The 72,089-nt window shown below is 40.7% G+C and overlaps 2 protein-coding genes and 1 long non-coding RNA gene across 6 annotated transcripts; 1 reads left to right on the top strand and 2 right to left on the bottom strand.

The window, feature by feature from the left end:
- Positions 1 to 19,599: 19,599 nt before the first annotated feature.
- On the bottom strand, positions 19,600 to 23,089 carry LOC307015322. 3 transcript variants are annotated; one of them, XR_013801470.1, is made up of 5 exons: positions 21,915 to 23,089; positions 20,825 to 21,524; positions 20,396 to 20,645; positions 20,169 to 20,267; positions 19,600 to 19,731 (listed from the first exon to the last, which is right to left on the bottom strand). It is a non-coding gene; the product is annotated as an uncharacterized lncRNA (long non-coding RNA). The 3 variants fall into 3 exon arrangements; XR_013801471.1 differs by lacking the exon at positions 21,915 to 23,089 and having other exon boundaries at positions 20,169 to 20,239; positions 20,825 to 21,908; XR_013801472.1 differs by lacking the exon at positions 21,915 to 23,089 and having other exon boundaries at positions 20,825 to 21,908.
- A 6,456-nt stretch (positions 23,090 to 29,545) lies between these two features.
- LOC307037407 (docking protein 1-like) lies at positions 29,546 to 52,698 on the top strand. Of its 2 annotated transcripts, XM_079678255.1 has the most exons (7): positions 29,546 to 29,655; positions 30,851 to 30,926; positions 44,631 to 44,764; positions 44,851 to 44,961; positions 45,114 to 45,183; positions 50,063 to 50,229; positions 50,393 to 52,698. In XM_079678255.1, the coding sequence occupies exons 1-7, from the start codon at positions 29,599 to 29,601 to the stop codon at positions 51,314 to 51,316; spliced, it is 1,539 nt and encodes a 512-aa protein (XP_079534381.1). In that variant the 5' UTR covers positions 29,546 to 29,598; the 3' UTR covers positions 51,317 to 52,698. The 2 variants fall into 2 exon arrangements, with proteins under 2 accessions (XP_079534381.1, XP_079534382.1); XM_079678256.1 differs by lacking the exons at positions 29,546 to 29,655; positions 30,851 to 30,926 and adding an exon at positions 43,917 to 44,154.
- LOC307037385 (uncharacterized protein) lies at positions 39,823 to 42,402 on the bottom strand. Its single transcript, XM_079678221.1, has 2 exons — positions 41,570 to 42,402; positions 39,823 to 41,441 (listed from the first exon to the last, which is right to left on the bottom strand). The coding sequence occupies exons 1-2, from the start codon at positions 41,870 to 41,872 to the stop codon at positions 39,921 to 39,923; spliced, it is 1,824 nt and encodes a 607-aa protein (XP_079534347.1). The 5' UTR covers positions 41,873 to 42,402; the 3' UTR covers positions 39,823 to 39,920.
- Positions 52,699 to 72,089: the final 19,391 nt, after the last annotated feature.

Raw genomic sequence — 72,089 nt, forward strand, 5'->3', positions numbered from 1 at the left:
GGTGTAAATATAACCTATCTATGAATTAGATCAAATGTAAAAGTCAGCCGAATTAGTGTTGATACCGAAAGGAGACGTATTGTGTGAAGAGAAATTGAAGATGTTGTTTAATTGTTGATATATTTATGATCCACGTCAAGTATTAAGTTTCGGCGGCATTTCTTCCAGTTTTTCCAAAGGTCTTCTCGTCAGGGCTCTATAAATAAAGAACTACGGCAGATCTGTATTATTTAATGCAGCCGAACCGTGTATTACAATGCCGTTATGTGATGACTTTCAAAGAGAAAAGCAAGCACACTCGGAATTAAGTATTATTTTATTCTTTTAAAATGTTTTTCTGATTTCATATCATATAAACACCAAATCCCAGCATGCATTGCAGCTAAAACATCCAATCAGCAAGCTTAAACCATAGCTGAGGATCTTGGGTAATCGCTCAAAATTCCTACGTCTGTTTCCGGTTATTTTTCTTTTTAAATTCACGGACGGACGCCAAAAAAGCCAGAGTTTATGGAATCAAACCAATAAATAAAAGCAAGGATAATTGTGTGTTATTGTTGAGTAAATAACACTGTGTTATTTTGAAAAGAATAACAAGTTAGAAGGAAAAAAATATTTAAAAAATACAGATTTCAGTATTCTGAGGCTCTGAGCCCCATTTATTTTCCTCACAGACGGCAACAAAAGTCCGGAATTATACGATTTAAAATAAAAACAATAATCGTGGCTTGATATTGAGTAGGAACATGTTTTTATGAACCACACAGCTTGCGGTCTTCCAAGACCCGACCGGAGAAAAAGATGTGCTGCAGGCACGAAACATACTACCAATAGAAATACATTGCTTTTAAAATCATTCTGTGTGACACGAAAAAAAGGGGAAATCGTGTTGGTGAACACGATTCAATAGATTAAATTTCGTGTTATAGTGAAATGCCGTGAGACTGGGTTGGCTCCTATGGTGCCCGTTCTAAAGAAAACCACAGGCAAAGCCAGGATCTGTGTGGACCTGAAAAGACTAAATGAGTCAGTAAAAAGAGAGCGCTACATCTTACCTACCTCTGATGAAATAACTGCAAAGCTAAGTGGTGCAACTGTGTTTTCCTCTCTCAACGCTGCAAGTGGGTTCTGACAAATCCCACTGCACCCAGTCAGCTGGAAATTAACAACCTTTATAACACCGTTTGGCAGGTACTGTTTCAAAAGGTTACCTTTCGGGATTTCCAGTGCGCCTGAGATCTTCCAGCGGAAAATGCTAGAGACTCTGCAGCGGCTGGAAGGTGTTGAAGTCTTCATGGACGATATCCTGGTCTATGGGACATCGACAGAACAGCACGACGCCAGACTCGAGAAGGTACTACAGCGTGTTGAATCAGCAAACTTAAAACTTCCATCCATCTTCTCCCGCTTATCCATGGTCGGGTCGCGGAGGTAGCAGTTCCAGCAGAGAGCCCCAAACTTTTTTTTCCCTGGCCACATCAACCAGCTCTGACTGGGGGATCCCAAGGCGCTCCCAGGCCAGCGAAGAGATATAATCCCTCCACCTGGTTCTAGGTCTACCCCTTGGTCTCTTCCCAGCTGGACGTGCCTGGAACACCTCCCTAGGGAGGCGCCCAGGTGGCATCCTAACTAGGTGCCCGAACCACCTCAACTGGCTCCTTTCGACGCGAAGGAGGAGCGGTTCAACTCCGAGTCCCTCCCGGATGACCGAACTTCTCACCTTATCCCTAAGGGTGACATCAGCCACCCTGCGGAGAAAACCCATCTCGGCAGCTTGTACCCGCGATCTCGTTCTTTCGGTCATGACCCATCCTTCATGACCATAGGTGAGGGTAGGAACGAAAATGGCGCGGTAGACAGAGAGCTTTGCCTTCTGGCTCAGCTCCCTTTTCGTCACAACGGTGCGGTAAAGCGACTGCAGTACCGCTCCCGCTGCTCCGATTCTCCGACCCATCTCACGCTCCATTGTTCCCTCACTCGAGAAAAAGACCCCGAGATACTTGAACTCCTTCACTTAGGGTAAGGACTCATTCCCTACTTGGAGTGGACAGTCCATCGGTCTCCTGCTGAGAACCATGGCCTCAGATTTGGAGGTGCTGATCCTCATCCCAGCCGCTTCACACTCGGTTGCGAACCGATCCAGTGAGTGCTGAAGGTCGCAGACCGATGAAGCCATCAGAACCAAATCATCTGCAAAAAGCAGTGGTGCAATCCTTAGTCCACCGAACTGCAAACCCCCCCCCCCCCCCCCCCCCACGACTACGCCTCGAAATCCGATCCATGTACATTACAAACAGGATTGGTGACAAAACGCAGCCTTGGCGGAGGCCAAACCTCACCTGAAATGGGTCCGACTTACTGCCGAGGACCCGGACACAGCTCTCGCTTTGGGAGTACAGAGATTGGATGGCCCTGAGTAGAGACCCCCTCACCCCATACTCCCGCAGCACCTCCCACAGTGACTCCCTGGGAACCCGGTCATACGCCTTCTCCAAGTCCACAAAACACATGTAGACTGGATAAGCGTACTCCCAGGCCCCCTCCAGGATCCTTGCGAGAGTAAAAAGCTGATCCGTCGTTCCACGACCAGGACGGAATCCGCATTGTTCCTCCTCAATCTGAGGTTCGACAATCGGCCTGACCCTCCTTTCGAGTACCTTAGAGTAAACTTTCCCGGAGAGGCTGAGTAGTGTGATGCCTCTGTAATTGGCACACACCCTCTGATCCCCCTTTTTAAAAAGGGGAACCACCACCCCGGTCTGCCACTCCTTCGGTACTTTTTCCGACTTCCACGCAACGTTGATGAGACGTGTCAACCATGACAGTCCCTCAACACCCAGAGCCTTCAGCATTTCTGGGTGGATCTCATCCACCCCCGGGGCTTTGCCACTGTGAAGTTGTTTGACAACCTCAGTGACCTCCCCCCGGGAGATTGGTGTCGATCCCCCGTCATACTCCAGCTCTGCCTCTAACATAGAGGGCGGAGTTGTCGGGTTCAGGAGTTCCTCAAAGTGCTCCTTCCAACGCCCTAACACTCCATCAGTTGAGGTCAACAACGTCCCATTCTTACTGTACATAGCTTGGATGGTTCCCTGCTTCCCCCTCCTGAGGTGTCGGATAGTTTTCCAGAACAACTTTGGTGCCGCCCGAAAGTCTTTTTCCATGTCTTCTCCGAACTTCTCCCAAACCCGCTGCTTTGCCTCGGCCACGGCTGAGGCTGCTGCCCTTCGGGCCTGTCGGTACCTTGCAACTGCCTCGGGAGTCCCCCGGGATAACAAATCCCTGAAGGCCTCCTTCTTCAGTCGGACGGCTTCCCTGACCACCGGTGTCCACCAGGAGGTTCGAGGGTTACCGCCCCTTGAGGCACCTAGGACCTTGAGACCACAGCTCCCCGCCGCGGTTTCAGCAATAGAGGCTTTGAACACCGACCACTCTGGTTCAATGTCCCCAAACCCAAGATTGTCCACTGTTAATTTAGTGCAAGGTGCAAGAATGAGTCATCATATGACAGAGTGGTGTGGCACAGATCAGAGAGTAGTACACAGTCAAGCCAGAGTCCTAAATGCACAGTCTAGGTAGAGAGCTAGTGCAGTATTCAAACGAAGTACACACACACACTTCAGCAGTCTGATGGTGGTGGGTTAGAGCTTGTAGTAGAAGGTAATTTAGACATTACCAAAGACATAGAAGGCAAATAAAGATTTTTTTTAAAAAAGAAAACAAGATAAAGAAAACATTACTTACATATGGCATATTTGCGTTAGCATCACGAAGCATGGGGTAATATTCAATTATCTTCTGCGACATGACTTTAATTTCCAGTTTGGAGGGGTAACTTGCTTGTTTCCCCATGGGACTAGCACGCAGTATTGCAACCATGCTTGTGATTGTGTTCCTTACAAGTCTGCAACACAGCTCCTTTGACATCTTGAAGCCCTTTTCCTTTCCATTCCGAAGCAATGCAAAATACTGACTACGCACCAAATCTAACTCCGAGTCGCTGTACACCACATACTCTGGAGGGTCTGGCATTTTCATTGTTTTCTCAGCAGATATGGGGGTGGAGGTTTGAGGTGGGCATGGTGGCACAGAAGAAGTTGAGGGCATAATCCTGTTTCCACGGCAAGGGCTTGCATCTTGGTCCATGGTATTTTCAGATTAGGATTATGCAGGATGTAAACAAAATGCATTGGGACAATTACAAATATGGTTAATGTTTAACATAATTTAATGTTAATAATATTGGATTATAGATAGATAGATAGATCTGATGTAGCTTACATTTTCATTGATGAATTCCCCAAATTTTTTCCTTCTAAGGAAATTTTCAGGGCCAGGAAAAAGGTCCCGCAGGTCCTCCCGGCTAAGGCCTTTCAAGGTCTGTTCATCAACACTTGCAGCTGTAGATGACAAATAAATATATTTTTGGGTAAAGCAAAGCCAAGTTACAGAACCAAGCAAGATAAACAAAAGGTCATGTGTCTGTCCCTCAGAGCTCCAACACGTTTATAAACGCTGTATCTAGTTGCTTGTGCTATGAAGCCTCTTAAAGGTGCACTGTGTAATATTTTTATCTATTTTTATCAGTTTCTTTCCAGAATTCATGCTGCCCATTCACAAATGTTACTTTTTCACAAATACTTACCACCATCAAATTCTAAGAATTCATTTTGACTGGGCAAATTGCAATTTTCATACATGAAAAGGGGGATCTTCTCCATGTCCACCATTTTGAATTTCCAGAATTAGACATTTTTAGCTGCAAAACCTGTTGTTCTTGTCATACTAGTAAATATTAGTCTATTATTTAGTAACATTTCATGAAAAGATCAAATATGGCAATAGGCAGCACAGTTTCAATGAGCAGCATAGCTGCAATACCTACTCTAGCCACCATCCTACACAGTGCACCTTTAAGTGTATATCAGCCACAAACAGAGATGCCCCTTCCAAATAAAATCAATATTTAACTCTGGACTTAAAATATTCAGCTACCTGTATGCACCATCTTCAGTGTTGGTGATCTGAATTGTAAAATTACTTACTTGGTTACATAAAATATAAATCATTATTAGTGACTTACCGTCCAATATCGAACGAGTGGCTTCGTCAAAATCATCCATTCTCTTTACCAGGCGGCAGGCTATAACAAAAACACATAGCCAGAACTCGTTAGCAGGGGAAAAAAAAGTGCATATTCATGCACACTTAACACAGGCGCCAACACACTCTCTGCTGTAGCCGTACTACACAGAGAGCTCGAGTCGTGATGGAAAATTCCATAATCACCATTTGCAAGTCAAATTGGTTTCAAGACTTCGATCTAACAATCCATTCGGTGTGTCCCCTCTCTCTGCCATGGCTGCTGTGGATTTTAGCTGTCACATACACACGTTTGCGCACAAATTATACCGTTTGTGTATGCTCGGAACATGAAGTTGGTTGTTCTAATCGGAAATAGATGCCCGCGGGCGTTACTAATGCTAAAATGGCCGCCAAACGACAAGACTAGCAGTGCTAGCTGTAGTCAGCTCGGGAAAAAAAACATGCGTCTTGAGTGCTAGCTATAACCAAAATACACCACAGCCATGAAAATCACATGCATCTAATAATAAAAAAAACTATACACCATCTTGAACTACGTACCCACTTCTGGTCAATAGCGCGAACGTTTTTGAGTGGGGTTTCATCCAGCAAATAACCCTTTTTGCAAAGCTGGACGTTGGGACACGCATGCACGAGCAAACACCAGTTAGCTTGCTAAGCAAGTGACCGGTCCAGTGGAATTGAGAAACAGGAACAGTCATAGCAAACCCCTCTATAAAAACACGATTTTAGCAAGAAAATAAAAAAACAGTTACGCTTCCTTACCTTGATTGAGCCGCTACTCCTTCCCAAAAAACGTGTCGTGTCTTCTTCTTCGTTTCCCTCCTCTTCTTCTTGGCAGGATACGTGTCGTGTCTCTCACGCTCAACTCAACTGACTCAACCTTGAAATCACTTGCACTGACGTTGTCACGTTCGTCGGCATCATGGCGGTTTGGAGGTGTTTGATATGTTTCGTCTTTGTTGCTCTTAGTCTTAAAATCCTATTAAGCCATATTAATGCAAGTCATAGTCGCAGCCCGGATTTTTGGGTTTACTGTGGCATTGATGGATGTGAAAAGGACTTTAGAGTTTTCGACTCTTTTTTTCGACACATTAAACGGACGCACCTTGAGTATTACACGACTGGACGTCCACCACGTTGGAGTACAACGGATTCGTCTCACTCTTCGGGGCAGGAAACATTTGGTGTGTCAGTTTTTGCCAACTGTACCACTCTTGCAGCGGACACCACTGTGGTCGTTCCTCCTGTTGCCGTCCCACCTGTTGCCTCTCTACCTGAACCTGACGTTATCGGCCCGTCTGTAAGTTTACACAACTCCATTTATTTTAATCTCTGAGTGCCAATCATCTCAGAGAGTTGGCTAGCTGTGATCGTTCCTCCTCATCCGTCCTGAATTATGGCTTGCTTTTCTCCATAAGGAGAAATGGTACAAGATGTTTTCAACTACTGTAAGATGTGTGGAAACAATCTCGTAGACTGCATTATTCATGCGCTTTAGTCATTCGTTAAGTATTAAGTTGTAAACAAAGTAGTATCTTGTGAAGTTAATGTTAACTTGTATAGAGCCGGGTATTTACTTGCTTAGTAATATCACAGCTTTAGTAAGTTTTACACACAAACCTCATTGTGTTAAATGTATGCATTGCTTTCTGAAGGAGGATGCTGTTGCTGGGACATCCAGAGCCGGACCTGATTTGGCAAGATCTGCAGCGGCATTTGCCATCAGCATTCGGGAACAGGGCCACTTGTCACAGGTAAATTTGGCTCGATGGACAGATGCTTTAGGACTAATGATATAATTGTGAATAATTTGTTAATGTTTTTTAAAAATATAAATTCTATTGTAGTTCCTTTCTATATTTTAATGTTAACTGTGGGCCTGTAATCAATAATTATTTGAGGGTAATTTTTAATGTGTATTTTGATATTTTCACAGAGAACTGTCAGGAGTGTCATCTCAGGGGTGCAACAGTACCAAGCTGTTCTCCTTCACACACTAAGGGACAGAGTCCAAAGGGTGTTTGAAGACCGTCCAGAGACAACTGCTCAGCTCCAGAATGAGGCTTTGGCTACATTCGATACATTCATGGATCCTTTCTCAACCACAGCATACGGACAGAATAAAACCATCCGGGAACTATTCAATCCAGTCAACCCAGAGGAAGTTGTAGTATCCCAGAAGATTTGCTGGGTAAAGCGTGGTCATTCAAGGGTCATGGCCTTGAAGAATAAAAGTTTTTACTACATACCACTCATTCAGAGTCTTAAGCAGTTACTGAGGAATTCTAGAATCTTCTCCATGGTGAGCACTGTTCCACAAAGAAGTAGAGAGGGATTCCTGTATGATTTTACTGATGGAGCTCTTTTTACATCCCATCCATTATATTCTCAAAGGCCAAATGCTTTGCAAATACTATTGTACAGCGATGAAATTGAAATATGTAACCCATTAGGCCCCCATGCCTCTGCGAATAAATTATTGATGTTTTATTATAGTTTAGGTAATATTGATCCTAAATTCAGGTCCAAGTTGGCTGCAATAAGGCTCCTTGCTATTGCCAAGGCAAAGGATGTTTCTCAATGGGGTGTTGATGTTATACTAAAAAGAATCCTGGAAGATCTGACACTTCTTTACAATGGCGTTAGGATTGAAACCCCAAGTGGTGAAATTGAGTTATTTGGTGCTGTGATAGCCGTGTGTGGAGACACACTTGCACAACATGACCTTGCTGGGTTTAAACAAGGTGTAGGGTTTGCTCATAGCAAATGTAGACACTGTGAATGTTCCTTTAATGACATGCAAAGCATGTATGATGAAAATTTGTTTACTGCAAGAAGTTTGGAAAAACACATCAGGCAATGTATTGAAATAGACAAAGCAAGCACAGAAACATTGAAAGCATCCCTCAAAACCACTTACGGGATTAACAGAAGAAGCAGACTAATTGATTTTCCAGCATTTGACCTGATAAAACAAACTCCACAGGATGTAATGCATGTACTTTTTGAAGGTGTTGCACCAATGGAAATAAAACTTGTATTGAAACAACTTATTCTGTCAGGACAGATAGAATTAGATGAGATTAACTCAGCTATCATAAATTTTCCTTACTCGCCTCTGGATATGCGAGATAAGCCATGCCCTATTAGTGTCAACACCTTAGCTGCCAATGACAATAAATTAAAACAGTCGTGTGGACAAATGTTAATCCTTCTAAAAATAATACCTTTTCTTTTTAATGATATGGATAATGAGTATGTCACATTTATTCTCAAATTAATTCAAATTGTTCAAATTGTCCTTGCTCCTGTTATTTCATTACAAACTGTATTACAGCTCAGGCACATGATTGAGCAGCATCTGCACCAGTTCAAAGAACTATTTCCTGAAGCCAATGTAATTCCCAAGCAGCATTACATGCTACATCTACCAAGCCAGATCATATCTCTTGGTCCTTTAGTAAGAAGTATGTGTATGAGATTTGAAGCTAAGCATAGCTATTTTAAGCAATGGGCTTCCAAATTAAATTTCAAGAATGTTTGTAAATCACTTGCAAACCATAATCAGTTCCTTGAATGTTGCAATGAAATAGGCATTGAGCATCCAATTTTTGCTACTGAAAGAGAATCAGGGCCTGTCTCTGCTGTTAAAAATGTAGATTATGTTAAAAGAAAAGTCAGAGATTTTTTAGGCATAGAGGTCATGCAATCTGTTGTCTCTGTAAAGTGGTACATCCTTAATGGCAATAAGTACATTAGTGGGAAATCTATGATTATCGTAGATGTAGATGATGATTTCCCAGTGTTTGGACTGATAAAACACATATTTTTGATAGATTCTTCTTTTATTGCTTTTGAGTTCCAGCGTTATGAAACACTGAATCTGAGTCCAGAGTTGCTGGCATATGAAGTGGCAGTTCCCAATGCTGCCCAGGCCACAGAATTAGTTAAAGAACTACTAGACTGCCTCTCCTATTTTTCAGTTAGTTTCAAAGACAGTACCTTTGTACCAATAAAATATAGTCTTTGTGATGTTATTGCCCACAGACAGTAATATGGAGGAACAATAATATTGTATGTTTCTTTTGTTTTTGTGAATTTTATACAAAAAACAAGCAAAAAAAATAAAAATTAAATAATAATTTTAAAAAAATGATATTGCCCACAGACGGTAATATGGAGGGGGAAAAAAACAAAAAAAAATAAAATAAAGAAAACACCCCCCCAAAAAAATAATAATAAATAAATACATGAATAAAGAAAGAAAGAAAAGGGAAAAAAATTCCCTACTTGGCATATTTGTTCTGTTCCCTGTGCATTTTGTATCTGCAAGTGTTGTATGCCATGATTATGTCCTCGGTTATTAGTCGCTTTGTAAAGAAGCGTCTGCCAAATAATGTAATGTAATGTAATATATGTTGGCCTATAAGATTCCCAACTTGTCTGTTTCGTGCTCCCAGTGCAGTTTTGTGAACAAACATTTGTCATATGCTTAAAATCCACGGAATAAAGTGTGTTTTCAGATATTTTTTGTGTGACTCTTGAATCAAGCATGTTGAGTTTGTTATTGAATCTTAAAACAAGATTTATTTTGATGAGACTTTGGAGGAGAAACGTAATACATCTTATTTTAAGTGTTAATTGTCTCATTTTAGGATTCCCTGCCTGTTTGAGACAAAAAAGTAAAGTGTTGCTTGATATAAGATTATACTGTTAAGTTGAAGACTTAAAATAAGAAATTAATTCTTAAAACAAGAAAAAATATCTAACACTTCTAAATGTAAGGTTTTTTTTCTTGGTAAGAATCAAATAATTGTGTGTGTGTGTGTGTGTGTGTGTGTGTGTGTGTGTGTGTGTGTGTGTGTGTGTGTGTGTGTGTGTGTGTGTGTGTGTGTGTGTGTGTGTGTGTGTGTGTGTGTGTGTGTGTGTGTGTGTGTGTGTGTGTGTGTGTGTGTGTGTGTGTGTGTGTGTGTGTGTGTGACTGTGTGTGACTGTGAGCCTCCCCCTACCCCCTCCTCCCCCCTTCCTGCCATCTTATCAGTAGACAAAGGGAGATGGAATTTAAAAACAGTTACCTTACACTTGTATTGTCCTCTGTAAAACACCGTATCTGTAAAGTTGGGGGAGACTGTCTCCCCCCTCCCTGCCATCTCTCTGTTTTTGCTGTAATGAAAGTAGAAAGAGTGGTGGAATTAGTTTAAAACATTCACCTTCCACTTTAGTTGTCCTCTCTAAATTAGATTTAAGGTTTTTAAAATGATTAGTGTTAATTAAAGGCTATTGTTATTTTGGTTTATAAGGGGATAGGAGTTCAACTTTAAAAATGCACAGGATTATTCTAAGAAGAGTGAGAGGGCTAATGAGCCAGCACCATACTTCCTCTCTGCATTTTCTTGACCTGGATCTGATCTTGAAAAACTCTGTTAAGTACTTTTTATTTTATTTTATAATATCATGTAATTATTTAATGTTGCTTGGTGTGTGTTAAACAACCTCTGTGCATCTGTTGTATTTATTTTGTAACAGCACTATGGCTCGTAATGATTTAGAAGCTTTGGGAAAGTACCCCTCTATGTACAAATAATGTGGTTTAGATTTTTTATCAAAACTGTTTTGAACCAAATACGAATTGGAATATTGAGAGGATTAACTATTTTCGTGGAAACCCATATGATTCATTCCCTGTGGAAAGTGGGTATATAAGTATTTAAAACTGTATGTGTTTGTATCTAGCTTATTTTTAAAATGAAATATGTTTTTTTGCTGATGTGTAAAATATCCAAAATAACGTTTTATATACTTACTCTCTTGTTAAAAGGTGATGAAGTTTGCAGCGTAAGCCAGCCATCAGTGTACCATCACGACGACATATCTATACAGCGTGAAAACCTCCCCTCTCTGGAGTTTACACACAGCCTACCTTCTGCGACAAGTGCTGATCTAAGTTTGATCTTCAGTGATCCTCTCACACGCCATCCCTCAGAGAGCCAGACAGACTAGTTCCCCTGTAACACAGGGCCTTCAACAGGTCTGATGCTAACCCCCAACACAACTAAGGAATTTGGTTTCTTTTAATGGCCTAGTCAGATTTTGGCTTTTTTTCTCTTGCCAAGATACTTTTAGACACACTTTGAGGTATACAAAACCATAAAACTAGAAATTAAGTACATTGTCTGATTAGATTTTTTCTTAAAGACTAAAAGATAAGTTTGTGATTTTAACACTTTTTTTACTGACACTCGGCAGATTTGTGTTTAATTCTCTCACAAAGGAACTGTAAGATACACTTTTATGTATGCAAAACCTTAAACATCTTTGAAAATAAAATAATTTGTCTGAATACATTTTCTTTAAAGGCACTTTTGATTTTAACACGTTTCAGTGGAACAATCCAGTTTTGTTGACATCAATGCTTTTTTCTCTTTTCTTGTGTTACTAAGATACTTTTAGACACACTTTGATGTATGCAACACTTAACAACTGGTAGAATATGAAGTACTTTGTAAGGAATTCGGTTTCTTTTAATGGCCTAGGCCAGGGGGCTGCAACCTTTTTGACCAAAAGAGCCATTTTGCTGCTTTTTCCAAAACATTTTTTTGTCTGGAGCCGCAAAACATATTTCATAGCTTGATCGCTAATAAAGTTGTATTTATTGTTATATCAGACAAAAACTACAGTTTTTTTGCATTTATTAGGCTATTTATTACATTATATAAAACTGTTAACCTCTAATAAGAAACAAAGAACTCCTATAAGGAGAATTAAAAAATAATAATAATAATACACAGGCCTACTTTAAAATAAATTAAACACAGCACTTGGGGAGTCCTCTGCACATTTGAAGGGAAAAAAATATTATTAAAATGGGCCCACTTTGAAATAAATAAAACATATAGCTGCACCCTAAAAAAAAAGTTAAAGGTAGGGTAGGTAAGAATGGAGAAACCAGCTCGAGTGCGCTAGAATTTGAAAATACACAACCGGAAAAAATATGCCTCTTCCTTCAGACTTCCTCACAGAGCCCCTCCTCCAAAACACACGAACGCGCGCATGACCAATGAGGGCACGAGATAAATTTGTGCACAGATGGAAGGCTGACAGGCAGGTAGGCCATCCAGTTATTTTAGCCGGGCCGGCTCAGATGATTGGTCGTGCTTTTTACAGCGCTACGGCTTCCAGAGATTAATTTTTGTATGTATTTATTGTCAAAGCATTTAATATATTCATTGCTATCGGGATGTTAAGAGCATTCCATGGAATATAACAAAAAGTGTTTTCTGAAATAAATTACATACCCCATTTAATTATGACCTATGTTTATGACTGAAGATCGTCAGCTGTCTTCCTCTCCGTGTTGTTCCCGTTGTTCCTCGATACGTAAAGGCTGCAGTGCAGCACCTTTGACAACTTCTCTTTACATATCAAACATACCGGTAAACCAGCATAGTTTGCTGTGAAAGCATATAACTGTCCACACAGAATTAAATCCTGTGTTTCTCCTGTACTGTTCTTTGATTTATCCATTCGCTCATCGAGCCGGGGGTAAGGTTATTCACCCGCAGGAAAAGGCGCTCGTGCGGGACCTATAGCAGGATGTGACGCATATTTTAGTTGACCTAATTAAAACCGTTTTGGTTTTTATTTATGTGTCACAGTATCACCTCAAAATACAAGATACGAAACATTTTCAACCATGCAACAAAATATAAATAGTCCTACAAATACTTTTATTTTATTTCCTTCCTATTTTTGTCTAAGCTCAAGGGAGCCAGAGCAGAGGGCTTAAAGGGCCGCATGCGGCCCGTGGGCCGCGGGTTGCCGACCCCTGGCCTAGGCAGATTTTGGCTTTTTTCTCTTGCCAAGATACTTTTAGACACACTTTGAGGTATGCAAAACCTTAAAACTAGAAAATGAAGTACATTGTCTGATTATCATTTTTTCTTAAAGACTGTTTCTCTAAAAGGGAAGTTTGTAATTTTAACACTTTTTACTGACACTCGGCAGATTTGTGTGTAATTCTCTCAAAAAGGAACTGTAGGATACACTTTTTATGTATGCAAAACCTTAAACATTTTTGAAAATAAAATACTTTGTCTGAATACATTTTCTTTAAAGGCATTTTTTGATTTTAACGCTATTTCAGTGGTACAATCCAGTGTTGTTAACATCAATGCTTTTTTCTCTTTTCTTGTGTTAACAAGATACTTTTAGATACAGTTTGGTGTCTGAAAACTTTACAACTGGAAGAATGTCAGTCACTGTGTAACACTTCTATTTTCTTAAAGACTGACTCTAAAAGGCAATTTTGTGATTTTAACACTTTTTTTACTGACACTAGGCAGATTTTGGCTTTTTTCTCTTGCCAAGATACTTTTAGATACACTTTGAGGTATGCAAAACCTTAAAACTAGAAAATGAAGTACATTTTCCGATTAGATTTTTTCCTAAAGACTGTTTCTCTAAAAGGCAAGTTTGTGATTTTAACACTTTTTACGAACACAATTTGTGTGTAATTCTCTCACAAAGGAACTGTAAGATACACTTTTTATGTGTGCAAAACCTTAAACATTTTTGAAAAATAAAATACTTTCGTCTGAATACATTTTCTTTCAAGACACTTTTGATTTAATTCATTTCAGTGGAACAATCTAGTTTTGTTCACATCAATGCTTTTTTTTCTCCTTTCTTGTGTTATTAAGATACTTTTAGACACACTTTGATGTATGCAACACTTAACAAAGGGTATGATTTGAAGTACTTTGTAAGGAATGGGGTTTTCTTTAATGGGTGCAAAACTTCAGAACTGGGTAAAATATTCATTAATTTGTAATGAATTGAGTTTATTTTTTTGATTTTCAAAATACTATTGTACACAATGACTTTTCCATATATATTTTTTTTCTGACAAACTATACTTTTGACTTTTTCCGTAAAATCATGACAAAACTATTACTTATTCTTAAATTTGACCTCTTGCTGCTTGGATGAAAAGACTTTGGCTCACCGACTTCATTACTGAGATTGACCAGACTCTTATTGATAAAGACATTTTCACGGATGAATGGAGGATGCAAGGCGCTTCGGAGGCTTTTTTGCACAATCTCAAAAATTGCAGACGCCTCAAGGAGAGACTTGAAAAGATCCATGCCGAGTGATGAGGACGATTGAAAACAGAATGAGTAGTGACCCCTGTGTAAACAGAATGGCTGAAGTTTGTAAACTAGAAGACATTTTGGATATCTTTCGTTCTGGCAGTACTATTCCTGGTCATTGGGAAACGATTGTAAACGAAACATTTAAAGTGGTCCTGGAATCTTCATTTTCCGAAACATTCTGTAACATTACAGAAGAAATGAAACAAACATCTAAAGTGTATCCTGTGCTCTCATGGTATGCTCTGTTTGTAGACATCTTTGTGTCAAAAACAGCATACACATGAATATTTTGACTGAAGTGAAAAAACTCCATCATGATATTTCCAGTAATCTGGGGAATTCTAAGCTTGAGACGGTCCTGGGGATGTTACAATCAGTATAACTATTGATTTTGTGTGTGAAAAACAAAAAATGTAAATAGGACATTTTTTTAAAATAAAAAAAGTGTTTTTTACATTTAAAAACTGTTGTCTTCCTTATAGCAAGGGGAGCGTGTCTGATACATGTGTATTACAGTCCTTCACATGCACTGTTGTCTTCATTATTACAAGGGGAGGATAACAGGGAAGATGTATGATAAATGTGTATTGAAACGTGCGTATTATACCCCCACAGAAACACGGAAACACAGAAACGCAGAAACACAGGAACACGGAAACACAGAAACACAAAAACACAGAAACACTGAAAACACAGAAACACTGACACACAGAAACACAGAGACACAGAGACACAGAACCACAGAAACACACAAACACAAAAACACAGAAACACAGAGACACCAAAACACAGAGACACGGAAACACAGAAACACGGAAACACAGAAACACAAAAACACAGAAACACAGAAACACAGTATTAAAATCACAAACGTGCTTTTTATACCTCATTCACACCAACGGTGTTTCAGGGCCGGTTCGGAGCTGGAGCTTGAAAAACACCGGGTTTTCGTGTTCACACAGCAGCAGAGCAGCCTCTTAGCTCCGGAATCCAGTTCGTTTCAAGCACCAAAAAATTGTCCGGCCAGAGCAAAAACACCGCATACGTCACGCATACATCGAGGCGGGGGCAGAGACAGGATCAACTCCTGAACAACAACAAAAAGCCAGCGTTTTATCCAGTTTGTACACAACGATGGAGAAACTTAACAATAGTTTCAGAGTTTCAGTGTTTCTGACATAGACTGTATATATAAAGGTTTCTGCTCATGGTGAAGCAACGTGTCTGCGTGTTAAGGTGGAACCTGAGCATTCACGTTGATCACCTCTCATTATAACTCATTATAAATCTATAAAACTATAAATATTAAACTTTACTTCACGTGTTCATTTGAGAACAGCTGTTACATACCTGGGCGAAGGTTACAGTTCATTTAAATGAAAGATATAACGTTACTCCACACTCATGGTTCAGTCCACCTTAAGAAATAAGACCGACCTCGGAAGCAGTTGTGTTTTAAAAAAAACTTTATTGACACGAGTACACTTTTTTATAAGAATATAGTCTAAACCACAGAAATGACTCCGGAAAAGCTGCAGATAAAGCCATAATAAATGAATGCAACTGATTTTATCCGAGGGGTTTGGCTTTATGAAGCAGGCACGCAAACTGTTACTTCATGACGCAAACGATGGAGCAATGACGCATTACCAGTCGGACTCTGGGCGGTGTGAAAAGAGCCGGAGCTAAACCGAAGAACCGGTTTTGAACCTGAAAAGCTCTAGCACAGAGCTTGAACCGGAGTTGCGTTGGTGTGAGTGAGGTATCTGAGAAACAGTCTTTAAGAAAAAAATGTAATCAGACAATGTACTTCATTTTCTAGTTTTAAGGTTTTGCATTCCTCAAAGTGTGTCTAAAAGTATCTTGGCAAGAGAAAAAAGCCAAAATCTGCCTAGGCCATTAAAAAAAAACGAATTCCTTACTAAATACTTCATATTCTATCAGTTGTTAAGTGTTGCATACATCAAAGTGTGTCTAAAAGTATCTTAGTAACACAAGAAAAGAGAAAAAAGCATTGATGTCCACAAAACTGGATTGTTCCACTGAAATAGCGTTAAAATCAAAAGTGCCTTTAAAGAAAATGTATTCAGACAAAGTATTTTATTTTCAAAAATGTTTAAGGTTTTGCATACATACAAGTGTATCTTACAGTTCCTTTGTGAGAGAATTACACACAAATCTGCTGAGTGTCAGTAAAAAAGTGTTAAAATCACAAACTTACCTTTTAGAGAAACAGCCTTTTAAGAAAAAATCTAATCAGACAATGTACTTATTTTCTAGTTTTAAGGTTTTGCATACCTCAAAGTGTGTCTAAAAGTATCTTGGCAAGAGAAAAAAAGCCCAAATCTGCTTAGGCCATTAAAAGAAACCAAATTCCTTAGTTGTGTTGGGGGTTAGCATCAGAGCTGTTGAAGGGGGGCGTTACAGGGGGGCGAGTCTGTCTGGCTCTCTGAGGGATGGTGTTAGAGAGGATCACTGAAGATCAAACTTAGATCAGCACTTGTCACAGAAGGTAGGCTGTGTGTAAACTCCAGAGAGGGGAGGTTTTCACGCTGTATAGATATGTCGTCGTGATGGTACACTGATGGCTGGCTTACGCTGCAAACTTCATCACCTTTTAACAAGAGAGTAAGTATATAAAGCGCTATTTTGGATATTTTACACATCAGCAAAAATACATATTTGATTTTAAAAATAAGCTAGATACAAACACATACAGTTTTAAATACTTATATACTCACTTTCCACAGGGAATGAATCATATGGGGTTCCAATAAAATAGTTAATCCTCTCTCATATTCCAATTCGTATTTGGTTCAGACTTTCCTGAACTGAGACACACCCAAAGCTTCTAAATCATTACGAGCCATAGTGCTGTTACAAAATAAATACAACAGATACACAGAGGTTGTTTAAATAATTACATGATATTATACAATAAAATAAAAAGTACTTACCAGAGTTTTTCAAGATCAGATCCAGGTCAAGAAAACGCAAAGAGGAAGTATGGTGCTGGCTCATTAGCCCTCTCACTCTTCTTAGAATGATCCTGTGCATGTTTAAAGTTTAACTCCTATCCCCTTATAAACCAAAATAACAATAGCCCTAAATTAACACTAATCATTTTAAAAACCTTAAATCTAATTTAGAGATGACAACTAAAGTGCAACGTGACTGTTTTAAACTAATTCCACCACTCTGTACTGGCATTACAGCAAAAACAGAGAGATGGCAGGAAGGGGGGAGACAGTCTCCTCCCAACTTTACAGACACTGTGTTTTACAGAGGACAATACAAGTGTAAGGTAACTGTTTTTAAATTCCATCTCCCTTTGTCTACTGATAAGATGGCAGGAAGGGGGAGGAGGGGGTAGGGGGAGGCTCACACAGTCACACACACACACCTTCACAGACACTGTGTGAGACTCCATCCCTTTATAAACTAAAGTACTTCAACATTAGTTAACAGTCTCCCCAAAACTTAAAAACCATTATGAATCATAGTGCTAATACATAATAAATACAATATATACACAGAGGTTGTTTAACACACAACATACCACATTTCATAATTATATGAAGTACTTACCAGAGTTTTTCAGGATCAGATCCAGGTCAGGAAAACGCAGAGAAGAAATGCCAGGGTGGTTCATCATCACCTTTCTCTTGCTGGAGAAACTAGACCTCCTTATAAACCCTTAGCCAGGTCAATGGCTAAAAAAATGACAACCAATCGGTCTAATCCTTGCAATGTAGACAGAGACTTCCTCATAGCTACTAAACTAATTAACACAAATATTATATTAAAACCTTAATCTAATTTAGATAGGACAATAAAGTTTGTATGGTGACTTTTAGCATAGTAGAGAAGTGGGTGGTAGGGGTAGACATATCACACACCGTCTACCCGCATCACCGCAGAAGGAAGGAGGCTTTGAAACGAGAGTAGATGTTAACTTAGATTCCCGTTAGAAAGGGCTGTCTGATGAAGAAGGAAAGTGGTAACATACATCAATACTATTTTTAATTATTATGTTTATGGTGGGGCTTTCTTTAGGGGGCTAAAATAAGATTTGATGTAGCCCCGGTCCACAGCAGGGGTTTGGGGGAGACAGTAGGCTTGTTTGAGACAAGCGAGACCTGCGCAATTTCGATCAACGTCTTGCTCGTGCGTTGCATGATGGTTAGTCATTTTGTCCGACTTGCTCTGGAGGCTCGCTCACATGAGACGTTGAAATCTCGCGGGACAAAGACGCCCGCAGCCTTGAGAGAGAGGCGCGGCGAGGCGGCGCAGTTCCTCTCCACGGGCTGCGGAGGCGAAATGCTTGATGGGAAACGACTCGCTCAGCGCCATATAGATAGAAGAGTTACGACAGCGGAAGTCCAAAAACGGTTATCGTCAAGTGGTTCATGCAGACGAGGATCGTTCCCCGGAAGTTCATGGCGGGCAATGTGAATGCATTGATAACAGGAGATAGAACTACGATTTTAGGTAATTATTAGTGAATAAAGGTTTTGATTTGCAATATTTATACAACAAATCGATATGTGTATGTATTTACATCAATATGTTTTAAGAAATAAAATAGAATTTGCTAATATTAAGTGATAATATTAGGATTAGTGTGAACAACTAGTTTACATGTTAGGCTAACAGTGCCTTGGTTAAAGAGCCTGTTGCTGTTTATAGCTTTGAATTCTTTAAAACCAATATTATCTTCCTAAACTTGTATGGTGGTCAGGAGCATCACTTTCTAATGTTTATTGATATATTTAGAGGGAGGGGATCTAAAGGAATGCTTCAAAATTCAGATTAGATTAATTTCTACCATTTTCTTAAATTCATGGTAGTTTCAGTAATCCCATGGTAATTGAGGACACAAGTTATCTAAATGACTAATGTCATCTTTATGGCTTTCAGAAAGGACAGGAGACCGACAGGTGACTATCAAAGGACTAGCAGCAGCAGCAGCAGCAGCATGATGATGATGTTAAATGTGTTGTTTGAGGAACATCCATTGCAAATACATGGAATTCAATAAACATTGAGTAGCATATCATGCAGTTTGTCTGTGCCTTTTCCTCTGTGTTGTCCTGGTTTGCTGTGCTGCCTCCTAGTCACCACCATGGTTTGCTGTGCTGCCTGGGGATGCTCAAATCGCTCCGAGAAAGGAGTATGAATGTACGGCTTCCCCACTGACACAGAGCACAGGAAAAAATGGCTGGCTCAAGTCAGCAGGAGCAATTTCACGACCAACAGCAAAAAAATATGTGAGGTTATTATATACAAACACTGCATTTGCACTTTTTCACAAAACGAAAACCACACCATTGGGAAAGCTTAATGTTTTGTTTAATACAAAAAAACAGGGAAAGGCTTGAAAAACACAGAGCTGAGACTCAGGGTGCAGGGTGAGGGTCTCAATGCAGGTATTCAGGCTCCATTGAATCCCCCTCTGGTTCTTGTGCTGAAAGAGGGAGTAACAGACAGGAGAAAGGGTTATACACACCTATATAGCACACCTATTGGATGGGAAATTGCCTTGGGGAGATAAGGTGTGGTCTTTGTTCCCAACTGAAGTTATGGAACTTTATTATTTGTGAGTTTAACAAAGTATGACAAATGGCATCAGTAACAGATGTGATATGAATTTCTATAAAGTTGTCTCACATTCTTGGTCATATTTTATATACAGTATTTAATGAGTATAACATGTCCAGTAAGTATAAAGTATTTCCTAATACTGTGTATTCAACCACTATGGAATATGTATGTGGGCAGACAAAACTGAGTTGTTCTGTGTGTGAAGTAACCTCAAGTCACTCCGCAGGCACATTTTGATGCAGACCAGTTTGTCAAGACAAAAAAGGGCAAGACTAGGCTGAGAGCAGAGGCTAAACCCACCATCTTCGTGCATCGCCCTGTGGTCAAAAAGAGAAGGGCCCCTGCACCACGATTCACCCCGGGACCTGTATCTACAAAGCCCATAGCTCATGATCACAGCTATAGAGTGAAAGGTGACACAGGTATAATAAGTATGAACTCTTAGTAACAAAAGTCATATTTCTTATTTTTAAGTGGTATAATATTTTAAATGTTCGAAAATCTACAGTGCCATGTATTCTACTTACATTGGTCTCAAAGATTGAGGGAAGAAGGGATGAGGAGACTGAGAGAAAGGAAAGTGAGGGTGAAGAAAGAGAGGACATGGCTAGTGAGGAGAGACAGGGAGGTTGGACACCACCCACTCAGCCAGCAGCCAGTCAGCATACGAGGGAACCAGCAGCCAGTCAGCATACGAGGGAACCAGCAGCCAGTCAGCATACAAGAGAACCAGCAGCCAGTCAGCATACAAGGGAACCAGCAGCCAGTCAAACAGATCTATTAAACAAATGAAAGAGAAAATGAAAGAGCCAAGAAGGAATCACCAAAAAAGCAAAGTCTGCACTAAGAAAAATCAGGAAGGAAAATGCAGCTCTCAAGAAAACAATGAAAATTAGGGACAACAAATATAAGAAAACGTTTTCAAAAGACCAACTTAAGGCATTAGGCAGACTCACCACAAAGGGGATGAAATGGAGCAATGGGACAATTAAGAAGGCTTTAAAATTTCGCTTTGCGTGCGGACCAACGGGTTACAAAACTCTGCAGGAATTGCAGATTCCCCTTCCAGGAATAAGGACACTGCAAAGAAGGATGCAATGTGTTAAGTTTGAGCCTGATGTGTAACAGCTAACATCAATGCCCCTCCACCCGTAACATCACTGCCCCTCCACCTGCCAACATCACTGCCCTCCACCTGCCAGCACCCAGCCAGAGGAGCGCAAACAACAAAAACAAGCAAGGTGTCCCGTCATGTACCTGGAAGTTTGGGTTGGCAAAATGGAGTAAGAGAGGGACTTGAAAAACCTTGGTGGCTCTCTACTCATGTTGTTACAGTTGTCTTGGTTACAGCTCTCAATTTTTTTTTTGTTGCCATTTCCACATCTTTAGAAAATATGAAATAAATGAAGTGGAGAACAAACTTTGATTTCTCTGTCTTGTGAGTTTGCAGTCTTGCAGTTTTGCTCCTCCACCTGTAACATCACTGCCCCTCCACCTGCCATACAGTAGGTTACTAACCAGATTACTTATATAATACAGTGATAGAATACATGTTTAGTATGCTTACTTATATAAAACAGTAGTATTAAACTTACCTTGTGTTTTCACTCTCACTTAAGTCCCTCTCCCTTTGCCATCAATCCAAAATCAGCTGAGCTGCAACATTATACAGACAGGTAATAATCAACATAATCACAAGGACACAATATGGCTCTGCTAAAAACACTCACTCTTACACGCACCAAAGTTATATTTATCTAATATTTAACTCCCTCCACCCCCGCATACAATCCTGTTTATAAGCCCCTCTTCTCTAATTCAACAACGTTGGACGAAATGACATTAAGAGAACGGAATTTACAATTAAAAGGCTGTTCAACGTGTGTTGCTAACTTGATCCGGTATCCTAGCTTTATCTGTTATCTGTAAACGTTCCCTAAATCTACTAATTTAGGGATAATCCACTGACATCCTTTAATACACATGTTAATTTGAATCAGATGTACTGATAATATCCGCAATATAAATCTTTAAACTTCTTCTTACCTTTAAAAGTCCGTCACGAACGGTCTATTATGCTGCAACTCTACAGCTCTGCTAGCCTTGGCGCTAACTTCCGGGGAACGATTGAGAGGCTCCACGATCCGCCATTGCTGTAAAAAAGTGGTCCATTGGAGTGAACGGAGATGACGTAACTCTCAGTCTATACGGCGCTGGACTCGCTGTTATCTCGAGCTGAGCGCTCATTGGTGGTTTTTACCCCGTGCTGCTGATGAAACTCTCCAATTGGCTCGGTAAAAGTTGTTGTTTGGTGTCAGTTTTACGTCGCCACTTCCATTCACATTTTTCATCATTGTTCCACAATGTTTATCATCATGAAATTAATATCTATATATGTTATACTATACTTGCACTGCTTACCGTTTTTATACTTTATATATTTTAGCATATTCATACACACTGTTCATACTGCTCACAGGCTGCTGTGTATATCTAGTGTATTCATACCCCTCACTGTTTATTCATCATTCACTTCATTCTATATTTTATTCTGTAGATTGTGTACATTACTTTTCACTTTACTGCTTGTTGCACTCCTGGTTAGAAGCTAAACTGCATTTCGTTGTCTCAGTACCTGTAATCTGTGCAATAACAATAAAGTTGAATCTAATCTTGAGCAGGAACAAATGTATTTACTAAGTATATCTGACATTAACAATTAAACACATATGTGCATTCTTTATAAATGCAAACCGAGTCAAGCCGACTCCGGAGGTGGCGGTATGCACCTTAAAGTTGTTTGCAATCCGCCAAAAAACCGAGAGAAGAAGAAGAAGAAGAAGAAGAAGAAGAAGAAGAAGAAGAAGAAGAAGAAGAAGAAGAAGAAGAAGAAGAAGAAGAAGAAGAAGAAGAAGAAGAAGAAGAAGAAGAAGAAGAAGCCGACTCGGAGCTGTCCGACTTCAGGCGAGCTTTTTGAGACCTCCCCCGGCTGCGATCGGCTATTCTCGTCTACTTTCGAGGCGAGCCGCAACGCGTCTCAAACAAGCCTACTTTCTCCTGGCCTCACAACAAAAGAAAAGGGGGTGTGACAGGAAGGGGTGCCCGCTTTCACCTATCGTGCGCTGAGGTGCGGAGGAGGATTCGCCGCGGAGGAGCTCCCACGGCTGAAGGCCGCCATCCATGTTTGTCTTTCTCACTTGCCTGCTATGATGGTTCTTCAGAACTGTTTTTTGAACTCTAATCTCACTTTCGCGCAGTTTGCTGGTGACTCTAATAAAGTTGACAATGTATGTGTGTTGGTTAAGAGAAAAAGGTGCTTGGTAATTTTATTATTGTTACTATCAGGGAATGTGCAACCAAATCCTGGTCCACCCAGTAGTATTAGCAGTAGTCAGATAGCTACTCCTGCTGATTTTATTTCTAGGTCTGGGTTGGGATTAATTCTCTTAAATGTGCGCAGTCTGTTACCTAAATTAGATTTTGTCTGTATTTGGGCGAGCTCGACTGATGCTGATGTCATTGTCTTATCAAAAATGTGGCTAGATAAATCCATTTTGGCCTCTGACATTTACATAAATGGTTATACTGTATATCGCACCGACCATCCTAAAAAAGGTGGTGGCGTTGCCATTTATGTGAAAAATAAGTTTTGTGTAACCAAGATGGTTTCCAAATCTATTAGTAAACAACTAGAATTTTTAGCCGTGAATATCGAAGTAACAAAGGGTCAACAGGTCATGGTGGTGGGCTGCTACAGACCCCCCTCAGCTGTCAAGGACTCTTTATCTTCATTGGCAAAAACTTTTATCTCAACTTGCCTACAATGAAATAGTGCTGCTTGGTGATTTTAATTGGGACTGGTTCACTTCTGTGTCAGAGGATTTTAAAAACCTGTGTACCTCTTTGAATATTACTCAGATTATAGATAGTCCTACTCGCCCAAATATTAAGTCCCCAAATAAATCCTCCTTAATTGATCTCATTTTAACAAATGTTCCACATAAATACTCATCTGTGGGAGTATTTACTAATGATGTGAGTGACCACTGTGTTGTAGCCACAATTAGGGACACTAAGGTCCAAAAGGTTAAACCTCATATTATCCTAAAAAGAGACAAAAAACACTTTGTGGAGCAGGGTTTTGTACATGATTTGTTTGATTTTGATTGGGGTAAAATCGATCTGTGTGCTGATGTAGAAACTGCATGGTCTTATTTTTATCTTGGTTTTATGGAAATTATAGATAGACACGCACCCCTGCATAAATTTAGAGTGAAGGGACGAGACAATTCTTGGTTTTCTGCTGAACTGTCCAGTCTCCTTCATGAGAGAAACAATGCCTGGGCAAAAGCTAGGAAATCGGGCTCAGAGGTAGAATGGCTACGCTTTAGGCAGCTAAGAAATAGCTTCACATCGCAAATAAAAAGCGCTAAGTCAAATAGGGGTGTAACGATACACTAATCTCACGATACGATACAATACACGATATTGAGCTCACGATACGATATATATCACGATATTCAGCCAACGATACGATTCGATACGATTCGATATAATTCGATACACTTACATCATTTTCTGAAAGATTTTAAAGGGACAGTGTGATTTTGGTCACATCTTGTGAGTGTTCCATTGACTTGGATTGAATTAATTCAACTGAAAACTGAAAGCATCAATTATACAATATATGGCTCTCACTAGACAGAGAGTCTACAGCTTGCAAATGCTGGACAAAATGACTCAAAAGATGTGGTGAGAAAATTTGTTTCATTTATTGAAACAGTGCCAACTGTAGCTTACAAGCCTTTGAAACGTAAGTACATAAAGTGCAGTATCACAATGGACAATTAATAGGTGCAGCAGGTGGCCTGTTCTGAACAGATTCTTTTACAGCATTTTTAGCTTAACACAGAATATGAGGTAGCCAATAATTCAAGTCACTAAGAACAACAGTTAATGTAAAATTTACCTGCCAATAATTCAAGTCCAAAGGAGTAACATTTAAGCCAAAAACACTAAACAGAAAGGCTCCTCTCTACATAACTGCATCTACATTGTCTTCAGATTTTTGTTCAGGAAATATAGTCTGATCAACGTGGTCTGGGAGAAGTGCACTTCTCTGAGCAGTGACGATGGCCCATTCCCAAACTGCCCCCTACACCCTACCCCTCCGTTTGCGCGTAGACGCGGAGGGTCCGCCTACGAGTGTGGAGCGGTGTGGAGGGGGAGTGGGCTATCAAGCCCTCAAACAGCGAGTCTGCAGCGGTGCTGACTTGAGACCGGTCTCTACCTGACCGGAGTCGCGCTGTGTGTGTCCGCTGCTGTCAAGCTGTTAACAAGTAGTTCCAGCAAACATCCACTGATAAACTGCAATGTTAACAACCTCATGATAACCTCATATGTTTTAACTTCGGATCATACCTGTGTTTAGTCTAGAAAAAGGTAAATGTGTGCATTTTATTCTAAAGTTGTGTATATTTACAGACCGTTGCAAAAACTAAGAAGCTTATAAACATCAGGTTTAAAACTAAAAGAGCTTTGAAACACAATGAAAGATGTTAGGAGCTTTATTTGAGTTATTAATTTAAACTTGTTGTCTAAGAGATGCTGATTTGAAACCGTTGTTACATACAGTTACGGCATTTCGTGTTTCTGCCAGAGAGAGGGGAGGCCAAAGCTTGCTGCTGTATTTACTCCCTCCATCTGATAGGAGGGAGCCTCGTTGAGCTGCGAGTGTGGCTACAGACGGAGCTCACTCCGTCGAGGGAGTGGTTTGGGATTGGGCCGATATCTCCGGCGGTAGAGTGCGGTTAATGTTTGCCGCCATTCTCCTGAAACCGCTTCGCACTCACTGCGAGAAAAAGACACCGGCATCTGTGTATCTAGAAATGCTCTACAGCGACACTAGCGGCTCGGCTGGCTGACGTAACCGCTCTTCATGCAAAGCGAACGGGGGGAATGGGCAGCGAGCAGAGTGCCAGGCGGAACACGGGGGATTTGAATGGGAGTTAATGTATCGATACCCGCGGCTGAAATATATCGATACTTTCTCGGGAAACAAAATATCGATATATATCGCAGGATCGATTAAATTGCACAGCCCTAAAGTCAAAGTACTATTTGTCAGTTACCACAGAAAACCTAAATAATCCTAGGAAATTTTGGAAAGCCATAAAATCGATTTCCAATGGTGATATCCCAAATGAGCTACCTCCATGCCTCACCACAGTATCTGGCATTATATCAGACAGGGCTACGATGCTAAATTGCTTTAATAAGCATTTTGTGTCTTGTGGCTCTCTGTTTGATTCTTTCACTGACTGTGCTTCTGCTTCTGTGAACACTCCAATCCCTGACTCTGAACAATGTGGTCTGTAAAACCCTTTCAGTTTTACTCCTTTTACTGTTGGTGTTGTTCATGAAGCATTGTCCAAGTTAGATCCTAGGAAACCGGCTGGCCCGGACAACGTAGAACCTTTCTTTTTAAAGATAGCTGCAGATTTTATTGCTCCATCTCTTACTTCTCTTTTTAACCTCTCCCTCAGCACAAATAAAATTCCAAAAGTATGGAAGTCTGCTTATGTCTTGCCTTTACTGAAAGGAGGGGAGGCAACTATTTTTAAATAACTATAGGCCAATCTCTAAATTGTCAATTCTGGCTAAAGTGCTCGAACGACTAGTGAGTGAGCAAGTAAAGGAGTTTTTATGTAAAAATGATATCCTGTCTAAACATCAGTCAGGCTTCAGAAAGAAACATAGCACCATCACTGCGACAATGAAAGTGGTGAATGACATTACTAGTATTTTAGATAATAAGCCGAGTTGTGCAGCTCTGTTTATTGACCTTTCCAAAGCGTTTGACACCGTTGATCATCGCATCTTAAAGCAGAGGCTACTCAGTATTGGCATATCCAGCCATGCAGTGGGGTGGTTTGTGAACTACCTCTCTGAAAGGTCCCAATGTGTTCATTTTGATGGGCTGTCTTCTGAGTAGTTAAACATTTCTAATGGTGTACCACAAGGTTCTGTTTTAGGTCCACTTTTATTCTCCATATATATCAACAGCTTAGGTGATAATGTGGATGAAGCTACTTTACATTTGTATGCGGATGATACCGTGATGTATTGTGCAGGTACCTCCATTAAGGAGGCGGTTGTTAAATTACAGGCTGTTTTTAAGACTGTTCAGACTCAGCTCTCTGAACTAAAGCTTATTTTAAATGTGGATAAAACCAAGGTAATGCTCTTTTCAAAAGCTAAAAAGACACCAGAGCCTGTTTTAGATATTGTAACTACGCAAGGGAAACAACTTGAAGTGGTAACCTGTTACACATACCTTGGTATCTGGCTTGATGACTGTCTCTCTTTTAAACTGCATGTCAATAACCTGCTAAAAATACTGAGGGTTAGGCTAGGTTTATTTTACAGAAACAAGTCCTGTTTCTCACTTGAGGCCAGGAAAAGGCTAGTCACTGTGACCTTTTTACCTGTGCTGGACTATGGTGATCTGTTTTATATGAATGCACCGGCCAATTACCTGATCAAGTTAGATGCCGCCTATCATAGTGCACTGAGATTTGTGACAAACTGTAAAGCATTAACCCATCATTGTACCCTGTATGCAAGGGCAGGTTTGCTTTCACTAACTGTACGGCGGCTCAATCACTGGTATCTTTTTATTTACAAAGCAATGTTAGGGAAACTTCCATCCTACATCTGCTCCCTGATCTCACGGCGTATTGTAAATGGCTACTGCCTGAGATCGAATGCTGTGGTTGTATTAAATATGCCAACTGCTAGGACTGTCTTAGGGAATACAGCTTTTAGATGCGCAGCTCCGTTAACTTGGAACAGTCTGCAAAAGGAATGGAAGTTGAGCAGTTTGGTTCCATTACATGTTTTTAAAGCAAGGATAGATGCTATCCAATCGGAAACTGTTGGTATCTGTAAATGCTACTAGCTATACAAAATGTAGTCAATGTAAATGTGCCATATGATGTCCTCTTTGTTTTTCTGTCATGTTTGTATTCATGTTGGAACCTACTTGCAGCAGGTCACAATTGAAAAAGAGGTCAATGATCTCAATGGGTTTTCACCTGAATAAATAAAGGTTTTGAATTGAATTGGTGTTAGACAGTCTCTCTCTCACTCACACACACACACACACACACACACACACACACACACACACACACACACACACACACACACACACACACACACACACACACACACACACACACACACACACACACACACACACCATATTCTGCACAACTTCATCGAGACTGTCTTAATTAACACATAGATTGACATCAAAGGCTAATTCGATTGACAACAGTAGGTAGACTACAATGAGCCATATCAGAGCGGCATGTTATAACACCTCGAACAGTGGGTCATTATAGATAACACATCGAGCAATGGGTCAATATGGGGGTCATTATAGATAACAATGGGGTCATTATGGGGGTAATTAGCATACAAAGGGGTCATTAGCATAAGTAGTTACAGTTGCAGGCACCTGTCAATTTATAAGTAGTAGCAGGTGTGACCTGTCACAGCTCCTGTCACTTTGTATACATACTAATGTGATTGAAATGGCATCAGTATTACTACTGGTATGTCATTTTGGAGAAACCGGCTAGAGTGCGCTAGAATTTGAAAATACACAACCGGAACAAATCTGCCACTTCCTTACAGAGCCCCTCCTCCAACACACACGAACGCGCACATGACCAATGAGGGCACGAGATAAGTTTGTACACAGATTGAAGGCTGACAGGCAGGTAGGCCATCCAGTTATTTTAGCGGGGCCGGCTAAAATGATTGGTCGTGCTTTTAACAGTGCTACGTCTTCCACAAATGACATTTTTCTATGGATTTTTTGTCAAAGGACTTAAGATATTCATTGCTATCGGGATGTTAAGAGCATTCCATGGAACATAACAAAAAGTGTATCTCGAGCCGATTTCTCAAACTTACCACCTTTAAATGAAAGTGAATATTGAATTTTCATTTGTCAGGTGACCAACATATTTCCTTACGGTTTCTACCTTCATTGGACTGACCTCTCCAGCTTACATGTTCCAAGTCATTAGTAACTGTTTCAGTTTCTTGAATCCAGCCTGGGACCATTTGCCGCCTGTCATCCCCTCTATCTCCCTCTTTCAAACACAGACAATTAAATAAAGGCAGTGCTTTCCCAAAACAATTATTCAAAAAGAAAAACAAGTTGTTGTTTACTAGTTCTATTGCATTACCAATCTTCACATCAAGAGTAGTTTTGTGCTTTGCAGAAAATGTTTCAGCCTGCTGGAGTTGACCCTGTTAATCATCAGCCTTGTTAAAAGTCACCCTGAATACTGTACAAAACTGGACCAGAGTCTTTGTGGCCTTCACCGTCACACAGGTGGATCCGTAAACCAAACATTTAAGCGGATACATATTGCAGTTGAATTGGTTAATTCAGCCGATGATGGATGGTCGCAGTAGATGTCTCGGGGTTAAAGGTTTGGCAGGAACGAATCAGACCTGTGGTCTCAGAGCCGCCATGATGAAAGCGTGTGTGTGTTTGACTCACAGCTGCACCTCTACGTGTGTTTCAGGTGAGGATCATATTTCAAGAATGTCTCACTATGGGCACGCCCCTCTCTCTTTTTTCACCATACGAAAGAAAGAAGGAAACCTCATCGTCTTTCTAACCGATTTGAAGTATTTTTGTTTCCAGATGGACCCTGAGACCAAAGCAGGGAAGGCTTACCTCCAACCACACAAAGCTGGTAAAGTGAGTACATATGCAGATCATATCTGTTTCTCAGCCTGGGACAGCACATAGGATTAATTTTACTGCATGTTTACCAGCAGCGGGTAGTAATTTATTTGTGTTATGTTTACATTCTTAAAAATATAATCATATCCACCTCATAGGAGCGTGAAAACTGACTTGTTAAACGGTAATCCATCTGATTGGCTGATAATACTGCATTGTTTATTGCATCGTGTATTCAACAGACAGCCAGACAGCCATCGTGTATTCAGCAGTCCATATGTATCATTCTGTCCAAGTTGAATCAGATTACAGTTATCTGAAGGAACGAATGTGAGCCTTTCCCTGTAGCTAAGGAGAGTCCAGAGCCGGAATCCAAATGAACAAGTTGAAACAGAACTCAAGCTGCACATTCCTAAGCACCCCCGACACACAGCTCACACTCGCTGCGTTTCAGGGCAGAGGCACCTGATCCAGTGCCCAAACCTTAATCTTAAACTCAACCGTCTCACACATAGCCGGAAACTGGTAAAGAAATGTAAATATCCACTACATCACCTTGCAGTACATGAAACATGAGGTATATATGACTTGTGTTGAGTAATAATAATTGATGTATATGGTACTGTAACATTTGTCCCTTCACAGCAGTGATACATTCTGAAGGAAGACTGGGTAAGAGGTGATGTTTGTCCTCACAGTGGGACAGAGAGGACGGGACTCATGTGGATCTCCCTGTGTCACATGAGGGGGGGGGGTCGAAAGTCACTGATGAGCACATTCACAGAGAAAATCTATAGGTTGGGGACCCCTAACATATAACAGAAATATAAATTCACTTTGAACAAAATCTCTGTTAAACAATGAGTTATCTTTAAGAGAAAACATGGTCGCACCACATTACATTTTACAAGGACGCTTAGCTCTCCTCAATATTATTTTTAATATGAATGTATGCATCCTCAACATTCTAAATGTTAAAATAAAATGTTAATAGATATTGTTATTGTTTGCATTTTTATAATTTCCTGGGTGCTGTAGTCTGCAGGAGGAAAAGGTAGACTTGCAGGATGAGTAAAGTATGTAACCCAATGTATAATGTTACACTCCCTCATGAGGTAGAGTTATGACACGCTGTGCCACAGAGATGCTGGACTGTGGATCCTGAGCTGTCACAACCAGCATCTGCTTTCCCGTCTCTTTCTCCAAGCAGAAATGGAAGCCGGTGTGGTTGTCTCTGTTTCCTCCCTGCAGTGGGGGGGGTCGCCTTGAGATCCAGGATATGGGAGGTACACTTTCCTTTTTTACCTCTCTCACTGTTTGTCTCTTTGAAGTGAAATAGATTTCCAAGACATTGAGGCTCATTGAATACAGTAAACTCTGTCCGTGTGATACTAGAAGTCAAAGCAGACTTTTGATGGGGGGGGGGGGGGGGGGGGACATGTATTTGTATAGTAACATGGAATTGAGTTTTAAAATCATCATCAATCACCGTCAGGAAGGTGAAGAGGCAGTGGTGCTAACCTGTGTGGGACGCCCGTTGGTGTGGGTCCCCCAGGACGTGATGCCCACTGAGACAAGGGGGGGGGCGGGGGCGTTAGCACAGGAGGACTGCAGTCCAGACGCTGACAAGAGAGTGTCTAAGTGACTGCAATGATAAGAGCTGTGTGGATTAACAAGGAAGGAGAAGGAAGGAGCTTCACTTGTATCCCTCTCTTAAAACACACACACACACACACACACACACACACACACACACACACACACACACACACACACACACACACACACACACACACACACACACACACACACACACACACACACACCTTAAGACAGGGCTATTCAACTACACATTCAGTTGGGCCAGATTTTATAACTACAAAATTCAGCTGGGCCAGACATTCAGCGGCCTGTAAAAAGCGGGTTGTGACACATTTTAAACAAACACATATTACTGCGATGAAAAACATGCAATTTTTATTCATTGTTCATCTAACAAAGGTAGGTCAAAAAGTGCATAAAAACACAACAAATTAGCATTAATTTAACAGAATCTGAAAAAAAAGTGCACAGTTGTAGCATTACATTTGTTTGCTTTAGAAGTCAAATATTCAGGTTATTTTTTTTTAACCAAGCACATCACAAAGTGCATTTACTGAATACAATAATAGCAGTCTTAATACATTTCCTGACATAGAAAAAAAAAAGCTAAAGAGCAATGCAACACAAAGAGGTAAGTACTGTAGCAATACTATTTTTTCACTTTTCAAGTAATAACAAAAAAATCATACGTTTTGGTCACATTTGACCCAGACACATTACAAAGTGCATTTAAATGAATACAGAAAGAACTGTCAATTTACCCTTCAGTGCACAAACCCATAACAAGGGATACGGGTAACTATATGAATGAATACTACACTACACGTCTACTATAGTAAACTAGGTGCTTACTATCACCTCATTTGTGATTTGTCATCGCTGACTTTCTCAATGGGAGAAGGGACATTTTTTGTTTTGAACAAGAGCAGTGATTTTGGGCTCATAGGATATCAATGCAATCCTAAGACATTGGTGAAAAGTGCTGTCAGTCAGGGAGCAGCGAGTGCTACTTTTGATTGAGTTCATGTGCGAAAAGCTTGATTCACATGTGTATGTTGATCCAAACATACTGAGCACACAGATCGCTACTTTCTGAACGTTAGGGAACTGCCGTTTTTTGACATCACTCCAAAACTTCGCTGGCCCGTTAGTGCGCTGCATGTCAATAAGTTCCAGTGTATATTTCCCCTTGTCGATGCAGGGGACCACTTCCTTTGCTCTGGTTGATGCGTCCCCCTCTATTGCAACAGTGACGGGGTCTCTGGCAAAGCCCATCACCTCTGTGGGCAGAGCAAGTCCATCCAATCGACCGGCAAAGTTCTCTTTCAAACTCGCAATGAAATCTGTCATCACATCCGTGATTTGTGCCGGAGATGTGATGTGTTTGGGGAGCGTCGGAAAATGCAGCATCCGACCCGTGCTCAAGTCGGTCGCGAAAAGGTCCAGCTTGACTTGGATCTGCTCCACAAGATCAATTACCGTTTTGTCTCTGTTTACGCTTCAGAGTTGAGAGAGACATGTTTTAGAGTTGCTATCATAGGACCACCGTTACTAGCACCACTAGATGCACTTTCAAAAAACGTGCTGCGTTGTGGTTTGGTGGTTTCTATGCAACGCGGAGTGTTGCGTTCATGGTCTGTACTAGTGTAGGAATTTGGCTACGGGAGGCTGGGCCACTCGGGAGTTGGTTCTGGGCCGCATCTGGCCCGCGGGCCGCCAGTTGAATAGGCCTGCCTTAAGATATACAAATGAAAATGTTGACCTCTAGTGTTTGTTTCTATGTTTGGAACTTGAATGTAGCAGTGGTGTCAATTGATAGTAATTGCGTGAATCACAATAATGTAAGATTAATCATTATTAATCACCATGTTAAAATATCAGTATTAACTTGAATTTCGGGGGACAAATACACATGTGGTGTTGTGATGGAGAAATACATGACAAACTGGTATGAGAAATCAAAGGGTTTATTATAGCATGATACCTAATTGATCGGCATTAAGTACATTTTCCCACACTAAAGCACGGACAAAGACAACAGAGACTCCCCTCTGTATGATGTGCACTAACATATGCTCGTATGGCAGGATTCATACAGCAGCCCTATCTGTTCCTACAGTTTTTAGTTTATAATTACCATTTTCTTTGAAATATTTGATTGTCTTACGTTTTAAATGTTTAACAACTTCATCTATTTTGGAGAGGAGCAACAAGGAAAAGATGAAGTCTGGAGAGATGGCCTCAGTCATCTCTAGCTGGACTCACTGACAGCCAGGATCAACCAGGGGTCAAGTGATTCCATCAGAACCTCTTAAGATACAGGTGTTGTGTTGTGTTATGTGTCCAAAGTCCAGAGTGTGACAGAGTTCAGAGGGATTGGCTTTGTTTGCAGAGCAGGAGTGTGAGGGTGAAGGAATGGTTGAAGTTGCATAATATTCCCTGAGGGCTGCCTTTTCTCTTAGATCTCCAAAATAAAGTCAGCTTTATCAGAAAGAATCAGCATTTTCATTGAAATAAAGTTATAACAGTCCACTCACTGTAAGTATGCACATAAAAAAGACTCAGTGTATTTACCTGAAGTCCAATACATTTAATACTTGTGATTGATTTCAACAGTAACGCATAACAAAGTACTCCAAGATAACACATGTGGGTGTCTGGCCTTCAGGGAAGGTCTTCTCATCAGCATTTTGAGTCTCTTCAGGTTTAAAGTGAACTGGAGATGGAGATCAAAGTTTGCTGCATAGAGGTCCAGCCCCCCGCCGTAAAGCCAATGGAAATGCCCTGTTACTTGAATAGTGTGTGTATGGAGTGGAGGACTGAGAGTTAGACTAACAAATGGTTACAAACACTCGAATGACCAACAAGAAAATCCAATCATCACACACACACACACACACACACACACACACACACACACACACACACACACACACACACACACACACACACACACACACACACACACACACACACACACACACACACACACACACACACACACAGACACACACACACTTTTTTCCCACAGTTAAATGCAAATAAATGTTGATCTTTTATATAATTTCATTTTCTGGATTTCCTTATTGATATTCTTACTCTCACTGTTAAAATAAACCTACCATTAAAATTACAGACTGTTAATTTCATTGTAATTGGGTAAGCTTACAAAATATGCAGTGGATCAAATACTTATTTCCTCTATTGAATATATTTAAGAAGTACACCATAAGACAAGCACACGTTTCAGGTTTGGGCAATATTCCATCATCCTTTTAGAAATTGCCATTAAAGAGGGCCATTTCTAACATTTCCAATTTCCATTTTCTTGCAAACTTGCTAGAGAAGAGTGAAAACAAATACATGTGTAGCCTACTCAGTACATTATCCTGGCTGATAATGTGCTAAATGAAAATCATGATAATTTGATTAAAATTTAGGTCATGATTATTTATCGTGATTATTCATTGGTGTAAGTGAGACATTTTTATTCGTCATATTAAAATTAAAAGAGCACTGCTTTTACCACCACGTGATAAAATCCTGCTAACGTACTGCTGCACCTCTCTTTGAAACGGACACTACAATATTAATTGTAACTACTTTTATATTATGCGATATGTATTGCAATATGAGAAATTCCAGGAATAATTACAGAAGGTTCTGTGAATTCTGAAAGGCTCATCAACTCATTGCTATACGTTATATTGCTTCTTGTCATTGGTCAAGTTCACAACAGGCCAAGAAAAAGGTTGACGGCAGGTCAGGCCAGAACGAGCCTCCGGCCCCGAGGAAACGTCCACCTGAGGGCCGGTCAGAGAGGTCAAACTGTCAGAATGTCAGAATAGTGTCAGACCTTTTAGGCAAATACAATTTTCTTTTTAAATTGAGATAAATGAAGATGATGTGTTTGTAGTTAGTGATCTTAACCTCTTAAGCACTGAGCCTGTTTTTCAGGTTTCATGCTCCAAAATGCCACTAACACAGCAAAGACTATATCTTCACTTCTAAAAGGGGTAAATTAATAATCTTTTCTCTCAAAGCAAGGTTGAATCTGTGAGTTGGATGTAGAAGTGTCAGAATCAATCTAGATGTTTTTATTTTAAAGTAAATTCAGATGAAACATAGTAAAAACATGTAAATTATAATGTCCGCCTAAAAAAAACAATACTTATAGTGAAAACCACCCTTGAATGATGGGTTAGTAGACTAAAAGCTTTAGGAATCCAAACTATAACATATAATAAGTACCCTGTTTCAAGATTGATGCAAAACAAGAGAAATTTGACCTTTTTTAGAGAGGTTTAGAAAAATAAAGTCCAGGCGGACTCACCTCTGGATAATTTGGGAACCATCGGTTCCATTTGACCTTTTTCACTGTAAAAATAATTGTATTACTTTGAATTATCACTATAGGTATTAATTCCATCCAAATACAACTGTTGTGAAAAAATTAAAAAATTAAAAATTTAAAAAACATACTCTGTTATCCTCTTAGGCCCCACAATGCTAACAGTGAGCCTCTGGATTAGCCCCGAGCGAAAAATGCTAACCTATTATGCACCGGAAATCACTCCTAGCTCCCTTATTACTTATCCCAGCTGCACATCCAACACATCGTTTATGATCGTAAAGACACAGAATCTAACGGTGCCCACCTCAACACTGAAAGATACACACTTGCAACGTTATCAACAAAAACGTAAATCAAAAGAAGTGGCGCTAGGTAGCTACACAATGCTAACGTGGCTTACCTTTGTCTTTGTCTGATCTAAACTGATCTTCAATGGCATTAAAATGATAACAACGATGATGTAGTTAATCCATAGGTTAATATCCAATGTGGCTGTGTCCCCTTTGAAATGTTCTGATAATCTATAAGCAATAAAACTGCAATTCCGTTGTCTGCTGTGCGCTCTGTGCTCCGTGCGCTCTGGGTCCTGTAATTCCTGCTTCCTTACCTAGTAAACAATAAGTAAAGTCTGCTGTGTAAAGTGCTTACGCTGGCTGGCATTCTTCATACTTTACGCAGGATCATATCTCTGGAACCCATTGGTCGATTTGGGTGATTTACACCTTTTTCTTAACCAAAATATCCAATAGAATCAAGGGGTAGTTCCCAAATCCACGTAAACATTACCATAGAATTATATAATAGAGAAGCAAACAAAGCACATCTGAAGTGAATCACACACAGAAGTACAACATCGTCCCGTGATCCAGATGACCGGACAAACATTTGAAGCAGGGCAGGTGGCAACACTGGACTGTGACTGGATGAGAGATGGCAGAGGGAAGTGACGGGGCAGGAAGCGAGTTAGGAGACATGGAAGGAGTAGGCGGGAGTTATGGAAATGGAGAATGGGATATAGTGAGGAGGAATAAACGTAAAAAGCAAGGAAATACTAATTCGGATGAGAGTAATAGTGAGGGTGAAAGGAGAGAAAGAGTAGTATGAAATAGGCAACAGGAGTTCATGGTGGTTGTGAAACTTGCGAAAGAGGGAGCTTCGTTTGGCGAGTGGAACCCTATACGGTTAACTAAATCGATCAGTAAAGAAATCGGGGAGGTAATGAGTGCCAAAGTATTGAGGAATGGATCAATGTTGATCAAATGTAGGGATAGAGAGCAACAGGGGAGGGCAATAAAGATGAGTACAGTGGAGGGTAAGAAAGTGGAGTGTTCACTGTTTAGTGGTAAAAAGCTAGTCAGGGGAGTGGGGACAGGAATCCCCGTCAGAATTACAGCGGATGATGTGAAAGAGAATATAAAAAAATAAGTGATGTCAAACGCATGAAAGCAAACCGCAATGGGGTTAAAGAAGATAGTCTTTCGGTTCTGATCACCTTTGATGAGAAAAGGCTTCCGGAAAAAATACTTATTGGATATATGTGTTATTATGTGAGACCGTATGTTCCACCACCAATAAGATGTTTTAAATGTCAGAGATTTGGACATGTGGCGGCAGTGTGCAGAGGGAAACGAAGGTGTGGCAGATGTGGTGGAGATCATGAATACGGCAAATGTGAAGAAGGGGTAAAGCTGAAATGTTGCAATTGCGGAGGGGAGCATAGTTCAGCGTACCGTGGATGTGTGGTTAGCAAGAAAGCAGAAGAGGTGCAGCGAGTCAGGGTGACGCAGGGAGTAAGCTATGCAGAGGCAGCAAAGACAGTTTCAGGAGGAACGCAGGTTACAATGGAAAACAAGAATAAGAGCAAAGAAACAGAAAAAGTCCACAACTGTGTTAAGTTGAAGGAGGACACTCTGATAGTGAGTAAAACAGAGTTTGTATTGTTTATGGCAGAGATTATCAACTGTTCAGCGCAGACAAAAGCCGGAATGAAAGAATACAAATAATTGTCAGATCAGCTGAAAAGTACCTTGATGTGAAAGGGATGCAGTGGGAAAGTGTGAAAGATATACTAAATGATGACGTCCAACAATCTCAGACATGCAGTGGATCAACTTGATGGTGTTAGTTGTACTGCAGTGGAATGCCAGAAGTTTCATTGCAAATGGACAAGAGTTTAAAAAATATAATGACAATCTGGGTGAGAAACCTAATGTAATTTGTATTCAGGAAACATGGCTGAAACCACAACTGGATTTTATTGTGAATGGATATACTGCAGTTAGAAGAGATAGGGACTCTGGCAGAGGGGGAGGAGTTGCAACATTCATACAGAGTGGTGTAAGTTACAAAGTTATGCAGGTAAGTACAGATCCTGAAGCAATAGTTATAAGGGTATGGAATGATAGAGGACCTATAGATATAGTCAATTATTATAATCCGTGTCGGAAATTAGATCAAAGTATATTAGAGGATGTTGGGGGTTTACTGCAAGGAAAAGTCATTGGTGTGGGGATTTTAATTCACATAACTCACTATGGGGTAGCAGTAGCACAGATGCAAATGGTGCAGTAGTTTAGGAATTTATAGATGACCACGGGCTAGTGTGTATTAACACTGGGGAAGGAACAAGATATAATTGTACAAAGAATATAGAAACAGTACTCGATCTGACATTTGTGTCTAGTGATATAGCAGGTATAAGTACATGGAGTGTGGTAAAGCATACTACAGTGGGCAGTGATCATTATCCTGTAATGACTAAAGTTGGGACCAACATACGTTTTGAAAAGGAGAAGAAAATTCCTAGATGGAAATTGGGAAAGGCTAATTGGGATGCTTTCCAAGTTGTAAGTACGAATAGATGTAAAACACTTCAAGAGGAAAATGATGATGATATAAATACATTGAATGAGGAGCTTGTTAAGGTTATCATACATTCAGCTAAAGAAACAATTCCGGAAGTTGAAGGAGTTAGGCGCACCAAGAGTGTACCCTGGTGGAATGGTGAATGTAACAAATCCATTAAAGACAGAAATAAAGCATTCAGACAACTCAAATAACTCCATTCTCAGGAAGGTTTGAATCAGTATAAAAGGGCCCAGGCTATAGTGGGGAGGACGATACGAACGCAAAAACGCACTTTTTGGAGGCAATATTGCAATAGCATTGGAAGAGAAGTACAGCTTGCAGATGTTTGGGGCATGATTAGGAGAATGGGGGGAGTTCGAAGGAATTATGAGTTGCCAGTTTTGAGCAGAGGGGACATAATATCTGTCACAAACTTAGGAAAGGCGGAACTTCTAGCTCAGACATTTAAGAAAGTTCATAGTTCAGATAACCTTACAGAGGAAGCAAGGCAGTGCAGAGATAATACATTCATGGAAAACCCGAGAATATTGGATAGAGTAGAAGTGTTGGGGGATCAGGTGGACCTGCATTTTAGTATGTTTGAGTTGAGGAAAGCAATTATTAGTGCTCGTCAAACCACTCCTGGTAAAGATGGTGTTTGCTATAAAATGTTGGAATATATGACGGATAACTCTCTAGTCATTGTGTTAAGATTGTTTAATAGGGTGTGGGATTCTGGCCAACTTCCTTCGGTTTGGAAACAAGCGATAATAGTGCCCATCCTAAAGCCAGGGAAAGACCCTTCAGATCCATCTAGCGACAGACCTATTGCCCTAACATCGCATTTATGCAAAATCATGGAAAGAATGGTTACAGAAAGGTTGACATATATCTTAGAAAGTAAAGCTCTGTTATCACCATATCAATGTGGGTTCCGTAGGGGTCGGAATACAATGGATTCTATATTGTGCTTAGAATCAGACATCAGGAAAGCACAGACCAACAAGGAAGTAGTGATTGCAGTCTTCTTTGATATTGAAAAGGCTTATGACATGCTCTGGAAGGAAGGACTAGGGGAGACCAGGGATAGTTGCAACACTTTTGGGGCTTTTCCCCAATAAGTAAAAAACCATTTACAATTGGATAGCCATTTTGCTATATTATGCATTATCAATATGTCAGCTACTGAAACAATGTCTTTAAGATGTTTTTATGGAATAAGTACAGGTTGGAAAATGTATTTTAAAAAAAAAACTCAACTGTTACAACCGTCCTTGTGTACAGGGACAGTTGTAACCCATGCAGGCACAGTTGTAACATCTTAATAACGGTTACCCTTTTTCACACTATATGACAAAAAAATAGGGAAAGCTGTCAAATTCTAAGGCAACAAGATTTTAATGGGATTTCACACATCCTCCAACAAACAATGAAAAATGAACAGAACTTGAACAGAACTTAAAACAGAACACCAGAATTAATCAGATTCACAGTTGTGGCAGGTGTAAAAGGCACTTCCATCTGTGCAGTCCTTGTGTGCCCAGGCTTTACAGGAGCAACACTGCAGCCACATCTCCTTGGACCTGGAGTAGCTCTCCAGGCACACAATGCAGTATTGGGCCTCATCTTCATCAGATGAGGCCTGCATCTTCTGCTTCTTGTTGGGTATGGTTTTTTGGCCGAAATTGATTTTTGTCTTCGCTTTAGACTTCTTTGCGTTAGATCTTTTTTTCTCAGCCTCGAGTTGATCTTTCATCGGAGTGTCTGTGAGGACAGCGGTTTCTCTTCTTTTTCTCCCCTTTGTGGTCTGCTTCCTTGGTCCAGCTTTTGGATGTGGACGGATGGACAAGGGTGAGAAAGGCGTTGCAGAGGATGATGTCCCAGGCTCCACACATGGCCTGACAGGGGATGAGGCTGCGAGTAGAGGAGAGGAGGCTGTGAGTGGAGGAGAGGAGGCTGCGAGTGGAGGAGAGGAGGCTGCGAGTGTAAGAGAGGAGGCTGCGAGTGGAGGAGAGGATGCCACAGTTGGTGTTGGAGCTGCACTGGTAGAAGGTTCTGGTGGTGGGCGGTCTGTGACTTGGGATGGAGCAAAGTCGATATCATTGAAAATGTCTCTATTAAAAGGCCAAATTCCAGTGCACGCGAACCCTGCCTGGATATTTGATGGCGTTGCAGCCAGAGGAAGGGCACTTTTCACAATGCCCGGCAGATCGTAAATGGTCATTGTGGTTCCTGGATGAGTCTTCATCCAATTGTCACAGCGGCTGTTGATGTGCCTCTTCAGTGGCCCATATACAGTGCGATCTAAGGGCTGTAGTTTGTGAGAACAGTGGGGAGGAAAAGAGAGGAGGATGATCCCATGGCTCCTGCAAAAATTAATCCCCTCCACAGAAAGGTGGGAGGAGTGATTGTCCAGAATCAGCAGCACCTTTGACTCCTGTGAGCTCTTGGTATGGCTCTGGAAGTGCTTGAGGAAGACCAAAAAGTCTTCCTCTTGCATCCACCCAGACCCATTTGCTCTGCCAATACAGCCAGGAGGGCCATTGCTGGTGAAGAAGAGATGAAACTTCTTCCGGGGGAATATCATCATTGGGGGGATGGAATTCCCCAATGCATTTACAGCACATGCAAGTGTGACGAGAGTGCCCCGCTCTGCAGATGTCACACTGCCGACTTGTTTCGTCCCTTTTCTGGCAACAATCTTCCCAGGGTTTTGGACAGTTGTGACTCCGGTTTCGTCCATATTCCAAATTTCCTGTGTGACAAACTCATGCTTCGTCAGGACTGCAGACAGGTTGTCAAAAAACTTTTTCACATTTGTTCGGTTGAAGCTTGTAGCCCGTGAGAGACTGGTAGCCTGAGGTCTGCGTATGGAGAGGGTAGGGTGCCGCTTCAAAAACGATGTGAGCCAGTCAGCTCCGGCCATCTCTTTCTCTGCCCAGGTTTGAGGGAAGTTGCAGTTGTAGTTCTTTGCCAATTCATAGGCAAACTTCCGCACCTAAAATGAATATACATTGGAAAGTATTTCACTTGTCTGTTCACTATAGGCCTCAATATATTTGATCACTTACTTTTCTTTTGTTCAGTAGCCTATAGATAGCCTATTCTACCTTAATTATGACCTACCTCCTTTGAGCTGAGACCATAATATAGATCAGCTGCCTCCATCAGGTAGTCTCTCAATAGCATCTCCTGCTCTGTTGAGAACACCTTCTTTGGAGTCCAGTAGCCTACTCTTGGGGGTGTGTGTGATCCCTGACTCTCCAACCTCAGCCTCTTCTTATGGAACCGGTACAGGGTGACATGGCATATATCCAGGGACTTTGCCACTTCCCTGAATGATTTGCCATCCTGAACTTCACCTGAGGCCACCTGCAGCAGAGCAAGTGGCACTCCCCTGTCGGTCTTCCTCTGTCTGATACTTGGCATACTGTAAACACACACACACACTTTATGCCTACTGTACAGTATTTAATTCTGTTTATTTTTACAGGGACAATGCACACCAATCAATGCTTGAATGAACAATTGATCATTCAAGCAAATGAGCCATCATTGTAAATGTGCCATGTTACAACCGTCCCGTTACAACCGTCCCAGAACCACCAGTCTTGCTTCACCCCCTGTGAACCTGCCTGATTGCTGGCTTGACCCATATTTAGCTAGCTATATTTGTAGCTTACAAAACAGTTATTCTAATAATACTAGTTTGGATTCCTAGACATTTTGAACTCAAGACAGTATCCAAAAAATACCTCATATCATTTTAGTTAATATTTGACCTCAGAAACACACTTTTGCTGATAACTTACGTGAGATATTCAAACGTGGCTCCTTTTTATTTCGGCGATCTTACCATCTAACTGCGCATGTGCAGAGTGAGTGTCATCACTCTAGCTTGTTTATGATTGGAGATATTGAGGGTGTTACAACCAACCCGTGTTTCAACTGTACCGGGTCTCCCCTACTAATCAAGTTAAAATCATTGGGAATTGGTGGTAAAGCATATAATTGGGTTATGAATTTTTTACGGGACAGGAAAATACAAGTAAGAGTAGGTGCAGAATATTCAAGTGTGTATGATGTGGAAAATGGTACTCCGCAAGGTAGTGTGTGTAGTCCGTTGCTGTTCAATATAATGATACATGACATTTTTAATCAAGTTCATCCAAGTGTGGGAAAATCTTTGTATGCAGATGATGGGGCTTTGTGGGCAAAAGGCCGCAATGTAGCACATGTTGGAAAGAAAATACAAGCTGCAATAGTTGAAGTGGAGAAATGGTTAAATAAATGGGGATTCAAACTGTCAGTAGCTAAGACGCAGGTCATTTGTTTTACAAAACGGCATAACATTGCTCCTGTATCATTAAAATTGTATGAGCAACCTCTTGAACAGGTAAATACAATAAGATTTCTTGGTGTTTGGTTTGATGGAAAGCTAACGTGGAGCAATCATATTGGAAAAGTTCAGAGTAAATGTAAAAAGGTCAACAATGTACTTCGGTGTTTGGTGGGACAGGAGTGGGGAGCGAGTAGGTCATCACTACTGAACATATATTGGGCACTCATGAGACCTGTATTCGATTATGGGTGTATAGCGTTCATGGCAGCAGCAGAATCAAACCTTAAAAAGCTGGATGTCCTACAAGCTCAGGCCCTGAGGATTTGTAGTGGAGCTTTTAAAACATTAGGCAGATCTTCATCTAGAATGGACATAATAAATGAAATATTTTAATTTTATATAAAATGCAAATCAAAGGCATAGCAACTCGTTTCATCTGGGTTCCTGCTCATGTTGGTGTGGAGGGTAATGAACAGGTGGATATTCTGGCCAAACAAACACTCAGAATTACGAATATAGACATTGAAGTTCCGCTCAGCAAAGCGGAGGTTAAAACATTCATACATATATATGCGCAAACAACATGGCAAGATCATTGGGACCTTAGTGACACAGGAAGACATCTTTATAACATTCAAAGGTATGTGGTTGATGGAAGGAAGGTGGGGTTTAAAAGAAGGGAGGAAAATGTAATTTCTCGGATGAGAATAGGTCACACAGGTCTCAATCATACATTAAGGGTAATAGGAAAGCATCCAACCGGAAAGTGTACACACTGTAGCCAGCCAGAAACGGTTGAACATGTTTTGCTGCTTTGCAGGAAATGTAGTATTCAGAGAAATGTGCTTTGCCGAACACTGAAGAAAGCAAAATACATTGACTTTTCGCTATCAGGGCTGTTAGGGAAAACATCAGGCAATATGTATTGTGAGCTTATTACGTTTCTTAGAGAAATTGATACATTTAAGATAATCTAGAGTTTTGGTTTTATTTATTTTATAGTTTTTTGTTTGTTTTATTTTGTTTATTGTTTTCTGCATAGTCTCTTGTCCATACTCCAGTCCAGTTGGTGGCGGTAATGAGCCTAAAATGTGGTTTGCCAACCGCCAATAAACATTAAAGAAGAAGAAGAAGAAGAAGAAGAAGAAGAAGAAGAAGAAGAAGAAGAAGAAGAAGAAGAAGAAGAAGAAGAAGAACAACAACATCTGAAAGTACAAGCCTGGACGGCAAAACTTTATACCCAGTATATTGCCATAAATATGATGGTGGATTATCAGTAAAACATTCTACGTGACACAAAGACATTGGATTAACCTTGAGCGGCGTTTTTATTCCGGTGAACACAACTTTTGACCACAAATCAAAAAAGGTAAAACGTAATTATTGTAATATTTTTTAAACCGGATGTTGCTTACTTTCTCTTTTCTGGCTGATAGCTCCGCAATTAGGGGTCCTACAGTGATGACATTACATGTGTGGAATCTGTGGAGTCTCAGCTTTAATCAGATATCTTGTTTGTGCAGTGACGATAAGTAATAAGTACATTGCTACCGTGAGTGCTGTGCAAAAGTCCGTTAGCATTAGTTAGCATTTTTTCGCTCCATGCTAATTCAAAGGCTTGGTATTACTGTTGTGTTTCTTTCAGCTAAAAATGGTTCGTATTGTTAGTTAGCTGAGTTTCTTATCGTTAAAAGGGTATGGAACATTAATAGTTTCATAAATGTTAAGAAGCCCTGAGACATAGTCTCGTAAAAAAACGGTAGGGGGGGTCCACTGGGGGGACCCTCGTACTTAAGAGGTTAATATAGTAATCCTGGGTCTGTTTGAACATTGTCTGTCCTGCAGGTGCTGGAGGCGAACATGTGGCTGGTGTCGGGAGACACCACCAGCCTCATGGGGACAGGAAGCTGAAGGTGGTCCAACTGTCCGAGCTGATCAGTGTCCTCAGACTCCCCCCCAACGCTGAGGCCTGTCCCATGGTCAGCCTCTCTGATGGTGTATAATGTTTGCATGTATCAGTGTTATTGAAATACATCCTTAAAGCCACTGTCTGTGCTGTTTGCAGGAGAACATGTCAGCATTTTGTGTGGAGACGCGGGACAGGACCATGGTGTTTGCTGTGCTCAAAGACGATTGCGTTGAGTGGGTCGAAAAACTTTGTCCCAGCACGTTTCAGGTTAGAGCCAAACCCAAATGATAACATGTGTTAGTGCCTTAATCATTTTTAACTGAGGCCATAAGTACCCATATTTTCTAGCTAGTATATAAATAACTTTGTATACATTGTCTGCCTGTTTTTCCCCTCTATGCTTCCCTCTACTATCTCAGAAAGGTGACGGCACAGGTTCTACTCAGATTGAAATGGAGGAGAACCAGATATACGTCTCAGTAGATGAAGGTAAGTCTTCTGTTCCTATGCTTGCTATCTTCTCCTCTTCTTGTAAGACTGTGGCCTGGGTCCTCCGTAGAGGAATGTTTCATAATGAAAACAGGCTTTGTAAAAAGTTTAATGTTGGACATGATAATGGTGCGATAAAAAGCCCATAGATTGAACTTAGACATGATCAGTCTTATGAAAGAAAAATGAACCACTGTGTTGTTAAACATATCACTTCACTCCCCTGTAAAATCTTTGTTATCAGGAGTCTAACATTAATGCACACGCAGCTTTGCAGAATTACTGAGCGATCTGATTTCAGATTTTCAATAGGGGGTAGAAATGGGTGAGTCCTGATTCATCCGGATCATTAACCCGGATCCTAGTAATGACCTGGGAGTGACGAGTCTCCCCTCTCCATTAACCCGAGTCCTTTGAGTCTTACACCTGGTGGCGTACAAATTAAATCTATAACTTGCTCCACTCTTTACTCCTTATAACATGTAAAATCACATTACAACGTACCAAAGTCCATCTGCCTTTAGCAAGTAGGATAGCTGCCAGAAATGATCGTTTGGCTCAGGGGACGCGGATCAGTGAAACTTCCTGCAGACTCGTGCGGACTCAGAGCCGTAACCGTAGCAGATCCAGAGATCCAGACTCAACATGCACGAGTCAACAGCAGACTCAGATTCGGAGAGCGAACTGAATGAGTGGATTCATCCACACAGCGCGAAACAGCAAACGGTTTCAGACTCGTCATGGTTTTCAGACTCAGTGAGTAACTAAAGGAAAACACTCACAACACAGGGGCGAGAAAATAAGATTTAAATAACAGAAGTAAACAAAGGATGGTCACAAAAATGTAGAGGGGGGAGTTCATTGAGGCTGAAAGCTTTGACAAACAGATGTGTTTTGAGTCCTTTTTTGAGTCAGCGGTCCTGATTTCAAGGGGGAGGGCGTTCCAGAGGGTGGGGGCCACGACGCTGAAAGCCCTGTTGCCAGAGGTTTTTTTGTTAGGTGTGGGGGATGGAGAGCTGACCTGTATCAGAGGACCGCAGCTGTCGGGAGGGGGGAGGAGTTTGTAGAGGATGCAGGACTTGACTAGGAGCCAGTGGAGGTGACAGAGGGTGGGGGTGCTGCAGGGCTTGGTATGAGGGAGGACCCTAGCAGCAGAGTTCTGCACATGCTGGAGTCCAGGTAGTTGATACTGAGCCTGGCCCAGTTCCGCCAATAAAGGACTTTGAATTCAAAGAATGGTCTTCTGCATTTGGGTCCTATGTACTCTGCCCTCCAGTCGTGACAAAAACAGAACCAATCCATGACTTTATCTTTCTTCAGCACCAGCCACGTCGATTTTCCAGGATTGAACCTCATGCTTGCCCATCAGGCAATCAATTCCTTGCAGAATCTTCCAGCTTGAGTCGATGGTGAAAGGCAGGTCATCCATAAGGGCCTTCATTGGTGTTCCAGATTACTTTCAGGATCTTCCACAGCTGTCTTGGTAACAACGGACAGTTCTTGTTGACCTTGTACAGGACTGGAATTGTGCCTGGCGCTGAGCCAGATCTTGATTTCCTCACAACATCCTGGAACTCTTTAAGGCGTGGCTCTTAGCTTTCGAACTTCTTGATCAATCAGGATATAGCACTGACCCAGCTCGGGGTCACTGTAGGTGAGAAATGTTTTCATCGTCTGAATATCGCATTAAAGGTGTCATATTTTAAAAGCCAAGACTTTGTGGTTTTAAATCAACCAAAACCGTTGATACCCACCTCCAAGGTACATCATCTTACCTCTAATGAGTTTGGCAAGAATCTTATACTAGTGATGTGTCGGTCGCGAACGAGCCGGTTCTTTTTTTTTTTTGCGGAGGGATCGAGATCGGCATGAAGGCACATTATGCAATGTGCAATGTGCACATTATCCTGCTTATTACATGGCCACATTCTCAACAAAGTAACGACATAACTCCCAATATTAATTGAAATGCTTTTATGGATTTAAAAAATAGTTGTATGTATTTATTTAATTTGACATGCATCCGCTAAAGAAAAATAGTCCGTTGTTACTGTTTGAACTAACGTAGCAACGGCAGGAACTGCTTCGATAGTGCTTTTGAGGAGCTTTTTGATTACAGATTTGAAAACATCGTTGCTTGCTTTAAAAGTAGCACAATTCATTATGTCAAACCTTGGGAAGTATCTAGATATCCCTGCCCTAATGCCAAAGTAAATATCAACTGAATATGTGTCGCCGTTTGATGTCTATGTCTGGACCGCTGCGTAAAAAGGAGGGTTTCTGCCCCGTTGCTTCTCTTCTTACTTCTATAAGTATAAAACACGGAGGAGGGAGATCTCTTTTTCTCCTCCTCTTCTGAGACCCCAGCAGCTGATCTCAGAGCACGCTCCCGTCTCCTGCAGGGGGGCGTGGTCAGCTGCAGCTCACAGAATCGGCCTTTTCTTTAAATATAATTTTAAAATGTCGATACAGTAGCCCCTTTTTAAAAATATTTTTTATAGGTGTTGCTATCTGTTTTGTGTAGCGTGGTTCTACAAGCAAGTCAGTGCATTCTTTGGGTGGTATCAGAGAGTTACAAGGGTCTGTAAATGCAATGAAAACATTTGGCCACAGCAAATCATTTATATTAAACATGTAATTTTTACTTTTGAATACTTCAGTACAAAGGATGTTTTGATTAATTTAAGTGATATATATGTACACATAGGCCTATACACATCAAAACAGGGCTACATTTGATTTAATTATAAAAGGTATAATGTGCTAAACTGAAGAGCCGTTTGGGAGCCGAAAGAGCCGGTTCTTCTTGGTGAGCCGAGCCAAATGATCCGGCTCACCAAGAAGTGCCGGAATTCCCATCACTATCTTATACTTTAATACCGTTAACTTTGGTTACTTGTTTTCACAATACCTGCATTCATGCCAGTTGCCAGTTACCCAATGTTGCTATTAGGCTTGGGCGGTATGACGGTATTACGGTATACCAGGGTATTTCGAAATACCGTCGGTATGATTTTCAATACCGTGACGTCACAGACATTGCGCCAAATCATAGATGCGTTTCATTCTATTACACTGACATGGAGTTTTGACAGGGACGACATTGGTTGTAATGCACAGCACGCGCCAGCAGAGGGCAGGGGAGGGCAGTCCGTCTTTCCCGCTCTCAGAGCTCAGCACAGAGCTGAGCTGAGCAAGATGGCGGCAGCATTTGCCGGCCCCGAACTCGGACAACTAGTAAAAAAGAAAAATGCCTCTGCGCCTGTTTGGGACTATTTTGGGTTTACTCGTCGCCAGTGACTTCATCCAGCACAACGAGAGACGGAGGCACTTCTTTGGGAATGTTTAAGACGGGGTGAGTGAGTGTTGACATTTTTTAATCCTATGCAACTGGTTGATTGTTTTGTAGTCGAGGTCGGACGGTTTTAAAAACGAAAGCATTTACGTGCTAAACATTCACGCGAGTAATCCAATGAATCAAATGGAAATAAGGTTTTTAACACATGCACGGAATAATATTGCCAAACTAGTTAGTGAATATAGCAAACTTTATTCAATAAGTGTTAGAATTTAAAATCAATGTTTTAATGGGGAAATGTAGTTTAAACATGCCGTCAGTTTTAATGCTCTTTTATACTGAAAAACCAGAAATTCTTGTGCACAAGCAGTTAAGCTTTTATTCTGAAAATCCTTCATCTACGCATGTAGCATGTGTCTAATATACGATTTCCTAAAGAGGTGAATTTAGTAGCAAAATGATATGGAGTGGTGCAAACCAAAGCCTACTGATTTAACACTACAACTATAGATGTCGAGATACTACCATGCTGAATATTAAATGAAGGTACAGTTTATTTGAATACATTATTGTTTACAGACGAGAGTAGCATGTGACAACATCCGGAAACCAAACGAGCCGAGAAGTATTTTTTAGAGTATTGATTACAGCGTTTAGAATGTGTTAAATGAAAAGTGATGAAAGAGAATATGAGGAGAAAAGGCGTGTTGAGCATATATTGGATGTGAAAGGAGCCAATCCTCTGTTTAAATGCAACAACGGACATTGGAGACGAGGCGAGCCGGCTGGCGGGGAGGAGCAAGCAGAGGATATATAACAGCACCGGAGGAGAGATCAAACTCTTGACTTCCCTAACAAGGAGCGGATCACAGCTGTTTGTCTGACTAAACAATATCATGCTTGTGACCAACCTGCGCCTTTTTTAATTAAAGTACCGAATTGAACTTTCACAGAGACTCCATTTAGTCTCCTTTTAAAGCTTCTCTCCTGGACGGGAGAATAACGAACACAGTTTACATAAGTCAAGTATTTACTCCCGGAAAATCTTTATGTATGATGATATATTGTTAACTTAGCTCACTATGGAAACAACGTCGGACATCTACAAACGCGTCCTGTATCCGATCTCAAAATGTGCCATTTGCACAATGTGTCATGTATGCAGCCCTTGTTTTGCACTTGCGTGCACGTCGCGGCACTTTGCGAGCGTCTACCGGCTCGGGCTGCATTTTACACCGAACATATAATATACCGTTCGAAACCTCTATTTGCTGCCGTAACGCCACCTCACTCAAGTCGACCCAAGTCATACCGTCAGTGGCGGCTGATGGAAAATATCTTTGGTGGGGCTGGCTGTTGATATAGTGAGTAAAAAAATGTTTGGGGGGAGAAATTACCCCTTAAATTGGGACTGATACCGTCATATACCGTATACCACGGTATGATGTCAGCAAGGTATGACGGTATGAAAAAAATGATACCGCCCATGCTTAGTTGCTATATATTTACTGTAATAAATAATATTTGATTTGTTGAAGAGCAATGACAAAGAATATTTCCTCTTTTTGTTTCCATCCTCAGAGTTCTGGGTGACGGTTCAGAGGACTGACGCGGCGTGGCGCTGCGGCCTGAAGGGAGCGTATTGGCTGCAGGTGGGGCGAGAGGCACTCCTACTGAGGGAAACAGAGAAGAAGAACACTGTTAGAGAATGGCCCTACGAACTGCTGAGACGATATGGAAAAGATAAGGCAAGGGTCTCAGGATCATAAACAATCCTTACGTTACCTTTAACAACTCACAGGGTGTCGATTAAATTATACAATTACACTTACAATAAGAAGAGGTGTGTTTTATTTGTTTGCTTTGCTTTCACATGAAAATGCTAAAAACATGCTTGTGTTTTCTTACCAGCTGGCCTTAACCATTGAAGCAGGTAGACGCTGTAAATCCGGTCCAGGAACATTCAGCTTTGAGACACAGCAGGCTGAGAAAATATTCTCCCTGATTCAGAGTACCATCAAATCGAAGACTTCAACGGTGCCTCTCAGCAACCGAAACCAAGAGGGGGAGAAAGTTATCGTGACCCGCATAGGGGCTCATTCCCCTCTCCTCAAAATACCAGATGGGACCTTTATGGCTGCCATTGTGGAGAACAAAGTGAGGGCACAGGAAAGTAAATCTGCTGCTTCAGAAGGGAGCGCACATGCCCAGGGAGATTTGGTTTGTTCATCAGAGAGCTTGTCAGTGCAGCCAGCTCCTATCACACTGATGCCCCTTCCACTGGTACCCACACCTAACAGTCACTGCGGAGCTCCACTTGGTGGCCAATCAGAAGCTGTATATGCTGACCCTGCTGACTGCATGCAATCTGTACCAAAAATGCCATCGGCAACGGCTCTGTATGTAGACCCTGCATGTGTGTTACCCCTCAAACCCCCAGGTTTAAGAGAATCTGTCACCCCCATTAACTCCTCTGCTAGAAAGCCATGCTTTACCACCCATCAACCAGAGTCTGTTTACTCAGAGGTGTACGACAAAATCAGTCTGGTCCAGGATACTGTCACTCAGCGCAAAGGAACACGTATACCTTTTACAGATGATGAACCCATTTATGCTGAGCCAATAAGTAAGAAGGAGGCAGTGTCTCATAAAAATGAAAGCAAACCTGACCCATATGCCCACCTTTATGCTCAAGTCTGCAAAACAAAAACACCATTTAGTCTTTCTTCATCCTGTAACACCACCCCTTCCTGCTCTGTGTCCTCTTCCTCTCTTACTGACAGTATGAGCACAGAAAATGATGATATCATATACGAAAACCTGGGCATCATTTGATAAGTTATTGTAGCTTTATACTCAAATGCAGTGGCGAACCGTGTCTATCACAACTGGACCTTCTGTAGACACACCCCCCCCCCCCCCCCCCGCGGTATTATAATGTCCGTCTTTTCACTGTATTGTCGTCTTGAAAAGGGTACTCACAACAATTCCGCAACAACTTCATCTTCATCTGTTGCACTTGTTATTTCAACGTTAAAAACAATAAAACGGCATGAATTGCTTCGTCACATTCATCTGTTCATCTATCTCGAGCCAGTTAACTAGCGGGGCCTTCTAGAGTACCCTGGAACCGAGGGAAACTGAAAGAATACGCCCATTGGCTACAAATCAATATATGATTGGTTGATCAAACTGTCAGTCCAAACGTACGCTCTCATTCATTGCAACGGCCAGGGCGTTCTACTGTATCAAGGATGTAGAATACCTTGGTTGAAGGATATTCTAACCAGAGAACCAGAACAAGATCTGATTGGTTGCTTTCTTTTCTAAGACAAAACCACTGAATGCGTAGTGCATGGTCCGAGAAGGACAAACAAAGCAACGTAGCACTGTAATATTACAGATCAACAACACAGATACGATTCTCATTTATTCATTTTACATACATTTTATTTCATTTTATTTATATAATTAAATCGATTTTTTGTTTGTTTTATCTGAGTGTTCGAGGGTATTCTCTGAATACCTTGAAGGCCCTGACGGTTCGCCACTGCTCAAATGCCAAAACAACATCTATGTAGCCTGACATATTTTTGTCCAATGACTGCCAGAGACCATGGGAGTTGAAAAACACTGCAACTTGTTTGCATTCTAATGCCTGGCTGCACTTCCTGTGGTGTGTATACTGTATACAAACTATTATTTAATATTTCTGAAGAAAAAAGGGGGCTGCGAAACCATTCAACCCACAATGCAACTCTGTCGCTGACAGTTGGGTGTGATACATGTAGCAGCTAAGAGCCTGGAACATCTAGCATGCAGCAGAGATGGGCAGCGGGCAACAGAGGTCACTATAGTCAGGATGTTTTAACCCAGTGAAACAGGATAGCATTTTGTAATGCCATAGATTTCAAAGTATATTATAAGTAAATGTTTTCTGATGATGTTCTGTTGAGATGAGACATTTTACAATGAAAAAGTTGGATTGTTTTAAATAAACTTTGTATATTGGTGTATAAATATTTCCGTATAAATGTGGATTTCCGTAGTTTGGGTTCAAAGTAGAACCACTAACACACCAATACTATTTACACTGAATATAATGTGAAAAAATCCAACCCATTGTTCACAGTCTATAATTAACAATAAAAAAAAACAACACAATTTTCTCATGAATGAAAAGTTAATAATAAAATAATAATAATAACACCATAAAATGAAGTGTTGGTTGGTTCAATAAATTCAGTGGTTACAGCCTTACTCAGTCTGCTATGACCAGTATCCCATCGATTTTGCTCTTTAAAATGTATGTCTTTTCTGAGTCAGTAGTTTCATTTCATTCAGTTTGTACTATTATCCAACTTTCACTTGTAGCTGACGGTGGCTGTGGGTAATACGGTCGGATAAAGCGCTATATAAATACAGCCAATTCACTTGTGGCAGCTAAAGTTATATCATTTTTTAAATTAAAAAAATAATAATAATGTATCTACATACAGTATTTAAAACCAATTTAAATTACTTCTTGCAAATCGTCAATGTTCCAATTGTATTCCGTTGGAGTCTCTGCCGGCTTAATATCCAGAGTGCTATTCATAAACAATTAACAGTTGCAACATATTGTAGATTTAACAAATTCGGACATACTGTGCCTATCAGAGACATATCTACACACAATTCCCCTACAGATATGCTAAATGTGCACTCCTATGTTACTTCACATGAAAATAAGAACTCAATGGTGCTCTAGGAGGAGATTCAGGTGATAAGGTGTGGGGGGGGGGTTACCTTGGTTGCTGATTGGCTAATGGTTACACAACAAAACATCGTTATGACATCATAAAGTGGCCAATCTCAGCTCATTTTCAGAAAGGTTTTTATTAGGGCTGTCAAACGATTACAATTTTTAATCAGATTAATCACAGCTTAAAAATTAATTATGATTAATCACCATTCGAACTATGTCCAAAATATGCCATTTATTTTTGTATATTGTTGTGGGAATGGAAAGATAAATGAAAGAAGGCGGATATATCCATTTAACATACAATATGTATGTTCATTATAACATTGTTCTGTGTGTCAAAATGAAAGACAGCCCACACACCTATCAATCATCAAACCGTGGGGTCTTATTTCATTACGTGTTGATTTCTATCAACACGTAATGTTGTATCGATGTATATAGAGATGCACTACCGCAAAAGTAGTCTCCGTCAGGACTTCCTGCAACAACACCACGCCGTTATCTTGATTCTGATTGGCCAGAAGACATTATCAAATATGTTCTATTGAGAAGACGATCACTACGTGACAAAAGTTTTCAAAACCGTTTCTAGTCTTCGGTATTTCCAGACAAGTGGCTACTGAAATCAATCTTACTAACTGCTGTCGGTGCAATTTACTCCGCGCGAGTTGGCGGACTTTATTTTGCTTACTTTAACATCATTTTTCATGGTGGGGCTAAGCCATTTTTTGTCTCTCGCTATAGAGAACCGCAGTGACGCGTCGTAAAACCCGGAAGTAAGCTATCATTTTTAGCACTTCCGGTTCCTTCCTCAAAAAGCAATGCATTTTTTCCATAGGGTTTTGGAAAATAGCTCGAAATAAGGTCTGTGGTTGACACAAATTTAAGAGGTAATTGACGTTTTTTTCTACGACATTAAATACATCAGCAGTGACCCCACTGGGGATTTTTGAAGAGTTTACGTGTCTGAAAAACGATGGTTGTTACCGAATGGCTGAAAAGGACTATAGAAATTGTCGAGGCCGTTGTACGTCATTACGCCGAACACGTACACACTCCCGCTAAGTTTGTTTTCCCCTGTGTTCTGCTTGAAAGCAAGTACCTGCCTATCTTTAGTATCTGTATATCTATATCTGACCATTAGAATCTGTATTTTTGAAATTGTCGTTTTTAACACCGTAGTTTTACAAATTATAGAATAATTAATTACCAGTGTTTTCCAATTGTACACGGCAGTTCGTTTCGTTGGTTAACGTTAGCTAAAGCTAGCGCTACTAGTTAGCTACGCAATGGTTTGTTGCTTTGCTCCGGGTTGCAGCCACAGGTCTTCGCATGAAACGTGCTTGTTCTATCGTTTCCCGGCCGATGTTTTCCAAAGGAGAGTCTGGATTCGTGTCATGAGGTAAGCTGACGTTACATTTTTGTCCATGTCACGGTGAAATGTAAATAATGGGTAGTGACTGTATCGCCGTTATAGAGATGGCGCTGCTGAAAAGACCGCAACATAAGTAAAGATAATGAATACATCCTATTAAAACCTATGTGGCTTATATGATAAGTCTTATTAGTACAAGCAGCATAACGTTTCACCATGAAACTAAAGATTGTAGTCAGGGAAATCAGTTTGACATATTGAACTAATAACAAATCACCTCTGGCTGGCAGAGAACTCTCTGCTCCATAGCTTCTCTTGGACGTAAAATCACATGTACATTTTACATTTATATTAAATTTAATATTCCATCCCTCTCATACTTTTGTATATATAATAACTTATATTTTGTTTTTCTTGTTATGCTGCTGCAACACAAACATTTCCCAAATTGGGATCAATACAGTAATATCTTATCTTAATTAATTAAGAAATATAACTATTATAATTAGTGTAGCAGCTGACACCTATTTTCAATATGGATTAATCTACCATTTGTTTCTTTAGTTCAATTTTCATCTATAAAAATGTCAAAATAGTGAAAATGTTCACGAGACTTATCAAAGTGCAAGGTTATATCTTTAGATGTTTTGTTTTAGCCTATGTACTGTATGTCTTAATGCTCTTACAGTATATGTGACGGTGTGACTTCCATGAAACTATATTTTATATCTTCCCAACCGACGAACTGACAGGAAACCTAACACTCTAACAACCACAACATTGCAAAGGCGAGTAAATGTAAATTAAAAACAATTCACAATTTTTTTATTTCTTCTTCCTTGCAGTGAGGTAAAGCTGACCTTGCACTTGGTGCCAGTAAGGATGTTCCTCACGCAGGCTGAATGTTTCTCCTTCCTTACTGACAAAGAAGCCCTTGATTTGCAATGCTTCACTAATTGTCATTTCCCTGGCTCTGTAGGGACACTTTACCTCCAGCACAGCGGAAGACCCTACCAGACCATCCGGAGATGCCCCCAACAATCCTGATAGGGAGAGCCACAAATCTGACTTATGGACCTGCATCTGGGTTGCAGTGGTGAATGCCCGGACGCCCTCACATTCATTCATAGTCCCCCACTGTACAGACAAAACACCATCAAGGGCCTGTTGTTGCCCTCGCACCCTGGCAATAATGTTTTATTGGTTTTATAAGGAAGCAGTCACACGCTTTGACCTCAGGACAGCTCCAAAGTTGCTGGCAGTCAACCTTCCTTTCCTGAACAAATGCCAGTTTGGGTTGGTTCGCTGACCAGTGGTAGCCACCTGAATTGCCCTCTGTTGCTCTTCAGACAATGCCATGCTTGCCACAATTGCCTCAGGTCCCTGATGCCCAACAGATTTGATAATTTCAGGAACAGTAAGTGTTTCCAAGCTGTAGTGTTCCTCTTCTGGCTCGGGGGAGAGAAGCCAAGAAATTCCTGAGAACCTGCCCCCGAGTCTGTCCCTCAGCCAGTCACGATCTTCGGAGGTGGGCTCTCTTGTCAGCGGGTTAAATTAGTTATTTGTTTCAACAGTCACATTAAAACAGTTACTAAATCAGCTTACTATCACCTAAAGAACATATCTAGGATTAAAAGACTAATGTCACAGCAGGATTTGGAAAAACGTGTCCATGCTTTTATCTTCACTAGACTGGACTACTGCAATGGTGTCCTCACAGGTCTCACTAAAAAATATATTAGAAAGCTGCAGCTGATTCAGAACACCGCTGCTCGAGTCCTTACCAACACTAAGAAAAAGGATCACATCACTCCTGTTCTGAAGTCTTTACTCTGGTTCCTCACTGACACTAAGAAATTGGATCACATCGCTCCAGTTCTGAAGTCTTTACACTGGCTTCCTGTGTGTCAAAGAATAGATTTCAAAATACTGCTGCTGTTTATAAAGCACTGAAAGGTTTAGGACCAAAATGCATGTCTGACCTCCTGCTAAATTATGAACCATCCAGATCTCTCAGGTCTTCAGGGACTGGTCAGCTTTCTGTCCCCAGAGTCAGAACTAAACATGGAGAAGCAGCATTCAGTTATTATGCTCCAAATATCTGGAAAAAACTCCCAGAAACCTGCAGGTCCGCTGCAACTCTTACTACTTTTAAATCCAGGCTGAAGACTTTTCTTTTTGTCGCTGCTCTTAATTGAACTATTCATATCTTAGACTGCACTGTAACTTTTATCCATGTATTTTTTCTTTTAATGTTTATTTTATTAACTTTTCTTTTTAATGACTGATTTGAAATGCCATTTTCTTAATGTCTTTCATTTTTTGGAAAGCACTTTGAATTGCCTTGTGTTGAAAAGTGCTATATAAATAAACTTGCCTTGCCTAATAAAGATTTCATGTGACACATACAATTTATTTGTTGATGGGAATTAATGTGAATAAATTAACTCGGTCTTAAAAGGTTAACGGTACTCTTGCTATCACTACTCACCGACACTATAAACCTTGTCCGTCATGCTAGCCCTGACAACACCGGTAAGCACACCTTCATCTAGGCTGCACTGTAACGTGTCCTGACTTGTAGTGGTTCTCTCCTCTATCTACACTCTTCTTGTCATCTCTGTAAAACAATATCAGACTGGTAATTAACACAGCCATGACTTCTAGTTAAATTCAGTGTGGCTAAAATGAAAAGCTTTGTTAAAATATGCAAGCACGCGAAAGTCAAATTCAGCTTTATTGTCAAACATTCTACATGTGTTATACATCCAGAAATATCGAAATATCGTTTCCCACAGTGTGACATGTATACATAAAACAAAAAGGGCCTAGATAAACGTGGTATACATTAAACAAAACGGGCCTAGATAACCGGGGTATACACTTTAAAATGTTAATATATTTAAAGTGTTCAAAGTGCAGTTTCAGTGCAAGTCAGTTGAAACGATCTTAAATTGGCGTGACGTTGAAGTCGTGCGACCCTGCTGCTGTACTGGCTTGTAGTTCGTTTATAGCATAACGTTAGCATTTCGCTTTTGGCGACTAGATTTATGATTCAAAAATTATAAAAGTAGGGTTGACATGTGGAGATTATCCGGCTGAACAAAACGTGATCCCTCTCTTAAATGTGTGTCAACCACAGACCTTATTTCGAGCTATTTTCCAAAATCCTATGGAGAATTTGCATTGGTTTTTCGCGAAGGAACCGGAAGAAGTTTACTTCCGGGTTTTACGACGCGTCACTGCGGTTCTCTATAACTGGTATTTATAGGCCAGCATCTGCAACAAATTGTTTTTTTGACAGTTTGAATACCCTTAATGTTATAATACAAAATAAAAAAGTATTTGATTACAATATTTGAAAAATAAATTAAAAACATAGAGCAAAAAAGAAAGAGCTAAAAGTGTAACAAGTACATTTGATCTTCCACAGTTTATTAAAGGGAGGCAATCCTCATGACACACATTTTTAAATAATTATCATCCGATAAAACAGACCAGTCTCTGCCAGTCTTTTTTTTTTTTTTTTTATCCGATGACGTTATCACTGATTTTAAGCTGATTAATTACCGAAATAACATCAACCCTGTGGGCGGCGCCATTTTGACGAGTCACATGAATTATTTTACCGGAAGTGACGTGAACTATGCGTTTGGTGTCAAGGACAAATTTACGTATGTGCTTTGTTCATGTTGTTTACTCTAGTTACTCTCACAATTCTATTGAAATATGCCTCATTGTATTATTGAATATGGTCGATACACAAATACTCCTGTAAATGACAGGTTGTGCAAACATTGCCATGAGATTGAGGATGAAAATCATTTCCTCCTAGAATGTAAACGTCATTATAAAACTTTTGATAAAGTCAATTCAATCTTTAATCCAGAACTTCCTAACCAAATAAATTGTCTTTAGTTGATATGTCCATTAATAATAATAATAATAATAATAATAATAATAATAATTGTAAAGTATATAATGCTAAGAAGAAAGGGCTGTACCCGTCAAATTTACCCACTTTTCATTTATTGGTTCAACCAAAGAGGTGCGTTTCACATCCTTCATGGCAACCAGTGCTGTTCTCAATACAGCTTTTTCTAACACCAGTGTCGAATTCCCTGTGTAAACATATGCAATCCAAGTCGTCTGTGAACAGTTTATTTTCAAGCTCTTCAATCTCATGACAACATATGTTCATAAGAGGATTGTCCATGGCTACACACCGATCGCAAGTACACCATTCATGTACAGGTCACCCTACTCGCCCCCCGAAATCAATTGCACGAGTAAAGGGATCATCTCCAGCAAGATCACGGTGCTGTTCATCCTCATCGTCACTGTCCCTGGATTCCTGACGGTTCTGGCCACCTGGCTCGAACCTGTATGGCTGAATTCCACCATCCAATCTCTCCACATTGCTCAAAACTTCTTCCTCGGCTGACGAGTCTGAACTCAAATACTCCGCCATGCTTTCGTCGAATTAGCTGTTTGTGTGTTTAAAAATTGAACGCATAGATGACGTCACGACCTAGTTTTTCGGATCATGTGACTACTGAAAATGGCCAAAATGGCAGCTGCCTGACGGAATATACAGGTTTTGATAAAAAAGAGCTACACAATCATTATTTACCAGGGAATACCGCTGATTTCCTCAGGGTATGGTTTAAACATAATGTTTCACTAAATACTGAAGTTTTTATTAACTATATAATGACTGGAGCCATCCTTTAAAGACCAACTATGATAACTTCTTCTTCAGAAACATTCATTAAAAAACTATCTATCAGCTTTCAAAAGTCAGAGCAGTATAACATTCATAATAGTCAACTAACCAATCTTGAAAATGTAAATAAAGTAATTAATTGGAATGAGCACCTCACATCAAAGTACAGATAACTGCATAACCCTTACAACAAATTAAAACACAAACCAGGTCAAAGAGACTTTGTGGTTGAATGAAAAAATATGGTCACTAATTAGACAAAGGGACCATACCCTCAAGATGGCACTCTAGAATAGCACAAGTAATGACAGCTGTGTATTTACCACACTGAGAAATACTGTTGTTAAAGAGCTTAATAACGCAAAAGCAACATTTCTCATTAATGCTATTCAGGAAGAAAGAAGACATCCCAAAGAAATCTGGCAGAAACTAAAGAAATGAACAGGGAAATATATTACAATTAATAAAACAACGGAACTTAATATAGAGGTCAATTCGACCACTGACCCAAGTGGAAACAGCATTTAATACTTATTTATTGATTCTATAAAAAGACTGACTCAGAATTTCACTGGATCAAAGCTCTCTGGACTCCGGCCTTTAGAGAAGTGACAGACTCCAAGGGGAAAGGATGGATATGGGATGGACACAGTGTTAATGAAAGCATTCCTCCTATCACAAAACCAGTTCATTGGTCCATTCTTGAAGGAGGTTTTTAGGAAAACTGCAATGAGCACAGTTTTGAAATCGGGTGAACACATGGACATTAGTAACTATACAGTTAACCATGAGGTTCTAAGTTTGTCACCAAATGTAATGTAACTGGATAAAACCATACATCACAGACAAACAATCCACTTCACAACAAATGAAAAAAATGCTGGTGAAAAGTCAAATTCATATCATCAACGTAAAACTCTAGCCATGATTTATTAAATTAGGTAACATGATCACATTTAGAGATATTTTACTCGTCTATAAAACGTCTCATGGTCTGCTATCTTTAATTGTGCTCATGTGTTTTTGTCTGTTCTCATGTGCATGTGTTTTTATGTTTGTCTATGGCTAAACCTTGGGCAAATAAATGATAATATAATTTGCATTGTGCCTTCTTTAAAAAATAGCTATTAACTTAAGTAAATAAATAAACCAAAAATGTTGACCTTTCCACAATGTTTAATTTAGCAATTTAGCAATTTTCCTCTCAGACTCCTTGACTTTTTGCAACATAATCATCTTTATGTTTTGTCATAATATGGATTCCAGTGTTGAGCTGCAGGATCTCCGCCTGGAGCCTTTCCAACATTGTGCTGCTCCTCTAGTCCTTTATATGCAGTAGAGAATATTTGCAGGATAATCATTTTTATATCTGCATCACTAAATGTTTCAGTATATGGGATTGTGATTTCATTTACAGATGTAGCACTTAATTTCAGACAGTTTGAAACGCGAGGGCCGTGATTGGTACATGATCTGCCCTCGCTCAAGGGAAAACCTCCAGCTTGACTTGAGACCGCCCCCGTGATAAATAAATGTAATTATAATGAAGCCAGCTGCAATGGATCATTGATCCACCAGGGGGTGCAGTGGGGTTCCACACTGGAGCTCATGTGAAATAAAGTCAGATACTGTACAGTACACTGGATGTACAGCGGAACTTAATGTTGTTTAGTCTAAAAAATAGAACGGGAGGAAATGCAGCCCGGCTCTCGATTTTTAATCCTAATTTAATCATCATCTTCACCACGATCATTTATGTTTATGTTTGCCGAATTGATATGAAATCACTGGCAAATATGAATATATTCAACTTCATTAAAACGTTATTAACGTGCCTAAACTCAGTAATTATACGATCATGTTCTGATAATGATGACGCAATAGCCCCGCCTCTCCCCACCTCTGCTGCTCACCCCCGCGTCAAAGTAAACTGCACACTGAATTCAGATTATTTATCTTTCTCACGATATGGACATAAACGCGAGTGAAGTCTAATCTGACAGGACGGAGACACGCAGCTCTGCTCACCTGCAGAGTGAGCTGTGATGCAGCGGGGAACGGAGTAAAACACACTCTTCAGTCAGATCATTGCCCTTAGCTATTTTAATTACCTCTCGAAATACCTAAACTAGTTATAAATATGTTTATTTTTACTGTCGGCCATAGCCGTGGGAACATGTTTCAAATGGGGGGTGCTGTGGGGATGACACCAGGGCTGGTTCTGACCAATGTGCTGCCCTATAGGCAAGATTTTAGCTGGCAATGAAAAACCTCTACAAAAGACCAATACACTACAAAAAGAGAAACATATTGACAATGGTGGACATTATAACATGTTTTAATTGGAGGGGTGGACTTCACATCCTCTAGGGGGGTCCGGGGGTGCCCCCCCGGGAAGATTTTTTTAACATTTTAAAGTCAAATGCTTCAATCTGTTGCACTTTGAGCACCCAATTACTAGACTGATCTAGAGGGTACAACAGATCGGTTTGCATTTTATTAATCAAATAAGTATGTGAACATTTCCAATAACCTACCATAGCCAATAACAAATAAATGTAACTTATTTTATTTGTATTGTTCATTCATATCTTATTTTACCAGTTAACATTTATTTATTTATGCATATTTTTAAATCTCTCCAGTTTTAAACAATATTTTTGGTTCACTGTCCTATAGTATACATTGGAATGATTTCAAACCTGTTTTGATTTATCCTAATAATTATAAAGGTGTGCCTTGGAAATATTTGTTTACATAAATTGTGATCAAAACGTTTGAGACTTACTGAGATAGACTCACTGAGATAATGTATCCCCGCGGTATCCCCTCTCTCTATCTCTCTCACTTTGGCTGTGAGTTGCGGGCACCTGCTAAGCCAACATCCCTCACTTTCATCACTACAGCGCCCATCGTACAGGGCAAATGGAAAATGTAACCGGGTTGAAAAAAGGGTGTTATCTTTACTTAATTATGAATGTTGTTACATCAAGGCTGAAAATTCGTTTTTTTTTGGTATTATATCTTGTGGAAGTGCAGATCCCCTGTCCTCCACCAGGGGGTGCTGCAGCACCCTCAGCACCCCTAATTCCCACGGCCCTGCTGTCGGTCAGGTCACTCATTACTGGATCAGCTGCTGCATGAGACAGACACTGACGCTGTCCGAAGAGAGGGAGGAAAAAGAGAGGCTCCGTGTATTTTATTATTATATAGAGTCGTTATTCATTTGTTTTAAAGCTCAATAAATAACAAAGAAGACCTTTGACCGGCACTTTTTATAATTTTGTCCGGAAGATTTAAACTTTAATACACGTTGACCTCTGCCCCATGGATGTATAATAAGAACTGGATACAGCGTGGGAGGCGGGGCCTCATTCATTCCTATGAGAGTTGCTTGGCCCATGATGATAAAATGGCCCAACTTTTGAGAGAGCGAAACGTCACAGATTACCCGGCATGCCTGAGAAGTACCCGTATGTGCGCTCATAGCGCATGCGCAACTTTAACCAAAATGCAAAGAATTATTGCACTGTATATATATATGTATATTAATATATATATATATATATATGTATATTAATATATATATATCTATATACATATAGATACATATATATATATACAGTGCAATAAGCTTCTTAGTGCAATGAGTAGCTACAGGGACGTTAATCTAACGTCGGTAATATTAACTTTATTTAATACAACATTTACGGTACAAGATTTAATCATACAGCCCATGTAGTATAATATTTTACAAATGAGGAATTACAGCAAACATGTGCAATATATCCATTATTACAGCTCCGTGGGATGGCAGTGAGACGATATGGGTCCGTTGTTATTGTGCATCCATGGGTAAAGATAAACGCATGAAGTGCTGAACCTGCTGAACACGTAACATGAACGTGCCGGGCGGCGCGGTCCCGTGGGTTAGATGCGCGTTCATAATGCAGAGGGATATAACTCTCAGAATAACGTTATTAGCACATTTTTACAACTTGAGGAACGAATGTTTTTTATTAGGGCTATACAAGTGTTCATACTGGGTGGTTTATTTAGTTAAAAAAAAAATATCCAACGATTTACAGACCATTCTTTCCCCATGTAAGTCAATGGGAAAAAGTGTTTCCGGGCCCAGTGACCTAAAGGAAGTGTAGTACCGCCGTTTGGCCACAACGAATATTCTACTCAGAGTCCGGCGCACTTCCTGGGGGCTAGCTCGGCTCCCACCGCGGAGAATAAACAGAAGGGTAACCATGACAACCATGCTTCTTCGCTAATGTTATGCCACTGGTCCGTGGTCAGGCCTGGGAACAGACGGGAGACACTGGACTCAAGTGTCTGCCTCACATTGAGGGGAAGGGGCATTTCCCCTTTGCTCCCGCTCCAGTTTGTGATTCTGACCATGTTCTCATAGGTTTCAAATGGCAGCATGGCCATGAACATATCCCGCTATTAGAATGCAATTTTAAAAACATAGGGTGCTACACAACACACTTTCAGGAAAAGTCACGGACTGGGAGACTTTAATATTTTATTGAAAAAAGTTACATTGCACACACACCACATCACACAAATTGACCCGATTGGCGGTTCTAGTGTTAAATAAACTCACTAATTAATGAAACCAGTTCAATACGCATTATTCTTATCATTCTTTATGAGCGCAAAAAGTCTTAAAATCAGACGGCAGACAGTTACAGGTGTGTGTGTGTGTGTGTGTGTGTGTGTGTGTGTGTGTGTGTGTGTGTGTGTGTGTGGGTGTGTGTGTGTGTGTGTGTGTGTGTGCCTTATGTGCCCATCCCCCCATGTGAATCACACGTAGCTCTGATCACCTATGATAAATGGGCCACACCTAATCGCTGGCTATTCAGCCACAGAGCTCCCTCTATGCAAATCAAACTGTAGACGGTGTGAAGGCAGTGAGGCCTGTGAAGACACCATTGCAGTAGTCGAGTCTACTGAAGATACAAGTTTAAAATCAGACCTGTTTTTTAAATGAAATCTGACGGCAGGCAGTTAGCTGTGATCACCTATAAGGCTTGAAGTTACTTCAGATGCTGAAATATTTTTATTTTTCAAGTATAAACATACAGTATACAACAGATATACATGCATACAAATTATAACATCACATTTATGTTATTAATTTTACAAATAGGACAGAGGGTGCAGCACAAACATTACGAAACAAATGGAGAGCTTTCTGAACATCAGCAGAAGAGGACTCTTTCAAGACACTATGTCCTCTTAAAATGCAAGTTTCTTTGTGACACTTCCAACATAAATGGAATTCTCACTAACCTAAAACATTTTATTTTTTTAAAAACATGTCACTGTAGAGACACAACACCAAATTGAGCTCACTTTCTACACTCTTTGATGATCTACCTCCTACCTAGTTTGTTTTTTAGTCCATGTATTTTGGCAGAGGCTTGGTCTGGCTGTATCTTCATAACAGAGTATACTGAAGATTGAAGCAATATATTCGTCCAAGAAGCATCGCAAAGCCACATCTTTCAGGTTGTGGAACACAATTGTCTCCTCGACCACAACTGCCACATTGAAGATCTGCTGAGGAAAGGCATCCCATTCACCTTCGTAGCCTATGAGTAGACCAACTTGTATCACCTTCATGGCTTCCTCGAGAGTGTCTTCATGAGCCTTAAAAAAGGAGAAATAAAAGTGAGCTCAGTGTACTACAAGTACTTTTTCTCTACAAAGCTAATTAAGAGGCACTGCTATAAACATAGAAGCTAAAATCTACAGTTCACAGTGTAAAAGTGCAATGTGATGGAACATAATTTCAACTGCCTCTCTTTTCACAGTTTGAGCTTTATATTTATTTAATAGTTACGTTTTCTTGCTGTTTTTGTTTATATTAAATGTATCATTCTTTAGTGCAATTATTTTAGTTAAATTAAGGTAATTGTAAACATTACTTTTGAAGGAAACTTTGGGCACAGGTTGATTTATGTTAAAATGTACAATTACATAAAGTAATTCAAGACAGTTATGATCTTACATCACACATCCTGATGACATTTTCCTGATTTTCACCAGACATGTAGTGTGATAGTCCCAAGAGAGCAGCAATCCTCCTCCTCTCATTTGTGTCCTGCAGGACAACAAATGCAGTGGGATATAAACATTAGTAGCAAACAAATGGTGGCTAAATTATGGTCATCAGCATCTCCACTTACATCTTTCTCAAGGCAGTCCAAAAGGCCTTCTAGTGCCGGCTTCTTTCCAGTCCTGGATGCACCTTTGTAGACCTCCAGCAATGCCAGGCCATCAAGTCCATCCAGAAACGATGAAAGCAGGTCCGTAGTGACAATTCTCTGGAACTCTGCCTGAATCTGAGGAGACACAGACATATAGAAAATATTCTACCAACAGTCTGCAACTGTGCATGTTGCCTTCTCATTGTAACTGGAAAACCTGCACAACTTACAAGTCCACTTCATCCAGTTGCAGCAAAACGGAAATCTTTGAAAATCTTTCTGTAATAGAGAACACACATTTAGGTACATTATGAAGCAGGCCTTAATAAAGTAATAAGAACTGAGAACATGACAAAGAATAAGATTCACACAATTACAACAGTCACGTTGCCCATAAACTACAAGCCTTGGCTTTCACAATTACAATATTATCCCTGAATTCATATGATAAAGAATTAAACAGTACTTCATTTTCATAAATAAACAACTTGAAATGTTCATCTTTGATTGATGAGGCATATTCAATCTAATAAATTCATGGGATGCATGTAATAATAACAGGGAAAGGTTAGTGTGCATCCACATTGAGCATTTTTGTGGATGTGCATGCCAAATATATCAATGAAAAAACTATTATTTGTTTTAACCAAACTTAAAAGAAATTGTACAATGGTTGTAATTGTTGATTATTTGCTTGCAGTTATTTTCCATAGACTATTCAGTGGATTATTATTGTTTTTTCAGTAATAACTTGACTACCTCTGAAAGCAGAAGTTTAGGAAAAATTATTGTTCATGTATAAATATTATTTATTTTATTATAAGATAAATATCTAACAATTACAACCATTGCACATCTTATTTATTATTGTGGGTGAACAGTAACCTTTCCCTGTGTTATAATTACATACATCCCATTAATTTATTAGATTAAATAACAATGATCTCATCAATCAAAGATCAACATTTTTAAGTGCCTTGAGCACCGACTGTTCCCGCTGCTAGAAACGGCTGATATTAAGACACTTCAGTGCGCAAGTCACAGAACGAAATGCATTGTGGGACATGTAGTTTATGGGCACCATAGTTCAATAAAATAAACTAAATATATTCCTTTCTTTTCTATAAAATATTTTCTAAAAAGCAGAAATACAAATTTGTCTCCATTTCAAGAGTGGAACATAGCATTTGTACACAATATAAATGCTATTTCTGAACACAGTTAGCATTTTACTCGTTCAATGGCGCGAGGCGCCCCCTCTGTATCTGGGCAGGTTTAGCGTGAGCTGAACCAGAAAAACGTTGCAAGGATAGAATCACTTTAACACTTGCTCGGCCTTAACAAAAAACATTCTTCAAGTCCCCTATAGTTATCCACAAATGACATCCATTTCAAAGCCATGGCGGGGTCTAACAAGCTACAATTCTTAGCCGAACAGAGAGCCGGGACACGGCTAATTACTGGCAGGAACACACACAACCTCACCGAAACACGTTAATTTAGCTTAAATATTTAGCCGAACAGAGCCGGGACACGGCTAATTACTGGAACGAACAAACAAAACCTCTCTAAATTAAGCTACAAATATAGGCAGTTACCATTTAAACCTTTTAAAAATTCATAAGCGTCATACATAAGAGTAAGAATACTTGAAACTTATTTATTTAATACAATTTTAGATAATCATAATCCTGTAAAGTTAGCTTGGTTAACCGACATTTTCATAACACTGCCCTGAAATAAAATCTCTTTTATAAACATTCAAACACCAGTTAGGTGTGGATTTAACTCCATTTAGCTACTTTTCGTTTTGCCTGAAACCATTAAATATGCAACCACTCACCTGACTTTGCCTGTCCGTCAGTGGTTCATCAGCCGAAATCACTGTCATATCGCTTCACAAAAACGTATTCATCCGCCGCTTAGCTTTTCGTAGTCATCAATCTGTCCGGTGGAAGTTCTTCGTTTGATAATGGCGAATCAAACTCTGTGGTTCACTTGCTGTATATCGTAAAAAAATAAAAAACTCATGTTAAATGCATTCAATTAATGAAAACAACTATGAGACCGGGACTATTTTCACCGGGCAGGAATATGTCAACACTACTGCCATGTTAAGAGGCCATGGAAAGTTTCAGAACATTATTACACATCACAACTCACTGTTCAGTCAAATTGACTTCATAGAATGTAGAGGTCATTGAACTGGCTTACAGAGCTGAGTTGAAATAATAACAACTTATGAAATTAAGTAGAAATTGCATAAATTGATATGTTAAGTGAAAGTAACTTAAAGACAAAAGTTTCAATAACTTAATGATCAAATCCTTTTTTACAGCGGCTCCATAATATAACTGGCACAAATGTAAGAATTTCATGCATCGGCCTACAGTGGGAAAATTGTTTAATCTGTTGGAATAGAGTATAAATATCAAATATCACTACTTTTCTTCTAAATGAAATGCTGACATTACAAAATGCATGGTTTAATGTAATGTAAACATTTACATTATTATTATGATTATTTAATATATAAAGACTATATTTTCAAATGCTCTTCAAAGCAGTTTCTGTCAACTACGAAAGGCAACATCATTTCTGTATTTGTGAATGAAGCGCCATCTCCTGGTTAAAACCTGAAATTGAAAATCTGGCAACGCCCTCTTGGAAAATAGTGGGAGGGCTTAACATTCCTCTATACTGGTCTTTGGCAGGTCGTAGGCAGGAAGCTGTAAGCTGGAGTCTGAAATTCAGTGCTACATCTGTACAACAATCACATTTCTTTTTGATTATTTCAGTGAAAATGTATTGTATTGAAATGGTCACCGGATGGGGCTGTTGTTCCATTACATATTGTACCAAAACCGCATAATCTTACTTCAAAACGTGGTGCAGAGCAGCGCATCACTCCTGTCAGGACCTTGTAACAAGTATAATATTTCCGATACATACTTACCATATTAACAATTTATTAAAATAACATTATCCCATCAATAGAGTTCTGTCTAATATATCATTTTAGCAACAAAGCCTTTGGACAACAGCAGAAGTCCTATTAACACTAGAACCGCCAGAGATTTTTTATACCTAAAACCGCCACCGGGGTCAAATTAACCCGGCATTAGAATGCATTGAATTTCAAGGTAAAAGTATTGCCATCCGTCCATCCATCTTCTCCCGCTTATCCGTGGTCGGGTCACGGAGGTAGCAGTTCCAGCAGAGAGCCCCAAATCACGGCCACATCAACCAGCTCTGACTGGGGGATCCCAAGGCGCTCCCAGGCCAGCGAAGAGATATAATCCCTCCACCTGGTTCTTGGTCTACCCCTTGGTCTCTTCCCAGCTGGACGTGCCTGGAACACCTCCCTAGGGAGGTGGCATCCTAACTAGGTGCCCGAACCACCTCAACTGGCTCCTTTCGACGCGAAGGAGGAGCGGTTCAACTCCGAGTCCCTCCCGGATGACCGAAATTCTCACCTTATCCCTAAGGGAGACACCAGCCACCCTGCGGAGAAAACCCATCTCGGCTGCTTGTACCCGCGATCTCGTTCTTTTGGTCATGACCCATCCTTCATGACCATAGGTGAGGGTAGGAACGGAAATGGCGCGGTAGACAGAGAGCTTTGCCTTCTGGCTCAGCTCCCTTTTCGTCACAACGGTGCGGTAAAGCGACTGCAGTACCGCTCCCGCTGCTCCGATTCTCCGACCCATCTCACGCTCCATTGTTCCCTCACTTGAGAACAAGACCCCGAGATACTTGAACTCCTTCACTTGGGGTAAGGACTCATTCCCTACTTGCAGTGGACAGTCTATCGGTTTACTGCTGAGAACCATGGCCTCAGATTTGGAGGTGCTGATCCTCATCCCAGCCGCTTCACACTCGGTTGCGAACCGATCCAGTGAGTGCTGAAGGTCGCAGACCGATGAAGCCATCAGAACCACATCATCTGCAAAAAGCAGTGGTGCAATCCTTAGTCCACCGAACTGCAACCCCCCTACACCTCGAAATCCGATCCATGTATATTACAAACAGGATTGGTGACAAAGCGCAGCCCTGGCTGAGGCCAACCCTCACGTGAAATGGGTCTGACTTACTGCCGAGGACCCAGACACAGCTCTCGCTTTGGGAGTACAGAGATTGGATGGCCCTGGGTAGAGACCCCCTCACCCCATACTCCCACAGCACCTCCCACAGTGACTCCCTGGGAACCCGGTCATACGCCTTCTCCAAGTCTACAAAACACATGTAGACTGGATAAGCATACTCCCAGGCCCCCTCCAGGATCCTTGCGAGAGTAAAAAGCTGATCCGTCGTTCCACGACCAGGACGGAATCCGCATTGTTCCTCCTCAATCTGAGGTTCAACAATCGGCCTGACCCTCCTTTCGAGTACCTTAGAGTAAACATTCCCGGGGAGGCTGAGTAGTGTGATGCCTCTGTAATTGGCACACACCCTCTGATCCCCCTTTTTTAAAAAGGGGAACCACCACCCCGGTCTGCCACTCCTTCGGTACTGTTTCCGACTTCCACGCAACGTTGATGAGACTTGTCAACCATGACAGTCCCTCAACACCCAGAGCCTTCAGCATTTCTGGGCGGATCTCATCCACCCCCGGAGCTTTGCCACTGTGAAGTTGTTTGACGACCTCAGTGACCTCCCCCCGGGAGATTGGTGTCGATCCCCCGTCATACTCCAGCTCTGCCTCTAACATAGAGGGCGGAGTTGTCGGGTTCAGGAGTTCCTCAAAGTGCTCCTTCCAACGCCCTAACACTCCATCAGTTGAGGTCAACAACGTCCCATCCTTACTGTACACAGCTTGGATGGTTCCCTGCTTCCCCCTCCTGAGGTGTCGGACAGTTTTCCAGAACAACTTTGGTGCCGCCCGAAAGTCCTTTTCCATGTCTTCTCCGAACTTCTCCCACACCCGCTGCTTTGCCTCGGCCACGGCTGAGGCTGCTGCCCTTTGGGCCTGTCGGTACCTTGCAACTGCCTCGGGAGTCCCCCGGGATAACAAATTCCTGAAGGCCTCCTTCTTCAGTCGGACGGCTTCCCTGACCCTATTTAGGGGCAATGGATGTCCACTTGCGGGAGACGACAGACAGTGGTGCGGTTAGCCAAAGTGACAGACCTAATGTTAGACCAATTTACAGGCAATGGACGTCCACTCTCGGGAGAGAGACCTCCAGCATGTGTCCCTGACATGGAGACTCTGTTTATTTCACTCATCCAGGACAGAGACCGGGGAAATCTCCTCTCTGTGGCCCCTCCAAGACCCCCAAAGGACGGACCACAGACCTCCAGCATGTGTCCCTGACATGGAGACTCTGTTTATTTCACTCATCCAGGACAGAGACCGGGGAAATCTCCTCTCTGTGGCCCCTCCAAGACCCCCAAAGGACGGACCACAGACCTCCAGCATGTGTCCCTGACATGGGCACCTCCATAACCTTGCACACCGTGAGTCCCCGGACTCCCGGACTTAAGCACTCCCCCACGGACTAAACCCAGATGTTCACACCCTACAGAACTTCATGCCCCTGGTTAACCTAAAGGGGGTGGATTTTGCGGTGCTTTACCGTCCGCACATCGGTATCCATATTTGGCCTTATTCACGGCACCACCACCCCTTCTGTGGAGGATATTCTCATGCTCCTGGTAACCCTTTAAATAGTCTGATACTGTCAGGGCTCATCACCGCACTTTACAAGCCAGAAATAATGTTTAAATGGTCGGGAAAAGTGTTTTTAAACGTCTGGAAGAGAGTTGTAGCCTGTCATTTTGCAGGATATCATTTAACATGTAACCTCTCCTGGAAATGCACAGAATATGTCCATTTCCAGGAGAGATTCCATGTTAAATTATTTCCTGCAAAATGACAGGCTATAACCCAGGAACAAGTGTTTGAAAGGCGGGGAAAAGTTGTTTAAAATAGTCGGAAAAGTGTTTTTTAACGTATGGAAGAGAGTTGTTGCCTTTCATTTTGCAGGATATAATTTAACATGGAACCTCTCCTGGAAATGCACAGAATATGTCCATTTCCAGGAGAGGTTACATGTTAAATTATATCCTGCAAAATGACAGGCTATAACCCAGGAACTAGTGTTTGAAAGGCGGGGAAAAGTTGTTTAAAATAGTCGGAAAAGTGTTTTTAAACGTATGGAAGAGAGTTGTAGCCTGTCATTTTGCAGGATATAATTTAACATGGAACCTCTCCTGGAAATGCACAGAATATGTCCATTTCCAGGAGAGATTCCATGTTAAATTATATCCTGCAAAATGACAGGCTATAACCCAGGAACAAGTGTTTGAAAGGCGGGGAAAAGTTGTTTAAAATAGTCTGATACCTCCAGGGCGCATCACCGCATTTTACAAGCCAGGGAAGGTGTCTGAATCCTGGATAAACATTGTTTAAATAGTCTGACACCTGGCACTGTATTTGCCCCTGGGAAACTTCAAGGTTATATTCATGTTTTATTATTTATTTAATAATCACATGATTTTTACAAAAACAGTATACACAGTATACATATATACAA

Source organism: Notothenia rossii (assembly GCF_949606895.1).
Source record: "Notothenia rossii genome assembly, chromosome: 1".
Lineage (NCBI taxonomy): Eukaryota > Metazoa > Chordata > Actinopteri > Perciformes > Nototheniidae > Notothenia > Notothenia rossii.

Coding starts and splice junctions, on each gene's coding strand:
- LOC307037407 (XM_079678255.1), top strand. CDS start 29,599: ATGGACCCTGAGACCAAAGCAGGGAAGGCTTACCTCCAACCACACAAA. Junction 44,765..44,850: donor ACGCTGAGGCCTGTCCCATG/GTCAGCCTCTCT, acceptor TGCTGTTTGCAG/GAGAACATGTCAGCATTTTG. Junction 45,184..50,062: donor ATACGTCTCAGTAGATGAAG/GTAAGTCTTCTG, acceptor TTCCATCCTCAG/AGTTCTGGGTGACGGTTCAG.
- LOC307037385 (XM_079678221.1), bottom strand. CDS start 41,872: ATGCCAAGTATCAGACAGAGGAAGACCGACAGGGGAGTGCCACTTGCT. Junction 41,442..41,569: donor ATGGTCTCAGCTCAAAGGAG/GTAGGTCATAAT, acceptor TATTCATTTTAG/GTGCGGAAGTTTGCCTATGA.